The sequence below is a fragment of the Daucus carota genome, chromosome 4 (assembly GCF_001625215.2).
Source record: "Daucus carota subsp. sativus chromosome 4, DH1 v3.0, whole genome shotgun sequence".
NCBI classification, from domain to species: domain Eukaryota; kingdom Viridiplantae; phylum Streptophyta; class Magnoliopsida; order Apiales; family Apiaceae; genus Daucus; species Daucus carota.
In genome coordinates, this window is record NC_030384.2 from 9,152,994 (window position 1) to 9,225,082 (window position 72,089).

At 33.5% G+C, this 72,089-nt stretch overlaps 2 protein-coding genes and 1 long non-coding RNA gene across 4 annotated transcripts; all 3 read right to left on the reverse strand.

The window, feature by feature from the left end:
- Positions 1 to 11,656: 11,656 nt before the first annotated feature.
- On the reverse strand, positions 11,657 to 13,401 carry LOC108192316 (protein WUSCHEL). The gene is made up of 3 exons (XM_017373521.2): positions 12,516 to 13,401; positions 12,331 to 12,431; positions 11,657 to 12,147 (listed from the first exon to the last, which is right to left on the reverse strand). The coding sequence occupies exons 1-3, from the start codon at positions 12,982 to 12,984 to the stop codon at positions 11,848 to 11,850; spliced, it is 870 nt and encodes a 289-aa protein (XP_017229010.1). The 5' UTR covers positions 12,985 to 13,401; the 3' UTR covers positions 11,657 to 11,847.
- Positions 13,402 to 35,702: 22,301 nt separating this feature from the next.
- On the reverse strand, positions 35,703 to 36,706 carry LOC108204198 (uncharacterized). Of its 2 annotated transcripts, none has more exons than XR_001803711.2 (2): positions 36,086 to 36,706; positions 35,703 to 35,874 (listed from the first exon to the last, which is right to left on the reverse strand). It is a non-coding gene; the product is annotated as an uncharacterized LOC108204198 (long non-coding RNA). The 2 variants fall into 2 exon arrangements; XR_001803710.2 differs by having other exon boundaries at positions 36,044 to 36,706.
- A 14,537-nt stretch (positions 36,707 to 51,243) lies between these two features.
- LOC108192328 (RNA-binding protein involved in heterochromatin assembly dri1) lies at positions 51,244 to 57,047 on the reverse strand. The gene is made up of 7 exons (XM_017373522.2): positions 56,727 to 57,047; positions 55,496 to 55,914; positions 55,362 to 55,392; positions 53,522 to 53,595; positions 53,261 to 53,418; positions 51,835 to 51,915; positions 51,244 to 51,499 (listed from the first exon to the last, which is right to left on the reverse strand). Exons 1-7 carry the CDS (start codon positions 56,899 to 56,901, stop codon positions 51,439 to 51,441), a joined length of 999 nt encoding a protein of 332 aa, XP_017229011.1. The 5' UTR covers positions 56,902 to 57,047; the 3' UTR covers positions 51,244 to 51,438.
- Positions 57,048 to 72,089: the final 15,042 nt, after the last annotated feature.

Sequence of the window (72,089 nt, forward strand, 5' to 3'; positions counted from 1 at the left end):
TAAATATATATGTATAGTATATGTATTTATATTTTACATAAGCAATTATATAATTAAGTGTATATATATATTATATTATGTGCATAAATATATGTATATTTAGAGAGAGTTATATATATCTTTATATATATATTTATATTTATATTTACACATAGTTATATGTATATTATATATATTTAAATATATGAGAATATATTTAAATATATGTACATATATTATTATATGTTCATATAAATAAAATATATATGTGTGTGTATATATTTATATATATTTTTATTTATTAATATAATAACAACATAATATATTATATTATATATATTATGCATGCATGTGATGAGTTCTCCACTGTATCAAGCGCAACTTCACACTTAGTTTGTTTTAAACTAAGTCATGCACCCTCTATACACTGTATGGCGCAAGTTCACCATTACTTAGATTTTTTCTAAGTTATGGTGATACACTGGTAGCACAGTTGGCGCAAGTTTGATGAGAGAGAAGGGTGAAGCACATGGAACAACTCATCAGGCGCAACTTTCATGTTAATTAGGAGAGAGAGCAGGGGTTTGTGTATATATGAGGCGCAAGTTCAAGTGTCTTAGAATTATTCTAAGTAACAAGACTTACACAGGATAAACTACTGGCGCAAACTCCTTCCCTCATGTGCCGCAAGTTCATGAGAGATAACAAACACACACTCTTCACCACCTTTATGGTGGAATGGCTTTGTGCCTTGCACACTACTACACACAAATAAACTCTAGCTTAGTTTTGTATTATATATATTTAGAAGCTAGGGTTTGTGAGTGTACGTAGTAGTAGCCATTGTAGCCAACCTTCGGGTTTGGATTTATAGCACCCTTCGAGGTATTTATCAATATACAGATATACCTTGAAAATATTGTGTGTTGGTTTAATATTTTCATATCCTCAGAAACCGACCCGATATATATCCGGAACACGAAACCCATTACAGGACTGCAATTTATTTATCCGCAAGATTCGAAAGAATTTTAAATTGTAGTGAGTATCGTATTCAACCCCCCCTTCTACGATACTTTGGACCTAACAATAATTGATGGTGGTACAAGTTCATAATTAGATATATGATGTTCTTGATAGCTTAATTGAAATTACTAAGCAAAATGATCTATGTGCTTGAGTCATTATCCTATGTAAATTCATTATTCAGGATGCATGACCCATTGATAACTCTTTAAATGTTTTTTTTTGAATAAATAACTCTTTAAATGTTAGAAATGCATTATATCTATTTAGACTGCTTAGTGTATCAACATATAGGGTTAGGATGCTAATTGATTCTGCAGTTTGATTTTGCTGACAAATCTATATTCTTGTGGTGTATCATTCCTAATTAAAGCAAAGTCCAAAGACCAACTTTCTTAAGCGGTTGACTTATGCTTGTCCTCAATCACGCAGAATTACTAAAACTAGGTTTGATATGTGTTGAGAAATGAGTGTTCTTGAATTCTACTTTAAGTGCAACTTTATATGTTTCCTTTCAAATGTAGAGGTTCTTATGTCTTGAGTGCTTTTAGTATATGTTAGTAAAGACCAGTGCATAACTAAGGATCTAGCAAACTTCACTAACACACACACTTGGCCCTCACAGAGCGTCTCTGTAGCTAGAACACTGCTGTGATTAACGGCCCCGCTGGCTATAAATTGAGTTTCTAGTATTTTCATTGGCATGGATGATGATTTATCAATTCTAGGCATTTAAAATGTGATATTTATTTAAAATCAGTTCACTTGAGTTGAAAAGCTTTGTTGAAAAATTAGCGGATGTGTGTCCTTACAGTCACTTTCAAATCAATTATTGATAAAAAATCATTACTTTGACAACAAATTGTCCCCTTTTCTTCTCACAGTCTTTGCTGTGTCATTAAATGCTAGTACCCGTTGACTAGGTCTTGTGTTAATTTACTAATAAAGCATATAGCCTTTTTGAATAGAGTTATATAGCTCTAACTAGCTCTTTATAATTCCTCACTAAAAATTGGACTTTTTTAAGCATGATCTGTGTATGCTGATATAGTTTCAAACTAATATTGCTTCTATGACTATTTTTGCTGCCTAGTTACACAGTGCATTCATTCCAGCATTTCATGCATCATGGTTGTACTTTCCATAAAAGTCCACAAATAGTAACCAGTTTATTTCTTTTTCATTCATGCTTGATGTGTTTCTTTTGGAGTATTCTCATTTGTCTATATATAGAACACATAAGTATAACAGTGGTCTACACAACATATACTCTTCAGTTTGTCACGCCCAATATGGAAAAGCATCATTCCTCCAAATACTTTCCCTCCAGATATCCTCAAGAAATCCCTACCTACTTTCCAACATGGAAAGAACCAAAGTCACACACCAATCCCCACTGCCTTTCAAAAACCACACCTCAAGCTCAAGACTTAACAAGCCTCACTTCAAGAAATACAAACGTAACTACTCAAACTCCTCCATGCTGATGTTGTTGGGTTTCGAGGCATAAAATACAGCGGAAACAATATTTTAAAACGTGAAAAATTCAGAATTTTAGAAACCCACCTCAGGATTCATGCGAAAAACAATATTTAATTCGTAGTTCGGATGTTTACCTTGAAAAGCTTTACAAATTGAATGTCTAATAGAGGTCTTAGCTTTAATCAATCACCACATATCCCGCCAATGGACGATCTACGCTCCAAACGTATCCACACGAAAGCTTGAATGAAGGAGGAGGTGTACGAGCACCAAAACGGACTGTTTAGTGATTATAGTAAAGATTAGAATCAATAGATTGTTTAGTGATTATAGTATCGTCTTATTCTCGTAAAGGTCTTATTCTCGTAAAGGATTCGGACGAGACATGTAATGACCCGGATTTTTCAAAATTTGTTTATTATTTTTATAAGTGATTTTCTTAAAAATAAATGAACAAAAGTATTTTATTCCAGTTTAATGAGTTTTAAAAATTTTGTATTTAAACTCCGAGTTATTGTGTTATTGGTATATAATTGTTTCTTCAAAATTAAGTTTTATATATTATTTTGAAAAATCTAGGTGCTTGTTATGTGAGTATAATTATTACATGTGTATAAGGGTTCGTGTAATTAATGGAGCAAAACATCTTTCTAACACCTACTTTTAATCCAACACTGAGATATCTATATAAATGGCTCTACTGTCAAATTTAGAACTATGTTTTTTACTTTATTTCATGTTCCGGTAAAGATACATAGGCATCTAGTAAGGACATTCAAGTTCCAACATATGAGAGCAGTTAAAGCGCGAAGCTCACCTCCTCGCTTTTTGATCCACTAACACTATTATTAATTTTGAGTTATTGGGAGTTTACATGCCATTTGAAAGATGCTTCTGATGCCTTTAGTTATACTTGAAGTAAATGTGAGAATAGAGAAGATGCCAAGGGTTGAATATGTCACAAAATTGATCCCCCTGGATACAGTTTTGGGAAATTATATACATTGCTCATTGCTGTGAAAGAAATCAGTACTGATGATGGTGGCAAGAGCATGAGGGAGAAGTTCCCATAAAGAAGCATGTCTGTATTAATACTTGAATCACTTGCTGCCTCACTTTAGCGATCAGGGAGCTGGGGTAAGTGAACAGTCACAAAGCTTTTCATCATGTCACCTCCATATCTACCGCTAAATTTCTCCATTTATATCTTTGTATACATGACAGAGTCAGAGATGGATCTGAGATTTTTCTTTTCCCAAGCAAGTGGTGAGCTTGGACTACAATCAGGTTGATTAGAATTTTTGTGCATCATTAGAAGCTTTTGTGAAACTATTACTTCCTCTGTTCCTGATTAATTAGCTGTCCTTTTTTGACTTGTCAATAATCATACTAACTAGTTACTCCCTCCGTCCCAATGGGATTTATATGTTCACTGTTTGCACGAATTTGAGGTCATAAAAAAGTATAGTTCCATAATATTTTTTTAAAATTTTCTTCTTTAAAATAAAAAGTAAACATCAAATTTTCATTCAGAAAAAAATTTTAAAAAAATATTATGTAACTATACCTTATAAGTCTTAAAAAACGTGTCAAAAAATAACCTATAGACGGACGGAGTAAGATTTAACAGGGCCAAGGAACAAGCTTTGTAGTGTGAGTTGATTCAAGTTTCTTCTCTTATCTTTGTTGCATGAGAATAATGCATGAGGTACATATTGAAGGATGATTATAACATAACATAACACATTAACACTCATGGGGCTTAGGGCCAGAAATGAAACAAGGGTGATTATAGTTGTAAAGGCATGAGCAAATGTCAAACCAGAAAAAGGAAACGATCGATGATCCTCCCAAAATCTCACTGACAGAGACTTATACAAAGATGGATAGTATCACTTGGGGCCTGATTGAATGTCTCTATAGTATGGGCTGGCTTGGCTAAGACTGATGAATGATGAATCAAATTTGGCCCACATGTCAGTTACATGGCTTTGTCTTATTTATTTCCAAACAATAACTCTATAGCAGGAGTGACCTCTTTTCTCTACTCACTTGGTAAACTGACAAGTTTGAGTAAATTTTAAACTCTTCTTTCACTTTGCTGCTGCTTGTACTTTGTTCTGTACATAAACTACTGATCACTGTTGGCTTCATATTGATTATATTATTATATATGTGTTACGTGTGTACCATGTACAGTGACGAATTTTGGTTGATTTGGTTTCGAAATTCATAACAGGCAAAATTTTCTAAATATATATTTTCACCTTTGGGGTAATATATGCAACTCAGAACTCCCCCAGTCGCGCTCATTAGAAGTTCCTAATATAATTAACTAAATTAGATACATAAATTCATTTATTACACCCACATTTATAAACTTTCCTACATGATCAATCTAAAAAAGTTAAAATAACAAAAAGTAAACTAGATAACAGTACAAAATGTTTCTGAGATCTATTAAAAAGAATTGAGTTATAATTTTACTTGCTTAAAATAAAATTAAAAAGAAGAAATAAGTTATTTATATTAAATTTTGAAAATTTTACCTTTTAATATATGTCAAAAGTCAATATATAATTTACAAAGTCAAATATAATGAGTTATAATTAAATTGATTAACGATTTATTAATTAAACTAAAAAATATGTAACTAAAATTTGGAATTGGATAATTTAACGTGATCTAATATCCGATTAATAAAACCAGAATAGTTTTTCATTATCTAGAATATCAGCTATCTAGTTTGACGTTTAATAACTGAACCGTATATACTGTTTTGCCCACCTGCAACAAATATGAGTATCAAAATATTTAAGGATGTGAGTTCGTGCAAAACTAAAAAAGTAATTACACAACTTGTGGACCGCATATTTTGATGTATTTATGAACATCGTGGAGCCTATCTTTTTATTATTTGAAATTTCATAAAATCATTTCTTTGAGATTTGGTTTATATCAATTACATTAAAAACTTGAAATTTTATGATAAGTCGATATTACAATATATTGTATCAAAGTATAAATCCTCTAATATTTTAAATTAACAATTGAAAATCTAAAACATTGAAATACTATATACATGCTATGAAATTCAAAAATTAATCGTACGATGGTGTCAATTTTTAAATACAATTATAAAGTTAATAGCTCAATTGCGCGCTTTTATAATAAAATAAAGTATGGGCCTTTACCTACATCACATTTTCTCAATTGTGTTTATATAAAGTGTGTGCGACACGTGATAAATAGATTGTATTCATATCATGTGTCACTCAGTTATGAAATCAAATCTATACTTCTCGTGTCGTTTACGGGACATTAGGGGTGTACACGGATCGGTGGAACCGACCGAACCAACCCAAACCGATCATATTTCACCCGAACCAATCCGATCTTTTTTTACCCGATAGATAATTAGATTTAAAAATGAGTAACCTGATTCAATTGGGTTGGGTACGGATTTCAGTTTTTTTTAACCGATCCAACCCAACCCGATTAAAACATATTAAATTACATATAAAAATTATCCACCCACTCCAGTAGGCCATTATATATTAGCTTAATCCATTTAACATAATTACGCTTCTGCATCATACAGCAACGTCAAATGAGACATTAATTTGTGCCGCATTCCCTGATTGTAAACAAACCTAGTCCCAAAATTATACTGTATTTCTTAGGTATAAATATTGAGTGACTTGGTGATAATCTAATTTATTAAATAATAGTATTCTGCTTGCTTCTTGTACACGGGAGATTAGAGTTAGTTTTATCTTTTTGGCAGGCTCATCAAAGCACCGAGTGTTAGCAATGCAACAAATAAGAGAAAATTAAAGTTCTACCTTTTGATATGTCAAAATTTGATTTTGCTTTATTATGAAAAAGAAATTATTTTATATTTCATAACCCGATCAAACCGATCTGAACCAATCCGAACCGAAGTAATACAAATTGGTTTGGGTTATGAATTTAATTTTTATGGTTTGGGTTGAGAATTTAAAAACCCGATTTAATTGGGTTGGGTCGTTAAATTTCCTTAATCCGTCCAACCCGAACCGTGTACACCCCTACGCGACATCACTCTGGTCCGAACTGGTTTAGTTCCCAAATAATGTAGCGGAAATTACAGGGAAATTACAGATGATGTGACACATACATGATAGAAGCAAAAGTATATTAATTGATATGTTTGATGTGAATATGGATAGTCCGATCTCATTTATTATTTCGTTTACCAATTAGAATGTGACATGTGTCACTGTTGAATTTTTTTTAAATGATTTAAAATCGCATAATGGGTAATTAATTAAAAATAAGAATTAAAATGTTTATATGTTAAGTAACATGGATGGATATACTAATTAATAAACAATATATATATATATATGGTTGCACTCCACACAGAACACTTTAAAAAAACAACAACACAGAACACTATCAACACATTTTCTTCCATAAAAAATGAATTGTTATGATTATAATTACATAGTTAAGCACTAACTAAACTTAATATATGAAATCTAACATCCAAATCTATCCAAATTATTAATATGAAATAAATTATTAATATGAAATATTATAGAATCCAGAACAGAATCCAAAACAGAATTCAGAATAGAATCATGTATATATTCTTTACATGATTAATATCACATAGAATCATGTTATTTTTAATCCATAATTGTTGTTAAACATGCTAGATACTATTATAATTCATAATAAATGATTAATTAGCTTAAAGTTAGAATTTAATTCTAGTTTTAGATGAGATTCTATGTTCGATTCCAAAGTGTTCTTCTTTGTTCTTCTTTTAAGGGTGTTCTGTTTTGAGCAATACCCTATATATATATATATATATATATATATATATATATATATATATATATATATATATATATATATAGAGAGAGAGAGAGAGAGAGAGAGAGAGAGAGAGAGAGAGAGAGTAATTGACAGTTTGCAACCCTTAACTTAAGTGCTATTTTCGATTTGGTTACTTATTTATAATTTTGGCACTATGCAACCCAAAGCTTATAATTTTTAAACAACATGCAACCCGCTCTACAACTCCCGTTAAAGTATATATAACGGGAAACGTTAAAAAGCAAGGATAAAAAGGAAAATTCACTAACTAACTATTTATACAACCCAACAGTTATAATACCATCACATTTGCAGAACTGTAGTTGAAAGCATTAACATCAGAAAATAAAAACACATCCACAATTATAGATGAATCAATGTTAAAGGGTAAGGTTGGTGTGCCAACCTTCCAAAAATAACATCCTAGCAAGCTATTAAGACTGTCATCAAACCTCCCACCATAATGCACTTTAATAGTAAAATAACTTGAATCCTCTGTTTGTGAACATACATATAGGTAAAAATATGTTAAATCACTGAACACATGCATGCATATACAAACGAGGAAAAGGGGGAATTTGGGAGATGATGTACCTCCATATTTTGGGGTTTCGTCGCCAGAAGTAAGAGTAGGCTCTGGAATCACCGGCGCATCACTACCGGCGGGCAGTCGTTTACTCTAGTACTCAACAGGAACTTCAAGCCAGCTAGGGTTTTCTCCAAAAACGCGACCATCTATCCTCAATCTACCTTTCATTGTGTTGAGTCAACAGTCATTTTACTCTCACTAGAGTTTCTTGCTTCAATCAGTCGATCGAGAAAAAGGGAGAATTTGGGAGATGATGTTGGGCGGGGAGATATGATTTGATGCGTGTCTTCTCGAGTCTCAATAGTTTTATTCCAAGGGTATTAAACATAGCGGTCAAACGAGGTTGACCGTTAACTTTTAACGGGAGTTCGAGAGCGGGTTGCACGTTGTTTAAAAATTATAAATTTTGGGTTGCATAGTGTCAAAATTATAAATAAGTAATCAAATCGAAAAAGGCACTTAAGTTAAGGGTTGCAAGCTGTCAATTACTCATATATATATATATATATATATATATATATATATATATATATATATGTATGTATGTATGTATGTATGTATGTATGTATGTATGTACAAGTAGAATGAAATGCCAATGCTCGAGAAGAGGAGGAGGTATCTAGGAATTCCTCCAAGCACTGGAATTTGGCAAGACCGAGAAAGATGAGTGAGTGTGGAGGCAGAGATGCAAGGAGAATGTAAAATTATTGAGGAGTCCCTGTACATAAACAAACGACAAGATTATTAAGACGTTGATGAGGAGTCAGAAATATAATCTTGTGGTAGGGTGGTATTGCATCGGGAAGGGGAGGGGAAGAAAGACTAGGGCGATTGAAAGGACAAGACCAGAGGGGAGTAGTAATAATTTGATAGTAGAGGAGATTCACAAGGAGAAGCTAGCTGCAGCTTAGGGCTCGGATTTCAAGATATACTACGTACGTACTGTTTCACCAAACCCACCCTATTTATCTCCTTCTTTCTGCTACTAGGGGGCTGCTCCTAGCCTTTTAATATATTATTATATTGTTAATTCACTCATTCCTTTTATGTTTAATTGTTTTTTTTATGTATCTAGGGTTAGGTTTTTCGCTAGAAAATCTCTGTTGTGCGCTTTCTTAATTGGCGGCCGCACATACAAAATGCAATAATTCGTGCATGCTTTCATACGTACTAGTAGTTTATCAATTTCCACGCTAATTATGAGAAATTAATAAATTCGTGTAGGAGCTTCTCTCGCTATATATCTTGATTATTAGTTGTTTATCAACATACATATTTACACACACAAAAATATGAAAATAAAAATTTTTTATATTACACACATACAAACAATCACTAAAATATTTCAACGAATCACTGCACCCACAATCACGAATATATTTTAATAATTAATAAAAATTACTAATCACTAAATATCATTTTCATTATATTTGTAGTTTGTGGGAAAGTATAAGCATATATATATATATATATATATATATATATATATATATATATATATATATATATATATATATATATATAGGCCAACATTCCAGAGAGGGACTCCTTATATGGAGTTACATAGTGCGCCACTATAAATCATCAATTTTATTATAAATTCTGTTATAGAATACATATAAAACGTGATTCTAATATGGGAATACTATAAAATATATCTATTTTAAATAATTTAACACTTAAAATTTGATTAAAAAAAGTATATTTTTGAAACTGAGATTATTATTCTGTTATAGAATCATGTTGAGATATTGCATAATTTTAGATGATTTTTGGAATAAAAAAATTGTATAACTTCGTTTTCAGTTTAATAATCAAAATTTGCAATTATATTTCATAAAAAATATAATAGAATATATATTATGTATATATCTATAATGGTGTGCTACGTAACTCCATATAAGAGGGTATGCTATGGAGTGCTACCCATATATATATATATATATAGGCCAACATTCAAAAGAGGGACTCCTTATATGGAGTTACATAGTGCGCCACTATAAATCATCAATTTTATTATAAATTTTGTTATAAAATACATATAAAACGTGATTCTAATATAGAATACTATAAAATATATCTATTTTAAGTAATTTAAAACTTAAAATTTGATGAAAAAAAGTATATTTTCGAAACTGATTCTACAACAGAATAATTCTGGATGATTATTATTCTGTTATAGAATCATGTTGAGATATTGCATAATTTTAGATGATCTTTGGAATAAAAAAATTGTATATCTTCGTTTTCGGTTTAATAATCAAAATTTGCAATTATATTTCATAAAAAATATAATAGAATATATATTATGTGTATATTTATAATGGTGTGCTACGTAACTCCATATAAGAGGGTATGCTATGGAGTGCTACCCTATATATATATATATATATATATATATATATATATATATATATATATATATATATATGGCATTGCTCAAAAAAGAACACTATTAAAAAAAGAACAACACAGAACACTTTAGAATCAAATATAGAATCTCATCTAAAACTTAAATTTTTTTTCAAATTTTAAGTTGATTAACTTTTTATTATGAATAATAATAGAATCCGTCATTTTAACAATAAATTTGGGTTAAAAATACCATGATTCTATGTAAAATTATTCGTGCAAAAAATTATATATATGATTCCATTCTGGATTCTATTTTGGATTCTGTTCTGGATTCTATAATATTTCATAGTAATAATGTGGATGAATTTGGATGTTAGATTTCATATATTAAATTTAAATGGTGTTTAACTATATAATTATAACCTTAACAAATCATTCTTTGTGAAAAATAAAATGGTATGATAGTGTTCTGTGTTGTTCTTTTTTTTAAATTGTACTGTGTGGAGTGCAACCAATATATATATATATATATATATATATATATATATATATATATATATATATATATATATGTATATATATATTAAGGTCATGTCGGACCAAATTGTTACTCATTTGATCTCACTTATTTTGTTATCATTTCAATGTGCTTGTCTCAAAATTATTGTTTATATTTAATAAATATGATAAATTATATATTAATTAAATCAGAATATTTGAAAAACAATTAATTTAATAGTAAGGAATTAACAATTATTATTTAGAGTAAACAATTAATATTTAGAGTGAATGTAAGGAGACTCTTATGCACCAATATGATGTAAATATTAGTTTGAAGAGTAAACAAGCTTTCTCTCTCATAGAGGTGCATAACCTAAATTCAAAAACACCATCATGTCGTCCGAACATCACCACTTTGATGGAGTTTCCAAACCGGGATGGTCTAATTAACTCACTGATCATGACAGCAAACCATATATCTTCAAGTACAAATGAAGCTATCACCATAGACAGAGAATATGTTTTAAGCTTATTAAATTTCAGACTGATTACCTATAAAATTACCTAATTATATATGGCATTATAGCTAGATATATAGCTAATAGTAGTCGTACGGTAAATCATTTTCCATGAATAAAAGATTTGGAATTACCTTGTCTTTTGTTCTTTATATGTAACATGCATGATGACTTGACCATAAATTACAATCAATTCCTCACCCATTAATTAATTCCTGGAAAATTCAGTGACAAATAATAGTAACAGAAATGTATGTGCGTATATACATATATAAGATCAAAGTTATAACAATTAAGTCTATGTAATTAAAAACACTAGTTTAATTAAGTAGCTAGCATTCATGAACATGATACATGTGGGACTGATCGAAGCCCTTCCAGATTAATCACCGATTTTTATAACATCAGGATGTAGGAAAAGTAGGTAGTTAATTTCTAATACTTAATTAGTAGCTCCCATCCGTACACATACACTTAATTAGTAGGTAGCTTAATCATATCTTACATATTTGATTAATAGTGATGGGCAGATTAGCTAGTTCCTCCGGAGTTGAGGCTCAACTCGAGGGAAGCCCTGGCTGAACTACCAGCAAAGCTATCAGAAGGATACCAGCCACCATAGAAGTGACCCCTGCTGGATGATGTGAAATTGTACTCCTCCTCGCCATGCATGGGGAAAAGAGGAAGAGTGGCCATCTCCCTGGACTCATCTCCGCCGTCCTCGTCTTCTTCTTCGTCTAGGGTTGAGTTGATCATCTCAAGAAATGGGTAGGGACAGATGTTGTTGGAGATTCCACTGCTGTCTTCGTCTTTTGGTGATATTGAACATTCCTGCACGCAGTTAGTTTGATCACAACAACGCAGTCTATGTTTATATATATGTATAAACTGGTAAATACCGGCAACAAATTGTTGGTGCGGTGGTTGAGTTTTTCCGCCCCTCGCAGGAGGTCAGGAGTTCAACTCCCGGGTGTATGTGCGTAATCAATTAGCAAAAAGGAAACAGGTAAATACCCTAAAACTTTGCTCCATAGCCATGGATCCGTAGCCATAGCTTGCCATGTGATGACCAACTGCAGCAAACGGCGGTGCATGAGAAGAAGACGGAATCATCCCTGCACGCCACAAATCAAGTTACAAACCGAATCTTCGAAACCCTAATCGACAAAATGAAATAGCTAGCTAGGTATTTATTTTACCAGGGGAGTGATGAGTGATGTAAGAGGGAGGGTAGGGAGTGTTGTAGAGAATGGAATGATCTTCGGTGGATCTCCAGTGGCCAGGATTCAGCGTGTTGATGTTTCGGTGGAAGCTGCTGGGCGGTTGTGCTGCTGTGGGGGCTGATGAGATATTCATGAAATGATCATTGGCGGTGCTAGTAGTGAACCTCTTCTTCTGGCGTTCGCGGGCTTTGTGGTTCTGGAACCAGTAGAACACATTCTTCCCTTCTATCTTCCCATACTGCCGGAGACGAGCCGAGATCCGTTGGATCTGATCAGCAGAAGGTGACCTAATTCCATTGTTATAGTAGAGCTCTTTCAAGATTCTTATCTGATCACTGGTGGGTGTCCATCTTGTGCTGGTTTGCCTGCACAGAAAGCTGGGGGCTTTCATGTTGTTGTTGTTGTTGCCATCTTGATCATGGACATTGTTCTGCTGAGCTTCCATGACTGAATATTTTTGTGGCTGGTGAGTTTGAGAGAAACAAAGTGATGATTAGCAACTGAGAGAGAGAGAGAGAGAGAGAGAGATTGATTGGTTGAGGAATGTGGTGAAGATAGAAGGGTATATAAAGAGGGGATTAATGCACATGGAGTGGGAGAGGAATTGAAGCAAGTGAGATTGAGAGGTGCAGAGAAGGATATCATAAGGATATCTGGGAGAGAAGGACTATTGAGGTTGACACACACATTTTTTTTTTTTCTTTCTTTTTTTGCTCGTACGTGATGCTAATAATTATAAAGTGAGGGACAAAACGGGGACTTTAAACAATACCGATTGTATCACCTTGCTTGGATTAAAAGGCACCTCCATATATATTGTTTTATAGAGACCATTACATGGAGTCCTGTGAAGAAGTATTTAATTTCATATTTAGATTTCGCAGATAAGATTGAAATTGATCATATATATATATATATATATAAATTAATTCTGTGTAATCATATATAAAATGTACAAATAAATTAACACTTACAACTTAGATAAAAATTGTGATTTTTGGATTCGGTTGTGCTAGACAAAAGTATGGTTTAACAATAAAACCAATTAAAATATTATGATTAATTTTTGATGATTTTTTTGGAAGTAGATGATGATAAATTGTTTTTTGATATACTAGTTAAAATTTTAATGAAAAATGTGATCAATATATGTATTTTATGTGTATAGTGAGGTGTTCTACAATTATATATAATGTCGTCACTATAATTCTATATATATGTCGATTATGTGAATGTAGATAATTCGGGTACAGATATGGGATTGAGATTGTGAAACAAAGAATAAATGTCACAAAATCGTGATTCGACATGAATCGATAAATGAATGACAAATGTTCTTTATTCCTTTAGTTTTAAAAAATTGGCTATTCATTTCAAGTCTGGCGGACACACCAGCTACACTGCCAATTCATCATCATCAGTATACAATAATGGAAAGTATATATTTACAAGAAAAACTTATTACCAACACCGTTTACGGTATAGGATTGATTCTCTGTCTCGGAGATATGTATTGCTCATGTGACTCAGATCCTTGTGAAAATAACAATTCCTCATAGCATGGACAAAAGATATATTCACATCCATATATATACTTGGTTAGACTAATTATTCTTAACTATTACTCCCTCCGTCCCTCCCGTTTCTTATCGTTTGGGTTGGGCACGGAGGTTAAGAAATATGTATAAATTAGTGGAAAAGAGAAAGAATTGTGGGTGAAGTGGTAGGGCCCATTGATTTTTAATGTATTAAAAGAAGATAGTGGAGTAAAAGTAGTGTGAAAAAAGAAAGAAAAGTGAAGAAATGGTGGGACCCATTGACTATTTTGGGTAAGTTTTGAAATGTAAAGAATTGAATGAGACACCTCAGAATAGAAAGTGTAAAGAAATGGAAGGAACGTGATGAACAATTCAAGCAAATGCTTAAAGACTATCACATCAAAAGCTAATAATTGAGGATCACACGCGAACATTGAATTGGATTATTAATTTTTATTTTTAAATATAATTAATCTACATAGTTTCTTTTAAATAAAATGAATTATCAAAACACATCAAAATATTTCGTACTTAATAGGAACACCGTATGATTTCCATTTTTGCAATGTATGTTAACAATTAAAATTCAACTTGTTAAATCATAATTAAGAATCAATTCCTGACCAATGTTTGATAAAAGTCAATAATAAATAAAATAATTAATAGGATTAATCGTCAATTAGATCACTTTATTTCGTTCGCATACATCAAGTGGATATCACTGATAAATTTTCGGTTTCCCTTCTATTATTTATTTAAAGTAAGAAGTAATTTACATATTATAATTAACCCTACAGTATGTAAATAACTTTTGTGAACGAACACACGTGGAGACTTATAAATTTGAGAACCTTTCCCGATAATGCGGATCCGAGCATAAATATGTTTTCTCAAAATATATGTTATAAATACCATCGTGGGAAACTAATTAAATCAACCAAACTAAAAGGAAAAGAAACAAAAATCAGCAATTGCTTTTGAAAATTTAAAGTAGCTAATTAGGTCATATATGGTGTTACAGTGAAAAGAAAAGAGGGGAGTGTTGATTTATGTAAGAAAAAGAAGCTTTTGAGCCATCATGGCTTGTGGTCCTTTCTTTCGTAAGACATGTAGCACGCGCCCCAAAATTAAATGCAGCTTCATGCTACTATATAATCTATCTAGTAGGGGTTGCATGAACACTGCCAACACACATATATATATATATTTCTACAGGCCCCGGTAGCCCTAAGAGAATATGATGGACGGGATGAAATGAGACGCCGTGATCGAAGTAACTTCTTACATTTTTATTCTATTAAAAATCACAAATTAAGAGATAAAATACACAAAATAATAGAATTTTCAAGATACCAATATTATTTGTTATAACTTTACAACTCATTCATACTAGTTAATTAAACGATTAATCAAACACATCACAACCCACGACTCACATAAATAATATCCATGGACTACTATAACTAAAAATAACTACTGCAACTAAAAAAATATAATATATTTATTTATTTATATTTATTATATATATGTATATATATTTATATATATTCTACCGGATCGGGTCATTAATGGATCGGATCACCTTAAATCCATATCCGCTCCATTTATAATCGGATTTTTCTTATCGGATCAAATTTCGGATCGGATTTTTTCCGATGAATCCATATCCGTTAAAAAGGCCCCGGATCGGATCGGATCGGATCGGGTCGGATCTCCGCTCCATTGACATGCCTAATCCAGATAACAACGCTATTAAGCTTGGATCCAACAATTTCGTCCCATGCAATTTCCTTCATCAAAACGGAAGACATATAAAGAAACACCATCTTCAGTCATTTTTTTTTTATAAGCGGTATTGGAAGTTTGTGAAACATCCGGATGGTGTTGAGGATTTCTTCACCCCCACCTACTTCAGGATTTTTTTCTAAAAGTAAAGATACTTTCAAAATCAAGGGATAATTCTTCTAAAAACATAGAATCATGAAATATCAGAAATTGGAAACTAGCTGACAATGGTTAATCTTTTACTTCGGTTAGCAACCTAATTACAATAAATTCATGAACAGAGAATCTAAGCCCGAAATAAGTGCATCTTTATTATAGTACTCCCTCCGTCCCAAAAAGCTTTTCTCGTTTGATATGTCGGGACTGTTCATAACATGAGACAAATGACTAATTTACGTCTAATCTATAATACTAAATATAGTCATGAGTGATCTTGTTGGGTTCGTATTTACGAGTACTTTAATACAGTGAAATTTTTATATTTAATACTAATATAAAATTAAAGATATTAATGATCAAAAGTGTGTGTTGGCAAACGTGAAAAAGAGAAACAGGAAAAGTATTTAGGGACGGAGGGAGTAACAAATAAATCTCTCGGGTACCAGGTCTATCACTCGGAATATGAAAAACTATCTCATAAAGATAACCACTCTGTATATTAGGATTATGTCAAATTTAGAGATAAGTCAAAACATTTAGTGTATTTTTATTTGTATTTAAATGTAGTTGATCAAATGAAAGCATACTTGATATCCGTAGATCAGATAACCATCAACGGATGATGAGGTACTGTAACAAAATTAGTGCTTTCAAACCAGTTGATAGAATAGGCTGATCTACTGATAATATTTTTGACCTATCAACCGATGTGTACTGAAATGTCAAATTACAAATATTTTAAGTCATGTAAATTGCACAAGTGAAATAAATATCTACAGCTAAACCAAGTGATCACCGGCTGTCATGAAAAATGTGTCGGGATAAAACCGACGGGCAAAAAGCGGTCGGTTTTATGGAAATCGACGTTGTTTTGCCTTGCTGGCAAGACTTCGACTTATTTAAACCGACCGAATCAAAATTGGTCGATTTTAGAGCTGACGTGTCCGGATCATAACTGGCCAACCCATCGGTCGGTTAAGTGTTTGGGTATCTTTGATTAGTTTTTACATTATTTGTTAGACAGACCGATGTCGTTTTGTGTCTAAAGACAAAACCGACTGGCTCTCGGTATGTTGTAACTCTATTTTTTATTTTTAAATATATTTATTTATTTGGGAAACGGAAAATAGATACGCGTCAGGGAAGCGGTACGACGACATTTCATGTAAAAATGCATAATCGACCGCGTGGTGGTCGGTTTTAACCAGTTTGTTTTGCTAAATCTACTTCTCCCTCACTAGTCTCCTTTTTTTTTCTCCATCTCAGCTTTTTTTATCTCCTTTCCCAACATCTTTATCACTCTCTACGCCCCACCCCTCTCCTCCCCCTCTCTCTATACAAAAATGCACATAAAAAATGCCGATCTTAAACTTCATTGGGACTCGATTAGGGTTTGAATTTCAATCTCAATTAGGGTTCAATCTCAATTTGCAGGTATATATCGATCTCTCACTCAGTTTCTCTTTATATGTTTGTTTATGTTTATATATGTTTGTGTATGTATATGATTTGGTTTTAGTTTTTTGAGTTCTATTTTTGGTCGATTTTGTAAGCATGATTATTAAGTGAGTCAATTTTGCAAGCAAAATACATAATCATATCATTAAAATATTAAAATAAGATTCATAAATAAACATTCATAATAAACGTCTTTAAATCTTTAAAAAAAACTTCAAATCCCCGAAGGGCCAACCTTGTCCTTGACCGCCTTGTCCTCCTCCTTCTCCCTTTGCTGCTTCAACTTTCCAGCCATCATCCCCACAAACCGAATCATCCACTCATGTCGGCGTATCGCTGCCACCCTTTCCGCCTCGAGCCTCTCCTCTTCTTCGAGATAAAGATCAACTTGCATGAACATGATAGGAATTTTATATTCAAACGACATTTTCACCCAAAGCTCATCTGGGATGTCAAAAATCCAATATGTATTGCCGTCGATGGTGACTGTATTGTTGTGGTAGTGGATTGTAATTGCCATTCTTTTTGGATTGTGGTTTTGATGTTAATTTGTAGTGAGTTGGTGTGGTTTTTGTAACACAAGAGTTAAGCAGGTGAAAATTTGAATATTAATTGCATTCATCCAATCCCAAGAGTCATATCCTTCCATTAATTCTAAGAGTGTTTTCCCAACAGTCATACCCCTTGACTGCCTAGTATATAACATAATTTTGAATTTGAAATATTTTTAAGATTAATTTTATTTGAATATTGATATTAGTCAGCTACTTTAATTGGTATTTAAAGATCACTAATTACAATTATTTTTGTAATTGGTTAGAATGATTGCATTGTGTGTTGTGGAGCTGATGCAAAGACGAAGATTCTAATGTTTTAAAGGTATCATTGACGGGGCTGGTTTTTATCAGATGACCTGCGAATAAATGGTTCAATTTGTTTCAAGTTTTCTGATATAAAACCTGTTCCGTGATTGCAAATACAAAGCTAAATGCATTTAGGAAGATGGTAATAAAAAGATGGTAATGATAATGAAAAAAAATAGCGCGCACAGTATTTTTTTTGAAAATGTAACTCATGAAACCGACAAACAAACAGCATAACCGACCGAGGTGACCATTGCACTCCCTAGAAAATCGACCGGTTTGTACATAACCGACCAATTTTACCATAACTTAATGCAGAAAATTGACCGGTAACGGTCGGTTAAGTGTGGTCAGTTTTAACAATTAAGTGTGGTCAGTTTAAACAATTAAGAGAGCCATCTATATCTAGATGAGAAATAAAAGATTCATCAACTAATATACAACCCATGAACGGCTACTGAAGATTTTTCTTATCAATTGATAATTTAAGAAGTCATCAACGGCTAATCAACAAAGTCATCAATGACTACTTATTGACTCATCAACTGCTACAATTGAAAATTATCAGTTGGCCAGCTATAACATAATGAAAGGATAGTAGTCAAGTGGGTGGAAAAGAAAAAGTATAAGCAACTAGTATTTTTGCTCGCTCCGCTAAGGCTTTAATTAATATTTAAGCTTAATTGATTTATATTAATGAATATGAAAAAAGAACAATTTTTTTGTTTATTTAAGTTGCTTAAAAATCATATTGTCCGTCAATTTTACAATATTTATATTCATTTTAAAAGTCAAGTGTATAAAACTATGTTGGGCTTATTATTGCGATGTTTTGTGTTATATGGGCGGTTTATTCTTTAATAACAAATGGGCCTATTACATTAATTGGTGGTTGGGGGTTGCCATGCCTTAGTTTTAATTTGCAGTTTCATAAAGCAAATATAATAGCAGTGCTGTCAATTTGGGAATCGTGGCAAGCATTCATCTTAATTTTTTCTTCTTTAACGCTTTATAATCTATCTCTTTTTCTTAGCTTCTATCTTACAGTATAATGTTCTTTTCTCAATCAGTGATAACGTTATAATGAATATGGTGGAGAAGTCGTTAGATTTCGTCTGTTTGAACTTTGGCGACGGGTTTAAGAAAGGGAAATTAGTAAGAGTTGCTTACTTTGCATCCATTTGTCAATTTTTCAGATTTTTTTATAGTGGTTAGGTTTTATGTTTTGCATAAAGAAACTTCCACTTCCTTTTTATATATGGTACATACGGGGAGTCTTTACCCACTAAATTGGTTTTACATGGTCTATTTAATGAACTTTGGCCTTCCACTGCCTTTTTATTCTGCACCTCATGCTCAGTGTCATATATATTAAGTTGACAGAACTTAGGATCTTGTCCATCATCAGGGATGAGTGTACCAAAGACATGGTGATTTTGACCATTGAGATGATATACATAAGGAGCTCTTCCACGATTAATAGATCAGTGGTCAACTTTTCCACCAGTAGAAGTAAAGGCAAACATTGCATTGTATAAACGGATATTCTGCTTAAAATGCTTGGACTTGTTTTTATCTGTGTACCAATGCATGAGGTATTCAGGAGTGATGCTTGATGATACAAAGTATTTTATTCTTACTTAGAATAAAATTGCATATAGCTGATCAATTGATAGCATGCTAAGGTAGTATCAATTGATCAGATTCACCCATCAACGGATGATGAGGTATTGTAACAAAACTGGAACATCTTAGCGATTGATGTGATAATAATGTATACTTTTAGATTAGCAGTTGATCTATCAATGGATGTATAGATAGGATAACATAATTGTATATATGAGAAGTCATGTAATCTATCCAAGTGAAGTGAAGATCGATCGCTAGTCATGGAGTATCAATGAGTAATTAAGAGAGCTTATCAATCACTACATCAACACCATCAATCGATAATTCAAGGAAGGCTATCAATCGATAATTCAGAAAACATATCAATTGATAGTTTAATGATCAATCGATAATATTATCAATTGATAGTTAGCAATTGACAGCTACAGATCAAGAAGAAGACAAAGAGCACATGGGTTGATGTGACATATGCTGCATCATACCAGTTTTGGAAGCTAAACCAAAAGCAATTTAGTCAAATATTGAGAACCTCGAAGCCTACCATTTCTGGCAAAGCAACAAGAATTTCAAGCTGCCAAATGCTGTATCAAGTCCAAGAAATTCTATATTTGTATTAGCTAAAAACTGAGTAGGAAAATACTTTTACAGACTAGTTTTGTTTATAGTAGTATATATTCACTTTGTAATTTACATTTCAAAGTATCAAAAACACAAAGAACTGAAGAGCAAAGCAGTAGAGATAGTAAGCAAGAAATTGTAAGCTTCCGCTCTTCATTCTTTTGTAAGCAGCCAAGTATTTTTACATGGAAGGTTCTTAATATAAAAATCTCTCAGGTAGATCAAACAATCCACTTGAAAATTTTAAGATCCTTGTTCTTTAAATTTCTGTTTTAGTTCTAATATTCTCTTGTAGATTGAATATAATCTGTTAGGCAAAAGTTTGTTAAAATTTTTGTAGATTGTATTCAACCACCCCCCCCCCCTCCTACAATCTAACTTATTGTTTGCATTGTCTGAATAACATGGTCTGCAGCTATTTTCCAAGAATAGTAGTTTTATATTTCTAGAGCAGTATTTCCAATGTTCTGCAGCAGTATCGGTATAATTATTAAATAATATTATTGTATAATGTTTAACGTACTATAACAATATTTGTATTTTCCTAAAAAAATTACATTATAAAATCATTTTTTATTATATTAATATATGTTCCGTAGCAGTATGATTTAGTAATTTGTATTTAAGATTTTTATACAAATATTCTGCAGCAGTACGAGCGTACAAGTTATATGGTTAAATATATAATTTTAGAAAGTTTACATTAATCATGAAATTAAATGTTTTCATTTAACAAAGGTTCTAATGTTCTAAGACTAAGAGGTTCTATGTGGAACTCAACCATATATATATATATATATATAGGCACTTGCTCAAATGAGAACTTTCCTAAAATGAGAACCGTGAGAACTTTTTTAATTTATCAAAATCTCATTCATTTGAAGGGCCCCTCCAGGGGCACCTTCACAAAAATGTATATCATTAAGGTCTCCACCTAGCTAGCCAAAAAAAAAATAAAAAATTCACTGATGATGTGGTAGTGGACTTTTTTTTTGAAATTTTTTTTTGACTAGCTAGGGAGAGACTAGTTTTATATATATTTTTTATATTGGGTACCCACTAGTTTGATGTTTAGATTAGTCAAGATATGATAAATTAAGGAAGTTCTCGCGGTTCTCATTTTAAGAATTTCTCACTGGAGTAACCATATATATATATATAGGCAAGTGCTCAAATGAGAACCCACCTTATTGTGAGAACTGAGAACCAATCACAGCCACTCATTTTTTATATCTAAATTCAATCATAACCACACAATTTACAATATAGTTTATTTTAATCCCCCATTTCTCTCACCCCACTGCCTTCGATCTCTCCACCCATCCCAACCGTCGCTACCCCAACACCTCCACCGCCGCCGTCGGCTCAGTTTCCCCCTTTCTCTCTCTAATATACATCTGACATATACATACACACATAAAGTTATTCCCCTAATTATTTTTTGTAAATTTGGTATTTTCTCAATTTTTATTGATATACGTTCGTTTTCTGGTGATTTTGGGTTGTAGTTGGTGATTCGTTAGATATTGCGGATCTGTAGACGGTGGTGTTGGAGGTGATGTGGTGGTTTAGTTTAATTGTAGTGTTTTATAATTAAATCTGGTGATTTTTGGTACGATGTTGGTGATCGGAGCTGATGAATAGGGTTGGTGGCCGGATTCGTGGGCAGATACAATTCTGGATGTGGTGAATTTGATAGTTGATTTGTGGTGATTCATACTTAAATATAGTGATTTTTGTTATTATGTTTGTGGTCGGGGTTAATGGACGTTTGGTAGCTGGGAAAAAATAGTGGCAGGTCGTGGTGATTTTTGGTTGTCAACAGTGATTTTTCGGTTGCCGGCAGTGATTTCTCGTTTTCTGATGGTGATTTTTTGGTTGACAGTGGTGATTTTCAGGTGATTGCCGGAGATGGTGGTGGCTAGCGAAGGTGGTGGTGGTGGGTTTAGAAAGAAGATGAAGAAGGAGGTACAGTTTTCATAATTCTTTGAAGTTTGCCACAGTCTTCAAGGAATTTTTATTAAGTGCTTTGTGTAGACTTTTAAGTGCTTTGTGCATATTTTATACTTAATTGTATTTTTATACTATTAAGTAATTTTTTGTGTATACTTAAGTGCTTTTGTGTATACTAGTACGTGCTTTGTGCATTTAATAAAGGCTTTAATTCAACATAACAACAGAATAAATGCTTTGTGTATTTATTTAGGGCTTTGTGTCTTTTCGGTAGCCTTTGCCTTTCGGTGGTGGTGAATCAGAGAACAATATTAATATCTTAAGGCAGAATCCTGTTGAATCAAATGAGTTTGGTGAGCTCTGTGAGATTAAACCTAGTGACTTTAGGTCGCTCGAAGATTTTGATGTTATTGTTTCCTTTTCTAACATCACACAGGTATATTCATTTCATTCTCACTTGATATGCTGATGTTTATAAATGTATTTATTTGGGTGATCTTGATTAATGTGTTTGTTCAGGTAGGCATGTCAACTATCTTCTTCGATTCCAAGGCAATTACGATCTTTGTGGTGACGAATGGAACTGGGCAACTTGAGATGGCATGTCGGCCAAGGACAACAAGATCGTGGTGGCTTTCAGGAGAGCCAAGGACAACAAGGCCACGGAGGCTCACAGGAGCACGAGAAAGAAAAAAATCACCAACCGGAGAGGATTATCAAAGTGATGGAGTGATGAAGTTTAAGTTAAAATACTTTAATACTTTTCTCAATTTTTTGAATGAAGACTCTGTAATATCATTTAAGAAACTATAGCATGATTTTCTAAGACTCTGTAAAGACAATATTTGATGATAATGTCAAGATTTAGTCATTGTTTTTAGTTCAACGGATATTTTTTATTTTAGTGATTTTTGTACATCTTTTAGTGGTTTGTAGTATAGGGCTTTGATTTTGTTTTTGGTACTGGTGTTTCAAAGTCGTCATCATCACTGAATGTTGGAATATTCCTCATCGTTTGAGTAACGTTTTCATGACCATCATCTTCGATATTGCATGGAGTGGAAGATGATGTTGTTGGGAAGCTTTTTTTCTTTAATCTTTTGTTTTGCCTTCTACTGGATCCTGATACAAGAAAATATATCATTTAAAATCACGCACATGTAGCACATAACAACAGATTAGATGCCTTGTGTATTTAATATTTATTTATTAAGTGCTTTTTGTATACTTCTAAGTGCACATAGCAAGTAGTAAAGGTAGCACATAGCAAGTAGTAAAGGTCGTAGCAATCATTTATTTGTTAAATAAGACAGACATCAACTTTGGAGAAATTTATAGTGAGAAGTTACTGGAGACCAATATCAGGAATATCAGTAAAGGTCAAGGATATGAAATCACCTGTGAAATAGGTAGAAAACATTGAAAAAGACAAATATAACAAGTAACAATCAGTTCTGGCATTCAAAACTGACGCTACTGTACTTGAGGTATTTTGAGTGAAAACAAGACACGTGATGAATAAAAAACTTTCAATACTTAAGAGTGAGGACAAATAGACCAACAGGAAATAAGCATGAAAATTATGAGTCTATGAGTGAAACTATGACCATAGTGGCTTTACAGAAATTAAAATTTCATAGCCAGTTAGTGTCTTCTACGGCAGAGTCATTCTGACATTCCAAAGGAAATGTATCGAAAGCTAACATTTGTACCTATGATGCTCTTGAAAAAACCAATAGAGATGCCAAAATGGAGTTTATAACTAAGCATAATGCACATTTTCAAAGATATAGAAGCTAAAATCATTGCCATACTTGAAAGTATTTGTGTTAAAAAGAAGGCACATGATCAAAAACACTTCTTTCAACAAAAATTAACTAAAGAGATATATGCACGACATCTATCGGTGTAACTATGACAAAAAAATTTATTAAGTGCTTTGTGTATAATTTTAAGTGCTTTGTGCATATTTTATAAATTAGTGTATTTTTTTATACTTCTAAGTGTTTTTTTTGTGTATACTTAAGTGCTTTGTGTATGCTAATAAGTGCTTTGTGCATATCAGTGTAACTATGATAATATAAATTTATTAAGTGCTTTGTGTATAATTTTAAGTGCTTTGTGCATACTTGTGGAAATCACTTTCTTCTTTTTAAATGGGGATATATCAGAGAAATCTCCGTATAGTAGTGTCATTCTAGCTGTTTCAGCTATATCATTTACTTTTTTTCTAATTGACCTATTATGCCAAAGCAATATTTCATCCAGATTGGAATTTGCAGTACAATATTCTGGCAACATAAGGGGGTGCTTGCCTCAAAATCTAAAGACCAGAGTACCAATTTTTAAATGTACTAATTAAGAGCCATCTTCAGATCATGTATATTATGCGTGCTATTAAACACACTAGTTTAAATTACACCAAGACATCACAACTAAAACACCTAAAACACTAAGTAAGATCAAATAAAGCGCATAAAACAAAGATAGATCATTAAAAATAGTGACAAACACAGGAAGCAAAAAAACATATCGCTGCCTATTACAAAACTTTTGAGCACTAAACTACAAATTAGTGCTCTGCACATCTTAAACTGAATAAATCATAAACAAAACCCTAAGCAAAGTTTTTAATTAAACACGTATTCAAGTTGTTTCCAATACAGTTAAAACTAAAAATTAATACAAACTTATTAATTTTGAAAGTGATTTAGTGATAAGCACTACACAAAAACTAACTAAAAACACATGCATACTATATATACGACTCACATACCGTATTTTAGTGCTCGAGATATGTTTTGTTCATCTAAGCACGAAATCTGCAAAAAAACAAAATGTCTAACCATCAGTGATTCGTAATGATGCATCTATTTACATAACTACTCAAATTTAAAGTGAATCGTTTAGAGTAGTGAAAGGAACAATGTCTACGAACACTTACAAGAACAAACTGTGCAGCGCTGAGCAGCAAAACACGCCGATTGAGCGCCGTTGTTGAGAGTTTGTTGTAATTTGGGGGTGATTAGCGAGTAACAGTTTGAGTGGGTAATGGTTAGTTGGAACTGATTTTAACTTTTAAAAACCTCCGATGTTTAGAATGTTATGTTAATGGGCCTATTTTTGTTCTTAATTTTAAGCCCAATGTTTAGTTCTGTTTTAAGCCCAGTATCTAGTTCTCACCATTTAAAGTTCTCACTAGAGTAACCCTCTATATGTATATATATGGGCTTATTCCATTAGAAACTAAATTAGCCTAGAAACTAGAAACTAGTATCTAACAACTTTTTTATCACTATTTTTAACTGCAAATATCACTCGTTTGTACATCACAAATCACTATTTCCAATACAAAAAATCTAAGAAATATAGATATATAAATATACATATATACAACATATATCATCATCATCTTCACTCATACCACATTGATGAACCTCCGGGCATCAATATTATCAACCCATTCCACTGCTACCGCGGTCACCTATACCCATGATTGACCTACCACCGCTTGTCACCATAACTTGCCATTACTAGTGATTATTTACCACCACCACCACAAACCTCATCTCATCATTTTTTTACCGTCATAGACCTCCTAAAACTATAATTGATCATCAATAATCGATAACCAATAGCAAACATAAGTAAATTTTCTCAATTATCAACAATAAAAATTGCTAATTTAACTGCCATAAAATAGTGATAAATAGCATATAAACGAGTGATATTAGTAGCTATAAACAGTGATCATGGGAGTGGTTTCTAGTTTCTAGAATAACATTAGTTTCTATTTGATCACTTGCCTATATATATATATATATATATCGAGAGAGAGGGGGGGGGTTTTAATAATCAAATACAAATGCGAACCTTAAATACGAAATAAGAGAAATTAGGCTTATATGACATCACTCACCCCCTAGATGTCATCACCCACACCCTAGATGTCATCACCTACTCGGGGCTCACTCCTGACCCCACTCAATCCACCTCAGGCCCACGAAAGCCACACTAAGATTCCGGACAGGACCTAGAGGGGCTCCAGACAAGCTCAAGAGTCATTACTTTAACCCACCCCTTTCCCATTAGGGCCCACCCCCATCCACTTGCCCCACCTAGGCCTTGTCAAGGCCCACCTAGGGGGCCATTCTCGGGCCCCACAAAACTCTCCATACTCTTAAAATCATTAGTTCGCATTCAAAGATGTATCTAGTAGTTTGTAGTGGAGTAAGACTATATATATATGCCAACGTTCCAGACATGTACTTCTTATATGGAGTTACATTGTACACCACTGTAAATTATCAATTTTATTATCAATTCTATTATAGAATACATAGAAATTGTGATTCTAATATAGAATACTATAACATATATCTATTATAAATAATTTAACAGAATAATTCTGGATGACTATTATTCTGTTATAGAATCATGTTGAGATATTGCATAATTTAAGATGATTTTTGTAATAAAAAATGGTATAGCTTCATTTTTTATTTTATAATCAAAATTTGTAATTTTTTTCCATAAAAATTATAATAAATATATATATTATGTATATATTTATAATGGTGTGCTACGTAACTCCATATAAGAGGGTATGTTATATATGGAGTGCTACGTTGTGTGTGTGTGTGTGTGTGTGTAGGGATAGGATCAAATAAAAACTTTTTAAGTTACAAACTTACAAATTTTTTTTTTGAATTTTTTTATTCTTCCATCGTGTTAATCCTTAGTTATAGAAAGTATTCATGTTGAAATTTTTTTAAAAAACATCACAATTTTTATAAATAACGCATAAATAAATCGTGTATTCAACACATTTGTAACTGGGGTTCAACATCGGGTGTAGAACACTAATTATCATTGTGTTGAATATATCTATAAAGATGCTTAAACTATACCTCTAGGGTTTGGGTAGGGTCTAGAAATATAAATATTGGTTATATAATAGGTTTAATTTAGTTCTTACATTAATAAATTAGTTTATTTACTTCTCCAACACAATTTTAATCGATGTTCAACAAAATATCTTAAAAAATGTTGAACTCAAGTTATATATTTATTGAACAAAAAAAGTTTGTAAGTTTGTATCTGAACCCTCCCATATATATATATATATATATATATATATATATATATATATATATATATATATATAATATATATATATATATATATCACTTCACATAGTATAATTAAAATTAAAAAGATAAGACTTTGATGTTGATTTATAATCTGGTCTGATGGATTATAATGGATGACGGTCATTAGACAATTGCATATTAAATTGATTAGAATCGTTTGATTAAATTCTATATATTTATGCTACTAAGGATTTTAGGTTTGAATTTTGTAAATAACATATTAAAATAATTTATAAATTCAAGTACATATGAGATATGAGATAATTATTGACTACTAGAATATTTGTATATCGCACGGTTATAGGCTAGTGTGTATATGGTAATGACGTATTATTTATCAAATATTAAACATCTTGTTGTTCTAAATTATGTTCAAATATATTTTTCTAAACTATATTGTAGAAATTATAATACTGGTATTAATTAAAACGTTTATCGCTATAAATATTATTATGCGATAGAATATATGAAGAAAATATGTAATCCAAGTATTACGTTTATTAAGTTATTAATATAAAAACGACGCCGTACTCAGAATTGAAATTTTTAATTTAAAAAAATATTTAAATAACGAACTTACGACGGAAGATCACATCCGTCGCAAGTTACTAATATAAAAACCACACGTCATAACTGGAATTTTTGATATCTTCTCCAATTTAAAAAATATTAAAATTAAAATTTACCTATAATATAAGTAACTAAAATGTTGTTTTACTCCAATGATATTCCCTATAATCATCCCTATATTTGAAAAAAATAATAATTTTTTTAGTAGATGGGGAGATAAAAAAAAGGAGGGAAAATGAAAAATGAAAAAAAATGAGAGAGGAAGATGAGGGCTTACTTTTCTCTCCCCTAAAAAGGGGTTTTGTTTTCTCTCACCTAAAAAGTTTAGGCAAGGAGAAGAGGGTTGGAGTAAGCATTTTTTACTTAAACCCCTATTTTTGTCCACATAGACTCATTATAGGTAAGAGAGATGTTCTCTTGGAGTTGCTCTTAGGGATGGGCATCGGGTCACTTCGGGTCGGGGATCGCTATAACCGGCCCCGATCCCCGAATCCTAACCCAATCTCCATCCCCGGCCCGATCCCCATCGGGGATTATTTTTCGATCCCCATCCCCGGCCTGATCGGGATTCGGGGATACCCGCGGGGATTCGGGGATTTTTAATTTAAACCAAAATTTATAATTAAATACTTAAATTCATAATTATGATTAGTTTTTAATATGTCTTACCTCATTATTCTAATTTATCTTCAATGATTTAATTCTGACCTTTTTAATTTTAAGACTTATTTTAATAAAATTAAAAATTAACATTTATTTCAATAAATTTGATTATATTAAATATATAATTATAATATATATAATATATAAACAAGTGATGACTAAATTTGCACCTAAAGAGGTATATAAATATATTAATAAATAATTATAATATATATATATAGGCAAGTGCTCAAATACAAACTCCTTAGTGTACAAACGTACAAACAATCACTAAATGACTTGAAAAGAATCACTAAATGATTGAACCGAATCACTAAATCTACCAAGGGGGTCTGATGGAGAGATAAGGGGAGGGGAGCACTTACGGGGCGGCATAGCCGAGTGGTGGTGCAGCGCGGCCGGCGGCAGCCGCGACGCCGGTGCGAGGGCAGTGCTAGAAACACGATTGAGGGAGAGAGACACGATTGAGGGAGATGAGAAAAGAAGTGGTGAATGTGTGTGTTTGTGTGTGTATAGCACTAATCGGTGAGCGAACAACCACAGAGAGAGAGCCGCTGGTAGTGGTGGTGGTGGTTGGTGGTGGTGGGTAAGAGAGAGAGAGAGGTGTTGGGCAGTGGTGGTTGGTGGTGGATGGTGGGGAGAGAGAGAGAGGGGCGCTGGGCAGTCGTGGTGGGTGGTGGTGGTTGTGGTGGGTGGGGTGGTCGTGCGTGGTGGTGGTGATTGGAGGTGATTGTGGTGGCGGTGGTGATGGATGTATGTATGTATTTGTTAAATTAAAATCTGTTAATCACTAAATATTAGGGAATTGATAAATAAGCTCCAAACTTTACTATTTAAGCTCCAATTGTATTTTTTTCCTACATTAACACCTACAAAATAGTACGGGTAAATATGGTATAAATTTTAAAATTGGAGCTTAAATAGTAAGATATGGAGCTTATTTATCAATTCCCAAATATTATTGTCATAATCACTGGTTTGTACGTTTGTACAGTAAGGAGTTTGTACTGGAGCAAGACCCTATATATATATATGTATATAATATAATATAATAATCGGGTCGGGGATCGGGCCGACAATCGGGGGGAAATCGGGTCGGGGATCGGGGATCGGGCCGGGGGAATGTGAAAAACCGTACCCGACCCGATCCCCGATATTTTTTTAAAGTCGTCCCCGTTCCCCGACCCGTACCCGAAAAAATCCCCGAATCCCCGCACCATTCGGTGCGGGGATCGGGTCGGGATCGGGCGGGTCAGGATTAATGCCCTGTTTTGTTGTGTGCAACTTGCTCTAAATACCCTGTTTTGTTGTGTGAAACTCAAATCAAAATTTGAATTTCAATTTGAATGTAGGTAAGTTATAAATTTCGAATCAGGAAAAAATCACTCCATGGACCAGAAGATGAATAGTATCAAGTCTCAGACATACTCTATGTTAGGGTTATACTGAAATATTCGTTTGAAGTATATAACAATTATTTGAGAATCTTCAATGCATGTTTTCACATTGTCAGTATATTATATATTGTAGACAATCTAGTATCAAATGGGATAGCAGAAGATTAGATTGTCAGACTCTTTATATAATATAATAAAGGTTCACAGTCGCAGTGGTGTTAGACAAACCACTGGAACGGCTGAAGTATTATTTGGAAATAGTTTGTCTTGACTATTGAATAATATTTATATACTTTGTGTATATTGAACGGGATCAAAATAGTAGAATAATTGTTTCTTTAATTCTGACAATAAAGAACTAAGATTCTATGATGTTATTAATGCTTAAGTTCTTAATCCGGATATAGTGATTGACACTTGTATTTAATGCACATGCCTTGACTCATAAATTAGGTAATTTATTTTAAATTACGAATTTATGTATTGGGCAATGACATTATATACAGAGTGGGATATTAACTATAAAAGGAAACCGTGTCCGAAAAATATATTCGGGTGATGATGTCCTCTTGAAAGCTCATAAAGATAATTATGCTTTAGTCCTGCAGGCAGATTTGTTCTTGCATAATTATAAGGTTGAGTGGATGATCAAGGATAAAAGATATTAATTAAATTAATTGTCAGAAATTAATTTAATTAATGGACATGCGATATCTTAAACATGGGGAATTTATAAGCAATTAATATGGGAGCCGAATTAAATAATTAATTTACGGAATTAGGAAAGGTAGTGCAAATATTAGTTCTTTAGTGGATAGAATTAATATTTAATGACATTGGGCCTGGCCCGGAATGTCATTAGAAGGCCTGACCTAATGATCCCTGATCCCTGCTGTAGCCTATATATATTCTCGTTCTCCTAAAGCTGAAAAACACACAAAAACGAATTAATCCTAGAGTCAGAGAGAGGCAGACGTTTTTCTCAAGGAGACAGCTAGGGTTTTGGGTTTTCGGAGCTTTAAGGAGAGGCACACCTTGGGAGATCGAAGGCCACACTTCGTCCAAGGAGAATCAAGGAATACAGTAGAAGACGTGGATTTGAATCGCTTGCGCCGTAGCGATTAAGGTTAATATTCTGTTCGAACTTTTAATTAATATCATAAAACGCAGGACCAAGGTCCGATTGTTCCTACACTCTACCTGTATGAGTCTCGTAAATTACTCCCTTTTGGGAATGTTGGAGGAATTTCAGACATAAAAATCTTTAATTAAAAAAATTACTAAAGATATTAAAACTGAAAAATATAGAAAAAAATTATTTTTGAAAATATCACACTCCGATCATACTCTTCTCTTAAGTCAAATTATTATAAATGGTTATATTTATCGAAAAACTAAAGATTTGTAGCAAATGCCACGTCATTTATTACCAAATTAAAACAATACATTTTACTTATAACAATTGAAAAAAAATATCATATTATATTTAAAATCTGGTCAATCAATATAAACAGTATCATCGAAACAAAATATGTTATAGGTTGAACAAATTTACATGATGTCTTAAATATCCAATTTAGTCGACCATTATAGCTATCCTATAACAAAATCCTCTTAGTCTCGCTTATTTTTAATATTTGTTTTAGAATTTTGACCGCATATTTTTTTTTTTTGACAATTTAGGCTTAAAGTATCTGTTCTAATACTTTTTGAGGTGAGTCAGAGTCGAATCCGAATGTCCCACAACAATAGAGAATAAACCCAGCATTGAGATATCTCATCGTGCTCTGACCGCATATTTAAAAGTATGATAATAATATTTTTATTAAAAAATTATAATATGTCAAGTCTAAGTTTTTAGAGATATATATAACAAATCAAACTGACGGATGGAATATCAAAATATGATTAAAATCTTACATGTTAGACCTGGTGAATTTGAACAATAATTAAGAAATATGTTTGTATTTGCTATTAAAATTGAACTTGTAATCATTCAGTCGACACTCACATGCATTCACAATTCTGCCACTGTTTATACAAGTACTAAGATGTATATACAGAATCTCAGATTTTTATTGTTAAGTTTCATGTAAATTTGATACAAAAACAGACGAATGAACACTACTACTAAGTAGCTACAAGTAATAAATAAAGGTGAAAAGAGATGATAAAAAGCGAGGGTAGTAAATTCTTCCTTGAATTCATACTGCAACAGTCCCATTCCGCTTTTGTCTTTCAAAATCCTGCCTGTGGCAGTCTCAGCAACTTTTAAGATCGTATTATATCATATTTTATTCATATGCATAGGGTAGTAAATTTCTTTGATTTTGACACTCGCCATCATGAGATTTTCAGCTTCCCATACGGACATGAGAGTGATTGTAGCAGTAGAAAAACATTTTCTACACTCGCCTCATTTTCACTCTCCCTCTGTGTTAACAAAAATACATGTTAATCAGTCAAGAATGTATATAGGGCTGTAATTCGAGTCGGGCGGCTCGCGAGCTCGCCCGCCCGGCTCGAACTCGTTTAAGTGGGCTCGGCTCGGCTCGTTAAACGAGCCGAGTTCGGGCTAAAGTTTTGGCTCGTTTAATTAAACGAGTCGGCTCGACTCGACTCGTGAAATTAAACGAGCCGAGTTCGGGTAGAGGTTTGGGCTCGATTAAGTGTAAAATTATACGAGCTGGCTCGCTCGACTCGTTAAAACCGGCTCGTTTAGCTAAACGAGCCGGCTCGACTCGACTCGTGAAATTAACCGAGTCGAGTTCGGGCAAAGATTTAGGCTCGATTAGTTAACCGAGCCGGCTCGGCTCGACTTGATTAAACTTGGCTCGAATTAGCCTCGGCTCGAAACTCGCCCGACTCGACTCGAATTACAGCCTTAAATGTATATGAGCTGATTTTAAAATAAAATTATGCTCGCGAGTAGTGTAAATACATGATGTTATTGGGCAGTGTGTTGCCATGTACCGGTGCTAGTTTTCGTTCTGAAAACCGGTGATTAATAAATACATGATGTTACTTCTTTCGTCCTATTTTAGTTGTCACATTTTCATTTTTGTTGGTTAAATTGACTAATCTTTGACTATAGATTATAAATCATTCTTTCATTATTTTAAAAAATTGAAAATTTCATCTTAAAGTAGATTAAAAATTATTTCCAGTGACATATTTTTTATTTTTTGAATTGATAAAATATTAATAAATCTCAGTCAAATTTTGGTCAATTTGACCGGCACAAAACCAAAGGTGACAACTAAAATGAGACGGAGGGAGTATTTGGCAGTGTGTTGGTACGTACTGTGATTAATCATCGATTAATTCTCGTTTTGTCGTAGCTAGTCGAATTGATTTAATCCTCGATTAATCCGATTAGTATCCCATCAATTCAATTAATATCGGATTAATCCTTATTCCGAGATTTTACCGATTAAGTTCGATTATCACTTTTTTACGACTGCTAGTAGTACAATTAAGTATAATTTGTATATATGGTATAGACAGTGTTGTAAATTAACTGAAATCACGGAATAAAGATTTATCGGATTGATCGGTGATTAACCGGAAATTAATCAGTTCGACAAGTTACGGAACAAGAATTAATTAGTGACTAATCGTGATTAATCACTAACTTTTAAAACAATATCCCAAAATCCAGCTTGCTAATTTGCTTACCTCACCTCCAAAGGCCTAGACTTAAAGCAAAAGCTCACCACTTTTCTCTCGGGTAATCATCTTGTTCATCTTCATTTTCAATCCCCAAATCTCGAAACACATTGTCATCAAGATACTATATTATCTCTCATCTTTAGCACCTACATGCATACGTACGTAGCTACGCTCCATGCGTTTGAGTATGTTTTAAGAAGATTAATCAGCAGCTTAATTAAGTAGGTAGCTTAATTACAGAGACTGGATTATGATGATTAAGGAGTATTTTTAAACCTGGGCACAACAGAACAGACATTCTCACGTAGCATGAATAAGTATATCAACGTCCAACCACATTTATTCAATGAATTCTGTCCTGGCCCTGGGGGTTATGTTTGGACCACAAATACATAGTGTAGTAATTTTAATTCTTTTCTCACAACATAATCAAACTCTTCATTTTGACTGAATCTGGAACTTAAGGACCACACTTCTGCCAGTTGGCCTACCTATGCCATGCATGCTACTCCTGCTGCCTAGATCTCTCTGTATTTGTATTGTCATCTTCGGACTTGAGTTGTGTATATATATTATTTATTAATGTATCTTCGGAATTGGTTGCTTCATTGCTTGACGCCGGGGATGAGAAAAAACCCGAATTCAAACCGAAATCGAACCAAAATCGTAAAATCTGTAAAAATCGATACAAACCGAACCGCATACAATCGAGTCAAACTAAAATTGAAAATTTGAAAACTGAACCGATTCTAAGTGATGCTGCTCCTATTTTATTGAAAAACCCGAACCAAACTAATTACTAAAAAAAAATTAAATATTATTTTTTTATATAATTTTATAACAAAAATATATAAACTAAAATAATATCTCACAATGTACTTGAGTTATCAAACAATATCTTAGCGAGTAGAGTAGTGCAGTGAGATATAAGTGTGACTATCATATTCAGAGTGAATGTCACAAACAAATTTTTTAGTTATTTTAAGGACTCTGATCTAGGAGGCATAATCAGAAATTCTCCTCCCTTCGGGAGTCGAACTTGTGATAAAGAGGATACAAGTCCTCTCTTTAACCAGTTAGACCAACCCTTGCATGATTTTATATTTCGTTTTGTTTGATATGATTAAACATACCATAAACCGTTCCTTGTTCAAGCGATTGTGTAAATTTCAAAAGTTCTCTTTAAGTATTAATCTAGTTAATTTATTTATTTATTAAATTAGAATTATGTTTCTTGATTTTATTTTTTGCGGTTTTAAAATCGAAACTGAACCGGTTGAAACCGAAACCGAAACCAGAGTTTTAAAACCGAAACCGATGGTCCGTTTCCGGTTGCGGATTTCAATTTTTACAAACCGAGTTTCGATTTCGGTTTTGATTTAACCTAAAAACCCAACCGAACCAAAATTTGCTTTCCCCTACTTGACGTAATCTATTAATAATACTCTTATTCAATTATGTATAAGTTGCAGGCTGCCGAAATCAAGTATACAATATATATTCTTTTAGAGGATACAAAATATATTATGCGATATTTATAGCACTCTCAATATCGTGTTGACATGAAAAATCACAATAATATAATAAATAATAATATAATAAATATCTTGTTCATTGATCAAACAAAAGGACAACAGAGAATAGTATATCTCCTATAATAGTATACCTCAATCTCAATAATCTTTCAGTCCTCTTTTAAAAAATATTACAGTGTTGAACTTGTAATTCATAAAACAGAAAATCACCCACCATGTCATACAAAGATTACAAAAGCTATACTTGTTTTATTATGAAATCACAGAAAAATCATATCAAAACATTCAACAATTATATATCAAACACTTGGTGAGTAAACGAGCCTAAGCAAAATATTGAATCTGCAAAAAGAAAAAAAAACGAAAACTTGTATTAGAACTTTCACCAAACACTTAAAAAACATCTTAATCATAAAATCTAAAATCATTCAAAAACACACCAATATATTGGAAAATCATATATAATCATTCCACAATTATATAAAACTAAAATAAATCTAAAAAATAATACCATATCAAGCTCTTATATCAAACACTTGATGAGTAAATTAACCTCGCAAAACATAAAATCTGCCAAAATAGAAAGCTCTTATATCAAACACTTGATGAGTAAACTAACCTCGGAAAACATTAAATCTACAAAAAGAAAGAAACTTGGGTCAGGAATTCTATCAAACACTTAGAAAGCATGCTAATAAACCTGAGTGGCACAAAACAATCACAACCATAAATTTAAAATCATAACATGCAGGAACAACATGATTTCATCTACAGCAAATTTCTATCGACAAACTAACATGATTACAAGAAGATAACAAAACCAGAAGATTAAGAAAAAAAACCGATATTTGAAATTCAAATCGAGATGAAGATTGAATTCTATATGAGCGAGAGAAGAAGCAAGCCACAAATATGTTTAATTTGAATGAAATCAAAAGGGGAAGAGCGTGTGTTTGGGGAAGAGCAAGACGTCCGAGAGCGTATGGTTGTAGTTTCAAAATTCAAATTAAAGCGTCTGTAATGTCTGTAATGTAAAGTAGGTAATGGAGAGAGAGTTATGTGGTTGGGGAAGGAACACGTGTGTGGCAATGACCGTATAACGAAATAAATGAAAATGTAGAGGGACAAACTTGAGGGAAATATGCAACATGATTTATAATATAGAGAGATTAGTTATCAGCTACTCTTCATATCGAAGTTTATCCGGTAATGAAGACTATATTATAATAAGAATTGATAGTTTAGTTTCTGATTTCAATATTGTAAGGGTCTTAAATTGATTTAATTTAAATCCTTTTAAAATGTCCATATGTTGAAATATTTTATTTACTTTTTTTTGAAAATACAAGTTTTAAATGATTTTTTTGTCAGTGACGCCAACTCCAGTCCCCTGGATTTGAGGGATGTCACATCCTATATCTGTGCGGACGGGCAGGTGGAAACTGGTCCCCAACCATCGGTGGATAGTGATCGGTTTTCATCAACCAAATCACATCCATTCCTTCTTGACATCCTACGGTAGGCATTGAATGTCCCCACATTGGCACATTGTGATCTCGCAATGAAACATTTCAGGTACTAAAGTACCCCCGATGAAACATTGCGGGTAGTATGATTTTATTTACTGGATCATTTTACCTCTTCTTTTGTGTAATGTCATATAAGATGTAATGTTTATAAATATTGTTAAGATTAGAAATATTATTAAGATTACATATAGAGATACTTACAAAGAAAATATTATTATTGACTATTTCTTAAACAAATTGGACTATGTTGGTAACATTTTCTTTTAAGGTGAATTTATGTGTTACATTTATTCTAATTATTTTAAAATTAATTATTTATAATTATAATTCTTTGTTTTAAATAACTTATCAACAATTTTTCATATATACAAGTTTTGTTTCGAGTATGCTCGAGTTTCTGGAATTCAATGAAAAAAGGATAAAATTATGAATAAACGTTATTTTCAATTGATTGTATATTAAAATTAATGTTTTTTTATTAGAGTGGAATAATTTTTCAAAATTATTATTATATTTCTATTCTTATGAATAAAAATTATGATTATTTAATAGGATTATATCACATAATTTGTTTTTTGAACAAAGGTGTTAATCTAATAATAAAAAATCTTACGGCATCTACACCAATGATCAAGTCGAACAAACTGTATATTACAATCGCATGTTCTCATAAAAAGATAGTTAAACGATATTTTGAATATAATGTATATACATATACAAGTACATGCTTCATGCATTCTCGTTGAATTATTGGTACCTTCCTCATCAAGCCCTAACAGAAATATCGTTTGAGCTATCGATCAGAACTGCGATTCTATACAAAATTTTATCACCAAATCAAGACCCAGCTAACAAAAGCGAAAAACAAAGCCATCACCAAGGAGAGAAAACAATCAAGCTCTCACCAAGTAGAGAAAACAACCTGAAAATACAAGTCGAAAATCGAAATAAAAGCAAAATGAAACAAATGAAGATGAAAAAATTAAGATTTGACAGTCGAAACCACAAGATAGACGATTAACTTTTGTATCCGATAAGTTCCGCTTTAATCGGATAAAAAAAGTAAACCGGAAGCTCCGATGATGTAGATCTTAGGAAAACAAAGCAAATGAGAGAAATCCTTCCTCGAAGAGGAAGGTTATTGAAAGAAACAAAACAGATAAAACAAATAAAAGAGTTTGGGGCTTTCCACCGGTGCAAGCCAATAGAAGCTCTTAAGATAATGAAGACGGCTACTTAAATAATAGAGAGAATTTTTGGGTTTCTTAAAGAGGTTATTGCAAATAATCCAATATTACGTAAAATTATTTACAGAGTGAACTTAATACATTGACGTAATGTTATTTCCGAATTACATTCCCCACTTATTTGATTTTCAAGTTTTTTCAATTAACCGCGAGAAATATTTTGCATTGGTAACAATAACGAGAAGCTAACATTTATTCTGTAATTTTTAGTTTTAAAATACCATTTCAGCTTTTAAAATTTTATCTGAAAAATAAATTTTATTTATAAAGTTTTAATGATAATTAATTTTTTAATATATATTACCTTAAAACAATTCTTGTACGTACTAGTAGTGTTTTCAAATATACTTTAGCTTATGTAATTCAAAGACAAAGATCAAAATTATCAATAAACGTTACTTAGATTGATTGAATATTAGTAACAACACACATGATTAATATTTTTTTAGCTAAATTTGAATCAATTTTTACGAATTATTAACTTTTCTAATATTTTAAATTAAAATAATATTAGTCTACACTGAATTGTAATAATATTATTATTGACCCCACCATGCACCAGCCCCGTGCTAATTCTAATACTCATAAATAACCAATTCTTATATATATATATATATATATATATATATATATATATATATATATAGTTAAATAGCTAATTCATAACTAAGCTGGTTGAAAACTTGCAGTTTGGTCATGTTGTTGAAAAAGCTTACAATCACAAAACTTTGCTTCATATAATTTTCAATCGAACGATTGTGTTAACAAAAACTTACACGAACGTTAAAAGTCATTGACTTTTAACGTTTTCCGTTAGTGTACCCGATTACCCGACCCGACCCAATCCTATTTACATCTAAATTCAACATAAATCCACGCACGTTTATTATCTCTTGCATCAGTTTCTACTTGGGCTTTGAGCGGGAAGCGATGAACTCCGCGGCGATTTCTCAATTCCGTGCATAATGAAGTAAGTTTCCTCCTCTTGTTGATACAAGAAACCCTTTTTATTTTGTATGCATGTATTTATAAACCCTAAATGTATATGTATCTTAGGTGTCTCAAGACTGTTAGAATTGTGTTGTTTTATAATGTTGGATTTGTTACTCCCAAGTTAACTGGTGTTAAAGAGTACGTGGGTAATGATACAATGGAAAGGATAAGGGTTGAAGTTGAGAAATTGAGCGTCAGGTACATTAGAAATATGTTTGAGTGTGTTGTTGGTGATCAATTTGATAAGTTGTGTGTGAATGCAGGAGAAGGCGTAGGTGAGGAAGAAGTTGGAGGATTTGATCAGGTTGGAGAAGGTGTAGGTGATGAAGGAACTGGATGATTTGAGGGTGGAGGTGTAGGTAATGCTTATTATGTTTGGAATTATGTTTTTGCAATATTATTTTTGTTCCGGTGATCTTTTTGAAAGATAGCTTAATTCCGTTAATGTTTTTAACAGAACTTACGGGAGTTACTGATATGCAAGTTTTTAAATACTTCATTAGTTGACTGTGAGCTTTTTCAACAACATGACCAAACTGCAAGTTTTTACCCAGCTTATTTATGAATTAGCTATTTAACCCTATATATATATAGAGTAAAGTTGTATGGAGTACACAAAAACATTGGAGTATTGGAGTACAAAATTGGATAAAATATAATCTAGTCATCTAAATTCAATTTTTTTTGTTCTACAATATTTGTAAACATTCTACAACCTGCAGATTATGTTCTACAACATAAATATTGTAATCAAAATGTAGAACAATTACTTTTATAAATCAGTGGCACCATGTTCTGCAATATAACTAATAAGCAGAACAAAAATCTTAATACTTGTTAAAGTTGAAAGATATTATTGATTAATTGATAATTATGATTAAGACAACTTATAAATGATAAATTATATACAAATTTGAATAATCAAAAATATTATTTTTGATTAAACTAAAAAATTATGACTTGTACTCCAATACTCCAATGTTTTTGTGTACTCCATAGAACTTTACTCTATATATATATATATATATATATATATATATATATATGGGCTTGTTCCACAACCAAAGGTGGATAACTATTAAAATATATCCAACTTATTTATAATCGTCCATTTAGCAACAGACGGCTAGGATTAACACAAGCTATGTAATTTAAAATAGCGTATACGCTATATCATATAGCGTATATAATACCAGTGAGCAAAACCATCCCCCGTTTTTTGTTCTATTCTTACGCTATACAATACAGCGGATCCGGTTTTTTCTAGTGAAACCGGGTTCATTTTATTGTATAGCGTATTGTGGATATTAAACAAAAACTACCCAAAATCAGTTCCACAAACCCTAACCACATCCGAAAAACACGAATCTGAGGCGATTCAAAGCTAATTCAAGCCACTTTCTACCAATTCAAAGCTAATTCAATCCGATTTAAGTACAATCTAGTGAGTATTATCTCCGATTTGTGTGTATATGTGTGTATTTGTGTATGTATAGGTTTGTATTTTCTTGTATGTAAGATTTGATTTTGTTTTATGAATGTTTATATACATCGATGTATGTAAAGTTTGAGTTTCTTAGCTTAATTTTCTGTTCGAATAAGTTAAGTTTTTTGGTCGAGGTATGCAGAAATTGGTGAAGTTGAATTTTTTAGTTTAATTTTGAATTTGATTTTTGGTTTGATAGTGTAGATTTTGGAAAAGTTGGATTTTTAGTTTGAGTTGGAGTTTAATATTATAGAATTTTGGTAAAATTGAAATTTTTTAGTTCAATTTTTTGTTTGATTTTGAGTATGATAGTGTAGATTTTGGAAAGTAGGATTTTTATTTTGATTTGGAGTTTAATATTGTAGAATTTGGTAAAGTTGAATTTTTTGTTGGATTTTAAGTATGATAGTGTAGATTTTGGAAAAGTTGGATTTTTATTTTGATTTGGAGTTTAATATTGGAGAATTTGGTGAAGTTGAATTTTTTGTTGGATTTTGAGTATGATAGTGTAGATTTTGGAAAAGTTGGAATTTCATTTTGATTTGGAGTTTAATATTGTAGAATTTGGTGAAGTTGGATTTTTTGTTGGATTTTGAGTGTGATAATGTAGATTTTGGAAATGTTGAATTTTCATTTTGATTTGGAGTTTAATATTGTAGAATTTGGTGAAGTTGAATTTTTTAGTTGAATTTTTTGTTGGATTTTGAGTATGATTGTGTAGATTTTGGAAAAGTTGGATTTTCATTTTGATTTGGAGTTTAATATTGTAGAATTTGATGAAGTTGAATTTTTTAGTTCATTGTTATTTGGATTTTGAGTTTGATAGTATAGATATTGATAAAGTTGGATATTTTGATTTGGAGTTTGGTTTGTTGACGTTGAGAATAATGACATAATCTAATTTTATTTGTAGATATGGAGAATGATGATTGTGGACCAGTCGATAATTCTGTGCTCAATGGCCAAGCTAATCACATAAGCACAACAATCATGAACGGAGGGTTAAGGGAAAAGCTGACAATCCGTCAGAGTAAATCTAATCTCGGCCAATGGACATTACATGAGTATCAAGTCCACCTATTACAGCAATAGGGATTCGGGATGTTTGTAAACCAAAAGACGGTTACGCAGAACAATGTTTGCTTGGTCACAGCTTTAGTGGAACGCTGGAGGCCCGAGACCAACACCTTTCACTTCACTTTCGGGGAGATGACTGTGACTCTGGAAGATGTATTGTTAGGCCGAATAAACTCACTATATAGGATAATATAGTGAACACAGTCAAAGACAAAACACAAGTATAAGAGAATAAATCAACTAATCTCTTATTCACAATTCACAGTAGCTTACAAATAATCTCTTAGTGATTTATATTTTCTCACTAAGAGCTGCTAGGTTACACGAATGATATTCAAATTGTTAACTCATCTAGAGTAAACCCTAAGCTGTGTTTATATACACAGTTACATGATATCTACTGATTGATTTACATTTATCTGCTTCCTAAAATAATCTAATCAGTAGCTATCTTTTCCATGTTCTGATTTGCATATCTTCCTTGATATTCTCTTTCCTTACTTATCCAGATCTTCTTCTAGAAATCAGCCGCCTGCAAACTCTGATCATCATACAAACTCTAATCCAGCTGGCAGTCGTTAAACTCTGATCCTAGATTAAACTCTGATCTTCATTTCTGCACACTAAACAAGTTAAATACCTGTGACATCATCAAATATGTAACATGTATACATGTTGATGGGTCTACCGGTGGTTGGAGAGCCAATTAAAGTCGATGATGAAGCTCCAGCTAAGAAGACATGGTTTCTAAAATGGCACGATCCAACACTTACAGATGAAGAAAGGAAAGCGGCCTGGGACCGTGGTGGTGTGAGGTTGAATTTTATGAGAGAGAGATATGGTAGTGGCCCTTCGAGTACGGATTGAGATATGATGGAGATATACACGCGGGCACATGTTCTCTACTTGTGTGGGGCAATATTGTTTCCTACCAAGTCCAACAATGTCGTCCACCCTCGATTGAACCTATTTCTAGAGGATTCGAACAAAATTTATGGATATGCTTGGGGGGCTGTAGTTCTTGCATATCTATATAGGAATTTGGGAGAGGCAAGTAGAAAGGATGTTGGGGCCATATCCGGTTGTACAACAGTTTCGATGCTATGGTCTCGTGAGAGGTTGCGCCCGAGACAACCTTTGATAGCAGCACATACGAGGATAATATGGCCCAGGGCATTAGCATGGGCGGTTTTACGCTATATAATATAGCGTAAGACCGGAGTAAAACAAAGCACCTTTGTTTTGCTCTGGTGTTACGCTATGTAATATAGCGTAAGACCAGAGCAAAACAGAGCAACTTTGAGGCGCTCTGGTTTTACGCTATATAATATAGTGTAAGACCAGAGCAAAACAGAGCACCTTTGAAGCGCTCTAGTTTTACGCTATATAATATAGCATAGGAGCACACAATTTCACTTCACAGTTCATCCCCAGATCAACCTCTGAAATCTAACTACAAAATCCGTCCAAATCAAACTCATCCAAAATCTAACTATAATCCAAAAGACAACAAACAGACAAAATTTAACAAGACAAAATCTAACTAAAATCCAAAATCAAGTGAATCTAACTAATAAAAAAGACAAAATCAAGTCAATCTAAAACATGGAAATTTTATTAATAAATTTCATTAAAATATTTTACATAAAATAGTTTAGTCCTCATCTTCATCATCATCATCTTCCTCCTCCTCCTCCAATTCCTTCAATTCCTTCATGAAGTTTTGAAAAATCGAATGAAGTTCTTCTCGAGTATGCCCTTCTTCTTCGAACATTCGATCATACTCTTCCTCGGCCTCTTTCGCTTCCTCCTCCTCCGACTCCTTCAAGCACTGATCCATCTCCGCGAATAGTCTCCTCACCTCCTTTTCATGCTCGTCAGCACCCTCGTCCTTACGATCCACGCCGAACCAAAACTTCTGAGGATTTGCCATTTTTGAGAAAATGAAAAATGGAGAAATGGAGATGAAGAAATGGAGATGGAGAAATGAAATGGAGATGGAGCTGTTACATAGCTCCGATGGTCAGCTATTCAGTTCTGGGAAGCTGAAACAGATGTTCCCGATGGTTGACCACGCTACATAATATAGCGTAAGTAATTTTTTGAAACTGACATACGCTATATTATGTAGCGTAAGTAAATAATTAAAAACAGAGCATTTACGTAGTATTATATAGCGTAATATTAGAACAAAACAGAGCATTTTATTCTGTTAGAATGAAAACAGAGCAATTTGCACTGTTTTTACGCTATATTATATAGCGTAAAATTAGAACACTCTTAAAAACAGAGCATTTTATTCTGTTATAATGAAAAACAGAGCAAAAAAACCAAATGCAAACAAAATAAACAAGCATTAATATCAACTAAAATCATGCAAAATTCTACAAGATTTTTCATAAGCAACTAATATCCATCGTCACACAAATAGTCACTAATTTTGTGGTACAATTCCTTGAATCATGTTGGGCATCAATTGCACCACAAAAATTATATTTTCGACCTTTTATCGCTTTGCCGCGCTCTATGCCACTTTTCACCCTTTCTTTTTTACGACCTTTGGTTTCAGATAATATAGGATTTCTTAAATCATTGATATTTTCATCATCATCGTCATCCCCGACCTCATGTGCATCATCTTCTTCCTCACGCACACGTTTTTTACCACTCTCATTCGGAAAATTTTCAATAAAATTCGATTCTTTTTCAATCACACTCATGAGATAATTGTATCTCTCTATTGAACAACTTCCGCGAGCTGCTAAATCTTGGAATGCTTTGCATAAATTATTGTATCGGGCGGGTTGTGAATGAAGAAAATTACCAATTTTGGGATGCTTGTGTTGTAAGGCTCCCAGTCTTTCATTGCCTTCAAATGTCCATCTCAAAGTGATGTACTGCTTAGGAATCTCTGACCATTACATCTTATACAAGTATCGAATAATATGACGGCAAAGCATTCCCGAACTTTCAAATTTTCGACAAACACAAGTTATGGTGCCATTCTCGGTGACGATCAAAACATAGTATTTTCTATACTCCTCTTGGACCGTTGTTTTGTATGCCTCATAATGCTTGTAATTTGCATTGCTCTCTTTCTCAATCACGACATAAGCTCAACTTTCTTTGAGTTCATGTTGAAAACGTCTAAACATTTCTTTCGTGTAAGTAGATGCCGCATGATTCTCCAATGATGATGATGTTATTTTGGACCTTTCCTTGTTCTTTGTTTCATAATCAACCTCTCTTTCACGTAAATATTGTTTCTCCAACGCTTTCTGTGAATTCTCTATAAAATCTTTCAAACCGGTACTAGCATTGACAAATTCATCGAAGAAAGAATTCATTGACTCACTTCTGGAGGTAGTGGTCATCCCGGTTGTGAAGTGAAGTTTAGTGTAAACACGGACCCACTTGTGTCGAACGGAGTACATATCTTGTAACCAAGAATGGTTCATTAAATCGTATTTTTCAACTAATGTCTCCCACCTATCTTCGAATTGTGCAACCGTTAGTGACTTGTAGTTGCAAGAGTTGAAATCTTCTTTGAAGTGATCATGATTTGCATATAAATGCGACAATTTTTCGCCAAATTTTGTATTTATATGCCACGTACAAAATAAATGAATTGTGTTAGGCAAAACTTCAGCAATTGCGTTTCTAATAGCAATGTCTTGATCGGTGATGATTGTTTGTGGAGCCACGTTCCCCGTAGCCTCCAACCAACTATTAAACACCCATAAGTAAGATTCTTCGGTCTCATCCCTTATCAGGGCAAATCCAAACAAAATCGACTGATAATGGTGATTTACCCCGGTAAATAGCACGAACGGCATGCAATACCTATTTGTACGATACGTGGAGTCAAAAACAACATCTCCGAAATTTTTGTAGGCATTAACTGATCTCGGGTCAACCCACAGCATGGCCCGCACATGATTTTCATCGTCCACGTCAACTTTATAGAAAAATTCACCTTGACTATTACGTTTCAATTCTCGAAGTAATGTCAAACCCTCTAAAGCATCACTCGAACCAAACACATAATGTCGAATATCACGCAATACATTCTGAACATCTTGATTACCAAATCCAATATTCTCCAAGCTACCCGTTAACTCCCCTAACACGTTTAAAGTTTTTGAAGGCCCAATACCCGAATCATTCAATGTTATAATTAATTGCCGAATAACAGGAGTTATATTCCTTGGCCTTTGCATGAAAAGAACTTCATCCTTTAAAATCATCATGTGATTGTGTTTTAAATTAACCAATGTCACTTCCTATTTTTTCAATTTTTGCCTATGAACAACATACATCCACGCCAAGCAATGCGTTCTACCAATAGAATCCCTATTTCTCCTTCTTTTTTGAACATCCGTATCTTCATCCAACGACTTGGTTACTATTCGACCACCCTTTCAACATATATAAACGCGAACAAATTCTCTTACTTTTCACACGCCTATGTGTGGTTCTAATTATCACCTCAAAACCAACAAGTCTACCATAATCTCTATAAAACATCTCTGCTTCATATAAGCTATCGAACAATTGACCAACAAAAGGACAACTTTCATTCAAATCATCATCTTTTGAATTTTGTTTGTCACAAAAATCATCAAAACATTCATCACCAACCTCCTCAACATCATCATCACCAACCTCCTCAACATCATCACCAACCTCTTCCACAACATCATCATCATCACTATCATCTGTTAGTGTAGGTGCCCTAGAGGCAATACATTATTCTTTTAAACCTTTATGTCAGTTGTTCATTCAATAAATGCATTTATTATGACCTTAAGTACTGCGATATTTTGTTAGCATAATAAATGTCCTTAGTTACATGATACAGATTATATAGTTTAAGTACATGACTTGAACTTGAGATTATATAATATATCATATTCTTAAAGGTCGCTAGTCGAGTATTATTATATAGGACAATAATAATAATTCATAGATAGACTAGTATGTTGTTTGACAAGATAACCACATCTCATTGGTTATAAGTATGGGGATACTAAAGTCAATGCATAGGTACATGTGAGAGTACAGCGTACTGGACAGACCCACAGTAAGATTCTTCATGTTTAATAAAGTCATAAGAAAGACTCACAGTGATAATGGTGTAAAGATCTATTGACTTGAAATCATTATATTTCTATATGAGGATTAATATACTTTGACTACATTAAAAGTTACCTTTGATCGGGTGATGATAAAAGTGGACATCGGGTATATCATGAGTCGTATGAGATATATGAATGATTGATAAAGGATTTAACCCTCTGATAAATAGGAGAGATATTATTGGCCTCTTGATTGAGTGAGACTATAAAAGCATGGCCATACTCAAATAATGATTTGTCTTGATAGTCTACTCATGGATCAAGTAAACCCGAATTAAATATTGAAGAGGATGACTAAATACATGCCTTGAGTTTAATCTATAATATGTATGGTTAAAGGGATTATATTACACGAAAAACATTAGTCACGAAAGGTTTTATCTAATCACGATTTAATTATTTTTTAATTGGGTAACAATGATGTATTACTAGATACCGGTCATTGTTTATAATTTTATTAGAGAATAAAGTTATTGCCAATTAAATGATAGCCTATAGGGTCACACAAATAGAGCACTTAATGGAATAATTAATTTAAATTATTGATTTAAATTAATTGATGATTATTTAAATTTTATTATAATTAAGTAAGACTTAATTGAGATAATATAAATTCAAATTAAAGGGAATGCTTTTGTCCATAATAATTAAGTATGACTTAGTTATTAATTAAATAATAGAAATTCGTTTTTATTATTTAATCCTATACCTACTAGGGTTGGGCTTTGCTATTACAGGCCTTTTAATCAGTCATTATAAATAGATAATGATAGGTGAAGGAGGTAGTGTAGTGTAGTTGGAGGTCTTCTGAATGAGCTGGACGTCAACGTCGAGTTTGTTGTGTAAATCCCTAATCGAGCACGCTGTAATTGATTGAAGGAAACAGATCTAGTCGAAAAGAAAAAAACGGGTCTAAAACCATGTTTCAACTTCTCACAATATCTCATTGCGGGGTGTTTTAACTATTATTGTGATTACAGTTACCAAAATGAATATTTTAAAAAAATTATCTTATATAAGGACAAATTATCTTACATTTCTATGTAACCAACAGGCTACTAACATAGAGATATGTGGGCAGCAAACAACAAGCAGAAATGAAATAAACTCAAAAAGAATATACAGATTTCATTAATGGGGAATAAGAGTACGTAGCTTAACAAGGAAAAAAAGCCAAAACAGAAATAACAATAACAAGCATCATTCCAGTCTATCCAGTAAGTCTTTTCTCTGCTCTATTTGGCTAAACAAATGTGCCAGATGCCACCGTTCTATTACTGGACTGCTAACCTAATGTGCACAGGATCCCATGTTCATACTCCTAATGAAACGGCACCGTTTCTCTCCTCTTACTTAATTCGAAAATCATCAAAACGACAGAGTTCAAGCATAACAAGCTTAAGTATAACAGAATTCTACTAATATCCCGCCCTGCTTTGATTACATTCTAGTTTAAGTGGTTTCTGTTGGGGTAAGCCAATATGAACGTTTTTATGTTAATACTAGGAGTAATCAAAAATATCATCCTGAAGTGCAAGTTACACCTCTATTCAATTATTGTAATTTTTTTTGACGCAAAGCAAAGAACTTATATTAATAAATCACCCAACAAAACATTCTTCAACTCAATAGGGACATCACCCCCATTGAAGCATCGATCTGGAAAAGAATATGACATTTTGGCTACATAATGTGCCGACATATTAGCAGACCGTCTCACAAATAACATAGTAATTTTGTTTAAACGATTAAGGAGGACTCTGCACTCCTCAACCACATCCCCGAACAGAGAACTCATTTGGACCCTGTTCCTGATAGCTTGAGCTGCTACCAAACAGTCCGTTTTCAGAATCCCCTCGAGCCAGCCACTCTTCTCCATCCAACTCAGCGCCTCTTTGATGGCCATCACTTCTGCGAGTTCTGGTTGCACTACACCAGCTGAGAGCACTGTTCTTGCTTGAAGCAACTCGCCTTTATAATCTCGACCCACCATACCAGCTCCAAAAGCTAAATGTTCTTGAAATAAGGCTGCATCAACGTTAACCTTAACTATATTCTGCTGTAGTTTAACCCAAGAAAAAGCTCCATCTTCTGGCAGACCTGCGTGAGGTAGAGCCACAAACAACCTGCTTTGGGTTTCTCTCTATTGTGTAAGATAGCTTTTCGCTGGATACAACACTTTATTTGTTGAACAATTTTTATTATTCCAGATCTTCTTGTTTCTTGCCTTCCAAATAGCCCAGCATATAGTTACCACTAAAGCTTTTCTATCTTTATCTATTTACCCCAACACTCCCTCCAGCCATCCAAAAAAATCTCCCTGCAACTGTTGATGAATATCATATATAATCAAGCTCCAAAACTTGAGTAGCTTTAGGACACATAACTAAAGCATGAACATTCGATTCATCTACACCATTATAAATAGGGTAAGTGCTGACCACAGGCACATGTCTCTGTTTTAAAGAGCACAGCGTAGGAAGAACATCAGAAGCTACTCTCCAAACAAGGTTTAGAATTTTTGCTGGAGCCTTAATGCGCCACATACAAGCCCAGAACTTCGAATTTTCTCTGTAATTCCCTCTGGGTTTTCTCTCCCGCAGCATACGATAAGCACTTTTTACCGAAAAACTTCCTGAAGCTCCTCTGCTCCAATACAACCTATCATCATCCAGTCTGTTGTGGATTCTTGTGGACAGAATACAACTTTGGTCTCTTTCATTAAATAAGTCCTTGACAATCTTCTCATCCCAGCTCCTGTCTCCAATACGCATCAACGACGAAACTTTATTTTGCTGAATAACTTGATTGTTAGACGTGATATATGGGTCTATCACATCCTGCAGCCAAGGTTGATTACATATATCGATCTTTTCTCCAGAACCGACCATCCAACTGATCCCTTCCTTAATAACATCCTTCGCCTCCCATATACTCCTCCAAACAAAGTTCGGGTTGTATTTATTTATTATAATTAAATACATAGACGTAGATATATAGTTGCATGCTATTCGTCTATATCTCCCGCCAAACCGTGTCTTGTTCTCACTCGGCTAACAAGCCCTTGCATGTCTATTAATGCCTTGGATATGTAATACGATCTGATCTGGAAATAATCCGATCCGACTTTTATATTTGTTTATTTATTTATCCATATTTATATATTTATATATATATTACTTAACTAATATATTATATATTATATATAAAAGTAAATAAAAGTAAAACTAATACAGACAGACTTACACTTGCGTCTTGGGCTTTAGGTTGGAGTCTTAGCGGTTTAGGGACCCAGAGTCTTAGCTAGTGATTTATAACTTTGTTAGTTTGTACAGTGCAACTCTATTTTTTGTTTTTTTTCAGAAATTGTTTGCCACTAGTTTTGGTTGGTTCCTGCTCAAGCTCAACTACTGAAAGCTGATTGTATTCCATTGCTTATGTTTTAAATTTCCTTTCAACTACTGTAATTTGACCATGGATTAATGTGTGGACTGAATACTGATGCTTTTTAACTTTTATTTTGTAATATTTCAATTTTTCTGCGATCCAAAAATTCTAAATATAAAGAATAAATTTTTTTTATATTTTTCTAAAAATATACATGAAGCGGAGCTCTGATCCGAAAATCCGAATATCCTACGGATCCGGATATGGATCATGTTATAAAAAATCTGGCTATAATCCGATCCTAATCCTGTAAAACTAAACGGATCAGGATATGGATAAGGCCGTTCCGATCCAGATCCGATCCATCGACACCCCTAGCCTAGACACCTGTATAACAAAGATTCCAACATCAAAAACCTGGCTATATAAGGATTATTACCATAACCGAGAGCAATCAATAAGCAGGGTTTGAATGATGGCAAAGCTTCCTTAGAGAAAACTAAACAATTTAACGGCATTACCTTATGTACCGTTTGTCTATATTCTGGAAATATTTGTCCTTTAAGTTTTATTAGAATTTCCTATTTAAAATGATACGCTTACCCAATAACTTCGTGAATACTATATCTAACAAGTATTGGCAGAGTGATATTTAATGCAGATATGCCACACAAAAATCCACTCCGTTTTGTACCAACAAATTGTAATAGTTCCGCTGGCTCGGTCAGTATAGACTCTCCCGGGTACATATAACAGTGGTGCTTAACAAACCACAGTAGGGCAACTCAGTCCCAATGGCTCCATCCTTTTAGAGAAGTAATATATGCACTCTCAAGTTGCCAAAACAGACATCATGAAACTATAAATTTGACAATCCCTTAATCAAAGAACTGTCATCATCCAATTTTACTTCAAACTCAAAACCATTATGCTGCAGATGCATTACATTCATCCAACGAAAGAAACTAATATAGATGCTAGTTCTCTGAGGGCAATTTTGTTAAGTACTATGAAAGACTTGGGGGCATTTTAAATGTGTCGCAGTAACACTATGCAACACTAACATCAACATTAACTGGCTGTGGAGGCAATTCCCTCTGTGTCTTGCACCTGAAAACATAAATGTTCAACCATTAAAAACATCCTTAACTTCAGAGGAAACAGATATTTATATCCTATTTAAATTCTTAGTATGCTTTTCATGGTCCGTCTGCATAGAATATCGTGATAGTTATAACTTTATAAAAAATTCCAACTCCACAATAAATGGCAACTTATTTACTACTTGTAAACACTCTTAGTCTACCACCATGAGAAAATTTAGAGAAAAGAAAAATCAAATTACACAAATAATGCGAGAGACAGAATAACAGACTGTAAAGTTATGTTCCCTGCAAAGAAAAAGTCTGAAGAAAACTCTCTAAAGAAGTTACTGTTATACAAACCTATTACACTCTGCACGAGATGCATAGTTATGATTGTTGCAATTTGTGCACATCCAATCCCCTTCACGCCATTGTCTAGCTCTGAAAAACAATATAAAATAATAATTATGATAGAAAGCAGATGCAATTGTCCACAGAACATTCTGAAAAAAATTCGTAGCATCTAGAATCTACATATAGTAAAATTGTACTGTGTCGCATGGCATGAAACCTCAAGCTATATACAACATGTATCAGTCCTGCCACAAAAGCCAAAATTACATGTATGATTGAGGAGCCCGCCATCGAACTTTATTGTTCTCATCTACGAATTGGTATGGTATTACACTTTATCTTACGTGTAAGGTTTAAGAGGACACGGACCTAATGCTAGCAATGTGGGACACTTAAACATATATGTAAGGTTTAAATACTATTTATTTATCAAGGGATTAGTTGAACTTCTACGCCCCAAATGAAAAAGTCACACAGTCCATCAGGAGATAGAACACCACACTATATGAACTAAATCTGAATTTGAGCTTTTGACATGCTATAAGAAAACTCTACAAATTAGTTGAAGTAAAGCCATCATGGACTGAATCATAAATTTGTGATTATCAAAAGAAGAGGATCAACAGTGTCGAGCCACATACTGATATAAATGAACATAAATCTCACTAATGACTGAACAATTTATTCAGATCTAGTTAGCATAATTAAATTATTATACTCTAGGGTATGAAGAAACCCAACCAGTTTAGCCTATAATGTTGATTACTTGATCTTAAGGGGGTCCAGCTCACACTGATCTAAGTTGGTCAAAACATCTTCAGCTTAGATCCTTAAATATTTATTAGCTTTTCATTGAAGAGCCATCTGGCTTTTATTGTTTAACTTTCAAATTAATGGAACTAAGTGAAGACCAAACCACCAACAGCAAGTTATCCAAACAGCAAAGTCAATATATTTCTGGAAACTATGTGCCGAGAAAGAAATGTGCAGAATATGTATAACATGTCAAATTATATGGTAGTATACAACCCAATATTTTCCCTTTCTTTGGGTGGGTACTGGGTTAATTTTCTTAATTTCCTGTGCATATCTCGTTTCCTTCTAATTTCCAGGAGTTGATTTAGAGTTGCATGAATTTAAATTAATTCCAAGAGATAATTATCCATTAAATTCTAGATGGTTAATTATCTAGATGGTTACTTATCAGGTCTAAGAGAATTACTTGATTTGATTCGTATGAGAACCAAAATTGTTCTGGTTCAGTGACATGGACATTTTCACAATTTCAGTATTAGGCAACAAAAACATAATTCAGCTCGGTTGCCCAATACTGATTGAAAACTGCTACCTTTTGGCTAGTTCTCATTTTATTTGTTAATCAAATATCACGCTTAGATAGAGGACATTAATAAATTTAAGTAAAGATTATCACCCTTTCCCAAGGAGTGCAGGTGGCGTCACTAACTGTGGCAATTGTACATTCACTGATGAGCTTCCGCCTGGATAAGGTGGATATGCACCAGTTATTTGATGGATATTAGAACTGCCATTTTGTTCAAATGATGGGTATGCTTGTGGAAGTCCAAAGGTCTATGCATTCCAACACAAAAAAAAGTGGGGTCAGGGTCAAAAACATTCACAATGACATACATAGTATAAAATCTTAAACGTGAAGCCAAAGATATCATCTTACATGTCCTGCATTCAGTCTTTTGTTCTCTGAATCCTGAACAATTTCTTCTGATGCTAAACGTTTTGTTCCAATAGCTTAAGCAAAGTAAATGGTAGAAAAAGAGTATTAGTCATTTAACGGACAAATTCAATTGTTTCTCTTCAAACAATCTTAACCAAATCCTAGATCTAGTATATACATTTAGGAGCATAAAAAAGGGGAATTTTTTAACAAATCAGGTATTTTAGAACACTGGTACTAAGAACTCCCTCTGTCCCACCAAGTTGTTTACATTTGAGACAGAGGGTTCGACACGCATTTTAAGACTCTTATAAAGTTAGTAAAAATAAATTATTTTAATGTTTTTTCTTCCAAATCAAATTTTAATTAAAAAAAAGAATACTATAAAAAAAAGTTATGAAACTATATTTTATATGCACATTATAATGCGTGCCAAGCAGTGACGAAAAATCATAAACAAATGAGTGGGACGGAGGGAGTATATATTAGAGTCCAACAGAGCATCCATCGTATAATTGAGACCAGACCCATCTACTACATCTAACCCGACCCAATCAACCCGAATATCTAACAGAAAACCAAAAACCATCTTCACCAAAAAAATCTTAAACCACAATCAAAGTTTCAACAAATTTTAGTATCACCCATATATCATGTATATCAACGTAAATGGTGCTTGGACTGAAGCTATGTAATTTTTACCACATCCTTGAATGGCTGCTTGAAGAAAAGCTTGCAAATATTTGTTGATTTTTGTAAAAATCACGTATTGAAGTTTAATCTTGAGCTTCCATCAAAGCTTGTCGGTCTGATGGGTGAGAAAATGGGTTGATAACTGGTATTGGTGATTGGTTTCGCAGTGGTGAGAATTTTGGCAGAGTATTAGAGTTGCCACTTATAAGTAATATATGAGAGGAGTGTCTCCTCTCGAAATGGAGTGCAAAAGAATGAAAACGATAAAGATAGATGAATATATTTGAGGTATATGCAACCTGTTGCTAAAGAGGGAGGAATAACAAATCTGGTCAAGAAATTGATCATATATTGGAAATGGCAACACCCTGCTCCCAAGTTCTAATTAAGAAAGAGAGTAGATAAAGAGAAAGTATGATAACATAATGATCACTCCTATTCGTGCTCCCAAATTTATTTTGGAAGGAAAGCAAGGTAAGACGGAAGCGAACTACACACACTTTCATCCCATCATTAACACTCCAAAAGCAAGTGAGAAAAATTTTAATAACACACCAATATTACAAATATATCGTTGTTATTCAGAAGTCACTTTTTATATGTAAAGAATAAAAATGCATTGTATTGCACTTATTTGACTTTCTTTCACATTGCTCTGCTTTCCTCGACAAAAAGCTCGAGAGCAGGTTGTGCATGATCAATATCTAGTGACTGAACCCTTTCCGAGAGCTCATACAAGAGATAGAGACGAAACAAAGGCTCGAGCAACAGAACCAAAAAGATCAGAAAACATTGTGCAAGTTTAAGTGTTCATACTTATTTGGATCACTCTGGAATTGTATACAATTCATGAGCTGGATGATATGCTTTAAAATCAACAGATATATAATAAACACACACACAGAATCCATATTTTTTTGTCAAGACACAAAAACATATTAAACCCCCATATTTGAGCAACAATAGGCATCTAATCAGACCTAGAAAAACTAAACAAGAAACTATGAGAAAAACCTTTCTAAAACATTCTGCAGAATTAGCTCACTGCATGATAGCAATGAAGATGTAACAATGGAAATGTTAGACATACAGACATCACGATATTGTATGTGTCAGTCCTTGGATGGAAAAGGAGAATTGAGTATACCTGGTGGCACAGAAGCATCGCATTTCTTACACTGCAAGTTGCAACAATGCATGATTATTACAAGGAAAGGTTCTTTATAGATGCAAACAATAATATCAGTTAAGAGCTCGGAATTACTAACTTCATCATCATACCTGGAGACGGGAAGAATAATTGTGGAATCCACATTTGCAGATCCAGTCACCATTCCGCCAACCTTTCTGAACCATTAATTGATTTGCTTGGTTTGGATATGCAATACCATTATTAGGGATCCCACCTAAAGGCCATGGAGAAATGGATTGAACAGCCGCCTGAACTCCATAATTATTACCGCCATTTAGGGGCCACCCAGAGGTTAATGGTAGTGAGTGCTGAGGCGCTCCATTTCCAAAGTATCCCATATTTATCTTTTGTTGGTGCAGTTGGTGCAGTCCTGGTACCCTGGCAAAATAATGCGGATGAGTTGGAAGAGAAGCTGCAGAAATTGCAACCGCTGGCACAGCTGCTACTTCCTTCGGTTGTCCACACTTCTTGCACTTTTCTCTTGAGGCATAATTGTTGTTAGTGCAACCTATTGATCCATTGCCACACACACCCAACCCACATGCAGCCAGCGAGAGGAAAAGACCAAGAATACGCACACCATCACACACCATAATATGCAACACAAAAAGACCAACCCAATTGACAGCAGTCTTTAAATTCAAAGTTCATAACAAAATAGATTGAAGATGGGATATGGGATACAACTCTGACCAATCTCTAACCAATCTCTAACATTAAAAGATCAGTACTTGAACACTTATACCAAAATACAAGCATAACTTCCAGACATAGCGATCAGTCATTTATCATTGTTATACAGTACAGATAGTAATCAGTCAACGTATATTTATATATGATGTTCATTTTCAGAGTAGATATGTCATATCGGAACTTGCCTAGTGCTGAGGAGCCAGACTAGCAACACACCGCTTGCACAGATATGTATACGGATACATGTATTTCAAGACCCCGCATTCTTTAAATTTCCAGCTAAAGTCCTACCACTACCATCAACTACCCTCTCACTTTAATCCAAGTTGTTTATTTCAGAAGCTACATTTGCTACACTCCTAGGTAAAGAGTTATCAAAGTTTCCCATTACTCAAATTAAATTAAAACCCCGGTAATATTTAACCATTCTAAGTCTCTATTTCTCGATTTCAACTACAAGTATCATCACGGAATTAAAATTGTGCTAACAATCAATGATAACAATTGCAACACCCAATGATAATTAAATATATGAGATTACAATCCATCATAACACAACTTTAAACCCTAGCAAAACCCTTAAAATTACCAAATAAATAGAAAAAATACGCAAGAAGGGAGGCATACCAGAACAGATCCAATCACCAATACGAGGAAGCCACTTAGAATCAGGAGGGGTTTTATGGTCGACAAGAATACGAGGTTGTTTACATCTATTACAATAAGATCTGAAAGCATAGTTCCTGTTTGCACATCCACTGCACTCCCAATCTCCTTCTCTTCCTTCGCCTCCTTTCGTCATTTAACAAGTTTGCTTTCGATTTTTATGAATTGCTGTTATATGTTCCGTCTCATCGATCACTTCGTTTGTGTGTATCGTCTACACATGCTTCCTGCTTCTAAACAGGGTTGGTTTCTACCCGACCCGGTTTCACAATTTTAATAAACAAGTGCGCATGTAGCGGCTGCGGATTCTTATGTTTACAAAAACAATATCTAAAATGTCACTTCAAAAATCAACTTAAAATTATATTTATCGCGTCTTTGCTAAAAAATTATTTCTAATTTTATAAAGTTAAGAAACACTATTTAATCATTTACTCGCTTATTCGAAAGTTCAGTAGCGGCATTTGTAATTTTGTTAGAATATGGATACCTGGATAAAATGTTAAGTGGTGTTAGGTCCTCAAACGATCGTAGAGGGGTTGAAACAATCGGCACTAAAAATAAACGCGGTGGAATAATCTGATTGGATATAAACTTGTTAATCAGATTTTAATTGATTAATATAACAATGTGTAAGTCGTTATATAATTAATATGGTTCGTTTTAATGTCCACTAGTTCGTAGAATAAATTCGACAGGAAGTATTCTAACTTAGCGGTTTAAAACAACCGAATGATCAAAGCACAGTAAACTGTGGATTTAACATATAGCAAGTTTAGCACAACTTGAAAACTTTACAATACTTTGAACACTTTGAAATGAAGGAGGGGAAGCCATATTTATAGGCAAAACCCTTGAACTACAAAGACAATTATGGCAAAGACAATCTAGAAGTTGCTAAGACAATTTGGCTAATTGTCCTGCTGATTTAAGCCTTGCAAGACAATATTAGAGATTGGTCTACAACTATTAAGACAATCAAATCCATAGGCAAGACAATCCAAAGTGCGTTAAGACAATTACAAAACTCGGCAAGACAATCTTCCAGATTGTCTTGCTAAGTTACATTCGGTCTAGATTGTCTTGCAAGGAATTCATGGCAAGACAATTGTAGAAACGGTAAGACAATCTTTCTTCCCGTGTAATGGAAGAGGGAAAGAGCACGTTAAGACAATCCTTTGGATTGTCTTACCTTGTTAATTCAACAAGACAATCCTTTGGATTGTCTTACCTTGTTAACTTAACAAGACAATCCAATTTTTCTTTAATTAATTAACCAATTAATATTCACTTAATCATATTAAATGCATAAATTCATAAATTATATTAATTCGAGATAGAATTAATTTAATAAATAAATTACACATCCAATATAATTATTTTGAGAAGTGAAATAATTAATTAGATAATCATTTATCCTTTTTCTTCTGCAGCAGAGTCTTAACTCTTCTTTAAACAATTACGATATTCGACTTGATTGAACGACCACACTCTCTTAACGTAGAATATTTAATCTGATAAGCTGATACACAAATGTATTGTCTGGTTCATCTGTAACTAGCTGAATCAAATATTTCTTGTCAATTAAACAATTAAGTTGTGGCTTGTTCGTCGATTCTTCGTCTTCTGAGTTTTTCTTCATTTGTAGACACAATATGGAATCTTCTAAATAAATAAAGTATTTAAACTTTATACCTTCTGATCTTCTGGACGTGCTACAAACGATTATTTGTACACTGAGGCTTGAACATATTAATGAACTTCTTCTAGTGGTTTGCAGCAGCATCCTGAAATTCTTCTGACATAAAATCTTCAATAAATCATTTGACGTTCTTCGTACGGATTCCGATTAACAGTACTTACTATTTACTTGCTTTCTTATCAGAGTTGAATTGATACCTCTTAATTACAAATAGGCTTAACATAAGCCTTTCAAGTGGTTATATGATACTTTATCTTGAAGCTCACGTAGTAATCGTTAATAAAGATTAAAAAATAAAAATTTTTATCACCAAGACATTTGCGGAACCATTATAAAAAGAAAATAACAACACATAAATTGATCCAGGAATTTTAATATTTCTCTATGCAAATATATCATTAGTCTATACTACTTCCGATATAAATATGTTCACAATCTATATATAAAACTTACAATAAGCCCATCTTGAATTTGCGTTTTCTTAATGAACTGGAAAGAAGACCCGGACCAGTTTTCATCATTTGTAGTCTGATAGGTCCATTATTTTGCACATTTTAACTACCTATTTATTGCTTGTTTTCGTATTGTTATTAGTTAATTGCTTTGTTTTCAGGAAATTTTAGAGAAATCGAGAATTCAAGAGAAAAAGGAACAAAAAGGTGCACGAAGGGAAAAAGAGGAAGAAAAAGAAAAGAAAAACAAGAAAAAGAAAATCAAGACACAAAGACCCTTCTACCCCTAAAACCCTAATCTTGGCCTATATAAACATCCTTTTCTCTCATGAGCAACCAACTTAGTCTAACTTAGTCTTTATCCTAGTTTTTACCTAGTTGTTAGTAGCCTCCTTTATCCTCTTCCACATCTAGAATAGCTTGCTCTTTCAAATTGTAATCTCTCAAATATTGTAAACACTTTCATTTATATAAGTTCAAGTTTGGCTTCTTCATCTCCTACATCTTTACCTTGTTGAAATTTATGGCTATGATCTATTTTCTTTCCAACAAGTGGATAAAGTGGCATTTTTGCCAACCACTTGTGGGTTGAAAGAGACTTTATTTTATGTTTTAGTTTACATTTTGGTATTTAGATTAAGCCCCTTTTAATTCTCAATATTATTAGGGATAAATATCAAGTAGGTCACTCGTTTTGTCTAAATGTATCAATTGAGTTACTGATTTTCAAATTGACTCAAATGAGACACTCATTAGAAAAAATTGTATCAAAAATATAACTCTATCGTTAGTCGAAATTTTGAAAAGTATTATATATTGAGTTTCGCATATTTTTATGAATGGTATCACATCCAAATGAAAGATCCCGAGTTCTACTATTTTCGCTAATATTTTTAGATTTTTAAAAATTTATCTCCTATTTAATTTTATTTAAATCAAACAAAACAATCAAAAATTAAAAATAAATAGTTGATAAATTTTAAAAATCTGAAAATATTAGCAAAAATAGTAGAACTCGAAATCTTTCATTTGGATGTAATACCGTTCATAAAAAATATGTGAAACTCAATATATAATACTTTCAAAATTTCAACTAACGATAGAGTGATATTTTTGATACAAATTTTTCTAATGAGTGTCTCATTTGAGTCAATTTGGAAATCAGTAACCCAATTGATACATTTGGACGAAACGAGTGACCTACTTGATATTTATCCCATATTATTAGTGGGTTCAATGATTTAGTTGATATTTTGGTTTGTAGTTTGATGGGGTTTTGTTAGAAACATGGTTGATAAACTAGTTTTGAAGTTTTGTGTAATTTGGAGTTAGTTTGGTTTGATTTGGTATTGTTCTTGTTCTTGGTTTTAGTACTTTTGTGGGCTTTTTGGTGTAAATTTTAGTTTATGATTTTGAATTGAGGTTAGTGGGTTTATGTTGGAAATATTATGTTGAGGCTAGATTTGGAATTTGGTGTAGTTTGGAGTTCATATGATTTGATTTGAGTCTTGTTTTGGTCAAAAATGGGTAGTTTAGAGGCTATTTACGGGGGTGTATTCGATTGGGATTTTAATGCATTGTTTTTAGTCTATGGATTTTAATGTATTGTATGGGATTTTGATTTTGTACGGATTCTTGATGAAATGTCGCAGAGTTGATAGGATTTAGGTACAATGCTTCAAAATCCCATTGAATTTGGTGGGATTTCAAAAAACTTAAAATACACTGAAGAATGCCACAAAATCCATCATTTTATGAAATGAAAAAAATCCATCAGCATTTGAATACCATCAGATTTTAATAGATTTTAAGCAATCCCAATTGAATACCATCGGATTTTAAAGCATAATTTAAAATCTCAATTGAATACCACTAGATTTTGTAGCATAATTTAAAATCCCAATTGAATACCTCAAGATTTTAATGGATTTCAAACAATCCCAATCGAATACTCTCGGATTTCATGAATGCAAAAAAAATGCTTTAAAATCTCAATCCAATACACCCCTCTTAGTGTAGAATTTGTTGTTGAATTTGGTTTAGAGGTTAGTAGGATTTGATTAGATATATTTGGAATGGCTTGATTTTCCGGTTAAATCGATTTTCCAGCGAGATTTAAGCTATTCCGGGCACCTCCATTGATTCCGGTGGACTTTCTTTTTTATTCCCGACCGATTGCGCGTTATAGTTTTGTTTACGCCAACACAGTGTACACTCTCTGTCCTCGAGTTTCAGCACCGCGCTACCAGTTTATTTTATTTTGCGTTCACACTATACTATACCTCACTTTTTGTATTTCCATTTTCTTTTCCGTCGCGTTTTCTTTAATTAATTTCTTAAAACTTGATTTTGAACAACTTTTTTTTTTTGGTAGTTGATTGGTTCACATGAGTTTCAGTTTAAATAAGATATTTAATATTGATTAGTAAAAACAAAATTCTCAAAATTAATTGGTCTAATTCGATTAAGTTAAAAATTAAGTTTTCGCGAAAAAAAATTTAGTCCTTGTGGCTCGAATCTTATATTACTAAAACGTGATCGTGCGCTTGCGATTAATTTTAAAATCTTAATTTTGGCACATCAAGTTTTTGGCGCCGCTGCCGGGGACTAAAATTAATTTTCGCGCCTTAATTTTTAATTTTTCGGATTAGTTTTTTTTTTATATTCTCTCACTTCTTTTTGGTTGAATTTTAGGAAATTGGAGGAATATGAGTTAGCTTGGAATAAGTGGAGAATATTCTTGGAGTATTGGAAGCTTGCTTGGGTAACTTGTATCTCTCTCCTATTTCAATTTTTTTTATTTAGAAAATCACAAAAAAATCTGAAAATTAAAAAAAAACACAAACAAATCAAATATTTAAAATCCAAAAATATTAGTTAGAATTACATATGTGTTGCATCATGCATTTAATCACTTAGGAGCACATCATTTAGATTTTAATTTTTGTTTTAAATTTTCGTACCTTTAATTGTGGTGATCGCTGGAGGACCCCAAGATACGTTAATTTCTTTCTTTCTTTAGATAAAACACATAGTGTAGAGCATCCATATTTGTTTATCGTTATTAATTATCTCGTTGTGTGGTGCATCATCTAAATAAATCTTAAGGGCAAAACCCATTCATAAGATAAGGGGAGGGATTTCATCACTCTTTCCTTGGCCCACAACAACTAATTTCCTCATTTTGCATTTCCTTAGCCTTTAATAAAATTAAATTAGACATTAGCCCCTAGGATTTCGCGCTCAATTAGGAAGGTACCTAAAAGACGAGGTAATCTTTAATTATTCCGACTCTTCGGTGTCTAAGGCTAGCGAAAGCTTACCTGGCCGATTAAGGTTTGGTGTCTAAGCGCGGAGATTGGCCTCTTGGCAATGCCTGCTCCAAACTGGCCAACCGGTCCGAATAATAATTGATTTATCAAGTTTTTAGTGGTCCTTACGGTTAGGAGCAAGGTCTAGTCGTTTTATTAGGCAACCATAGAACTAGGATTTTCTTTCGGTTTTACACCCTTTTTTGTGTGTTTTACTTTATCACACTTACTTGCTACGTGTTTACTATCTTGTTTATGCGAACTACTTGGGTTAGGAACGAATCATCTAGATTAGTAAGACCGATAATCGAGATTCCCTCGTCCTCTTCGGATTCCGAAACCCTAGAAGTTCAAGAACCGATAGTTAACATGGCATTGTCTCTTAAAGACCGTTGTTACCCGTCCCGTTCCGCTCAACCATCGTGCATCACCCTTCCTCCCGTTAATGGGAATAATTTCGAGATTAAGGCACATCACATTAGTATGTTGCCTAAGTTTTTAGGGAGTGATGGTGAGGATCCCTACCTTTTTATCCAAGAATTTGAGGAGGTTTGTGGTTTGCAAAAACTCCAACAATTAAGTGAAGACTCCGTTCGGCTTAGACTAATCAACTTCGCTTTAAAAGAAAACGCTAAAAAATGGTTGTATAGTCTACCCGTCAATTCTATTTCCACGCGGGAGGGGTTCGTTGTGGTTTTTCTTAAAAAGTATTTTCCAAACCATAAGACGACTCGAATTACAAATGAAATAAATCAATTTCATCAAAGGGAACATGAGTCTTTTTGAATTTTCTTTGATCGTTTTAAAAATCTTCTATCACAATGCCCCCACCACGGAATAGAAAAATGGAGACTTTGCAAGATAGTTTACGAGGCCTTAGATAGTCAAACCACCGCATTATTAGAGTCTATGTGCCAAGGCAAATTCATGGAGAAAGATGAGGACCAAGGGTGGGAATGTTTCGAGGATTTAGCGGAAAAGACGATGCTGTGGGAGTCAACTAGGGAACCCAAAAAGTCGATCGAGTCGTCTAGCTCTAGGGGTTCGCACTCGATAGGAAACAATGTGGCAACCGATGTCAAATTAGCTACCCAATTAGGAGACTCGAAGCTTTAGAAACTAGTAAATCTCCCCCACAAATGTCCATGTTCCCTAATTACAATTTTCAAAATCACGGAACCCAACCTTCGCACGAACTTGAACAAGTAAATGCGATGTTCCAAAATCCTAGGAATGATGCATTTGCACCCACTTACAATCCCGGATGGAGGAATCACCCGAATTTCTCGTGGACCCAAGGTCAAAATTTTCAACCTCCACAATCAAATTTTCAAAGGCCCAACCCAAACTCTTGCTCAAACCAAAGTCCGAATTCATTTCCTAACCCAATTCCAGCACCTTTGAATCCTACCGGTTTTAATGATTCGAATAAACGCCTTAATTCTTTAGAAAAGAGTTTGGAAGCCTTAGTTAAATCGCAAACTAATTTGACTCAATCTCAACAAACTTTCATGACAACCCTAACCCAAGATAGGCAACTTTTGCATTCTAATGTGCAAGCTGTTTCTAAGTTAGAGGCCTAATTGAGTCAATTAGCTAGCACGTTGTGTGAGCGCGAGAAAAATAAGTTCCCAAGTCAACCTGAGGTGAACCCGAAATTTCCTCTCAATCAAAGACCTCATGAGAATGTTAATGCGATTATTTCTCTAAGGTCTGGAAATCAAGTAAATAACAAAGTAGGTGAGCATGTGAATGAAAATGCGGAGTCGATTCCCAAACAAAATCCTTCTTTGTCTAGCACTAATCATGATAAGCCTGAATGTTCTAGAATCCGTGAGTCTATGAGTGAACCTAATCCCGGGCCCATTTCTAAAAAGCCCAACGAAGAAGTTTATAAGCCAAGGGTTCCTTACCCACAAAGGCTCATTCGCCCTAAATAATCGGCCCAAATGGAACAAATTCTAGAGGTTTTCAAACAAGTCAAGATAAACATTCCTCTTTTAGATGCCATTCAGCAAGTTCCTTCTTATGCTAAGTGTCTAAAAGATTTGTGTACCCATAAGAGAACCACCCATGTTCCTAAGAAAGCCTTTTTGACCTCGCAAGTAAGCTCGATTCTCTCGAATCAAATTCCCGTGAAATATAAGGACCCCGGTTGTCCTACAATTTCTTGTGTCATAGGAAATACTTTTGTGGATAAAGCTTTACTTGATTTAGGAGCAAGTGTGAATCTTCTTCCATTCTCGGTCTACCAAGCCCTAGGATTAGGGGATCTTAAGACCACCAATATGACCCTTCAACTTGCCGATCGTTCTATTAAAATGCCAAAGGGGATTATTGAGGATGTGTTGATCAAAATCGATGATTTTATCTTTCCCGTTGACTTTGTTGTTCTCGAGACTCAACCTGTCTCGAATCCTAAGAACCAAATTTCTATCATTTTAGGACGACTTTTTCTTGCTACATCCAATGCCCAAATTAATTGTAGGAATGGGTCAATGAAACTCACTTTTGGAAACATGACCATAGACTTAAACATTTTCAACGTCAGAAAAGAACCTAACGAGCTTTATGAACAACCGATAGGGGATAATGTGGTCAACAAGTTTGTCACATGGTCTAGTTTTGAGGATAATGAAATCGAGTCTCTTTTAAGTGAGGATTTCAAAGTCAACCACGAGAATAATAGAGACTATCACGATTCTTTGAAGGAGTTGAGGAGTTGTTAGGAGAATTGAACGACATTTGTTCAAAATGGGAAACTCCACCCGAGATTGTTAGTGTGAGCCCTAGGCCTGAATTTGAGAGTCATGTAGGTGAACCACCGACATTTGACTCATTGTTCCATCATTCGCATAGTGCCTTAGGAAAAGATGACAACGTTTCCTACATCATTCCTAGTGATTTATCCCTTGACCAAAATTGCATTTTCTCTAATTTGCTTGATAATAAAGAAGCATTAAGTTGCTTTAGGGAGAACATTAGTGATACTTGTCCTATATGGGTAAACGATGGTCACATGCTTGAGAAAGTCTTTGTACCCAGAAATTTTCGCACACATTTTGACTCTTTCTCGAAGTTTCATCCCATCTTTCCCTCTGGAATTGGTTGATTTGCTTCCGTCTTCGTACCTTCACTCATGAAGTTCAGGTATGGGAAAGGAAATGTGTGCGTCTGTGGGTTATGTAGTTCGTAATTTTCAATAATTGTGCATCTCCCTCATCTCATATTCAGGTATTTCCTCTTTACTCACTCATTTGAATTCTCTCTTTTGCATACATTGAGGACAATGCATGATTTAGGTATGGGGATAGCTTTAGTGTAAGTCTTAAAAAATGAAAATCCCTAAAAAATGAAAAATTAGAAAAATCCAAAAACAGAGATGTTTTAGCTAAGTTGTCTTTCCCTCACTTGAACTTTAGGAGTAGTTGGTGTTAGCACGTTTTCACAAAAGTGTATATATATATATATATATATATATATATATGTGTGTGTAGTATCTTTTAGATAATTTGAACGTAGTTAAGTAAGGCTGTCTTTTTGAAACTTGTATCGACCGATTTGTACTCGTAATTCCAAGATGGCACACACATTTGCACAAGACCTTTGATGGAGAGATTGTCTAGTGATATTATTCGATACCTGAGAGAGAACCCGCATGTTGAAACAATGTCGAATCGAACCTTTGCGAATAAAAAATAGCAAAAAAAAAAAGAAATAGAAAAAGAAAAAAAAAGAATAAACTACTTCAATACCCATTGTTCTTTATAGATAAAATCTTTAGATAAATGAGCAAATGTAGATTGACTAGTCTCGTTTTGTGGCCTTTGTTACCCGAGCAATTAAGTCTGTAGGGGGATTTCAAAACCTAGTGCCCTAAGACCGTTTGGTTTGGGAGTCACTGACCCAAAGCTCGCTACATGGGTAACATTGTTTGCCTAAGAACACGGACAAAATAAAGTCAATGCCAAAAAAATAAAGAAAAAAGAAAAAAATAGGAAGAAGAATAAGAGTTTGTGAAGTTTGGGTAGATATTTGTTTCGATAGAGATTGGGTCAGTTCAATATTGGTTGAAAAAGAGAAAATGTTCTTAGATAATTAGGATCCATCAAAGGCCTTAAATTCATTACACACCTTGGACTCTAGTAAATTTTTGTGTCGATTCAAGTAGATTAGAGGCAATTGTATCTTGATTATTAGTACAAGAGTCTTTGAGTCGTATTTTCCTTAAAAACGCTTTTTGTTAACACCAACGAAATTAGAGTAGAGTCGAGTAGACACTTGCTAGAATGTCTCACAGATTTTATGGGTATATCTTCTGTAAACCCTTAGGAGACAAAAATCCTCTTGAAGAGATCTTCTACGAGTTTAACGGGTTGGTGAACCTAAAATCACCCGTCACGCCTACGAAAAGGAGCCTAGGACTTGCATTTAGTTTTCTTAGTTTATTTTCTTTTCTTTTGATTTTTACTCGAGGACGAGCAAAAGATAGGTATGGGGACGTTTGATAGGTCCATTATTTTGCACATTTTAACTACCTATTTATTGCTTGTTTTCGTATTTTTATTAGTTAATTGCTTTGTTTTCAGGAATTTTTAGAGAAATCGAGAATTCAAGAGAAAAACAAACAAAAAGGTGCAAGAAGGGAAAAAGAGGAAGAAAAAGAAAAGAAAAAGAAGAAAAAGAAAGAAGGAAAAGAAAATCAAGACACAAAGATCCTTCTACCCCTAAAACCCTAATCTTGGCCTATATAAACATCCTTTTCTCTCATGAGCAACCAACTTAGTCTAACTTAGTCTTTACCCTAGTTTTTACCTAGTTGTTAGTAGCCTCCTTTATCATCTTCCACATCTAGAATAGCTTGCTCTTCCAAATTGTAATCTCTCAAATATTGTAAACACTTTCATTTATATAAGTTCAAGTTTGGTTATTTCATCTCCTACATCTTTACCTTGTTGAATTTATGGCTATGATCTATTTTCTTTCCAACAAGTGGATAAAATGGCATGTATGCCAACCACTTGTGGGTTGAAGAGACTTTATTTTATGTTTTAGTTTACATTTTGATATTTAGATTAAGCCCCTTTTAATTCTCAATATTGTTAGTGGGTTCAATGATTTAGTTGATATTTTGATTTGTAGTTTGATGGGGTTTTGTTAGAAACATGATTGATAAACTAGTTTTGAAGTTTTGTGTGATTTGGAGTTAGTTTGGTTTGATTTGGTATTGTTCTTGTTCTTGGTTTTAGTACTTTTGTGGGCTTTTTGGTGTAAATTTTAGTTTATGATTTTGAATTGAGGTTAGTGGGTTTATGTTGTAAATATTATGTTTAGGCTAGATTTGGAATTTGGTGTAGTTTGGAGTTCATATGATTTGATTTGAGTCTTGTTTTGGTCAAAAAATGGGTAGTTTAGAGGCTATTTAGTGTAGAATTTGTTGTTAAATTTGGTTTGGAGGTTAGTAGGATTTGATTAGATATATTTGGTATGGTTTGATTTTCCAGTTAAATCGATTTTCCGGCGAGATTAAGCTATTCCGGGCACCTCCATTGATTCCGGTGGACTTCCTTTTTATTCCCGACCGATTGCGCGTTATAGTTTTGTTTACGCCATCACAGTGTACACTCTCTGTCCTCGAGTTTCAGCACCGCGCCACCAGTTTATTTTATTTTTGCGTTCACACTATACTGTACCTCACTTTTTGTATTTTCATTTTCTTTTCCGTCGTGTTTTCTTTAATTAATTTCCTATAACTTGATTGTTAGGCCGAATTAACTCACTATATTAATTAATATAGTGAACACAATCAATAACAAAATACTCAAACAAGAGATTCAACAAAGTAAACTCTTATTCACAAAACTTAGTAGGTCACAAAAACTCTCTTAGTGATTTATAACTTATCACTAAGAGCTGTTGGGTTACAAGAATAATATTCTCGATGTTCTAACTCTTATAGAGTAAACCCTAATCTGTGTTTATATACACAGTTACATGATATCTACTGATTGATTTATAATTATCTGCTTCCTAAAATAATCTAATCAGTAGCTATCCTTCTGCTGTCCTGATTTGCATAATCTCCCTTGATCTTTATCTTCCTTATTTAGTCAGATCTGCTCCTGAAAATCAGCCGCCTGCAAACTCTGATCATCGATAAACTCTGATCCAGCTGTCAGTCGCTAAACTCTGATTTCAGCTAAACTCTGATATTTGCTTCTGCACACTAAACAAGTTAGATACCTGTGACATCATCAAATATGTAACAATCTCCCCCAACTTGTGCATTAGACAGAATGAACAAGTTATATATATGTACTGATGATGTCAAAAACTATTAAGGACAAATGCATAAAATAATTAATTTACAAAATTAATTACAACTTACAGAACCAGCAAAACTATCTATCAAATCAACCTATATCCATAGCTTTCTCTGACAAACTGGTTGATCAGATTTTCTTCTTTCAGCTTTAAGGTCTGGATCATTTGGGCTTTGACATTTCTGAGTTCTTCAGTTTCATCCCCAGTCTGATAGATAGCTGCTCTCAAGGCATTTACCTTGCTTCTCTGCATTGCTTCTCCAAGCTGAATCACCCTTGGTCTGTCTGCATCATTGTTGTAACCCAAGATTCTGGTGTTTGCAATAGTCTCCATTACAGAGCTATTCTTTTCCATACAAATTTCAGAACCATCATCTTGAGCTATCTTTGGAATGTATTCCTCATCAGATTTCACTCCATAAAATTTTCTCTTTTCATTTATAGTCCTTTTCATCAGATCAGACCATCTCTGAGTAGCTTCATTCTTGATCTCCAGCATATAGTGAAAATGTTCCAGCTCTCTCAGAGATTTTAGCAACAAATCAGCTTCTGAGATTCGGTAGACTCTGCCAGATTCCAGAAATAGAGCAATCTTCTCTTTATCTCCTGTACCATCATGAGTATCCATAAGGATCTGCACTGACTCAACTTTATCTAGGTCCTTCTGAGTAACAGCATCTCCCACTTTCTCAGTTAGAGGGTAAGGATCTCTGAAAATGGTTGCTGAATCTGTTTGAATTTTCTCCTTCCTGTGACCTAGACCAGTTGTGTCATAAGCTTCCTTTCCTATGGTTCCATGAGTCCTGATTCTGGTGAGCATTGGACTTTCCTTGTACAGACTTGTACCAAGGCTTCCAAAGAGACTCTTTTTCTTCTGATCTTGAGTCTTTTCAGAGTTTATCTTCAGCCAGGAGGCTTTAGCATTTTCAATCTTATCTTCTGTTACTGAAGCTTTAACTTGAGCATTGTCAGAGGTTAAAGTCATGTCAGAGATTGACCTGTCATCACCCTTTCTTCTTCTGGTTAAACCAGCTTCCTTTTCTTCTACTTGATCAGATACATCAGCAATTATGTTCACATTCTTACTTAGCTTGATCATCCTCTGAGAAGCATTTTATGATGCTACCTTGATCACTAATTTCTTTATCACAGGAGGAACTGAAGGAACTCCATCAACGGGTTTCTTCCCTTTGTCTATTGAATCAGATTCAGATTGAGTTTGAGACCTGGTTCTTGGTCTTTTGATGTCAGTGTAGTTCACCTCACTAATTATTATTCCCTTTTGCTTTGGAATCTTCTGTTTTTGTGAGGGATCCGTAATCTGTTTTTGCTCATCAGACTTTGTCTTGCTGATCTTCTTTTTCTCAGCAGCCAGTCTTTCTTCTTCAAGTGTGATGGCTTCTATATCTACTCCTGAATTTTCCTTTTCAAATATTTTCCTTGCCATAGCTTCATCAATTGCTTGCAAGGAAGGAGATTTGTAGAAAAGAGTGGTTTCTCTGCCTCTGAACTTCAGAGTTTGGCAGATGTTCTGAGACTCAGGGTCTCTAGCCTCAATCAACTTATCAGCTCCAAGAATCAGATCCTCTTTCTTCTTTTCAACCTCAGAGTGTAAGTCTAAATGTAAAGACAACCCTATCTGTTACATAGGGATGATAACTCAACAATAGAACATGACAAGTAAATAACACTACGCCTGCACCGGAATCGGAAGATACGAAGACAAAGGTTGAAGAAGCCATCTACAGTCTTGAAGGAATAAGTTCACTGGAAGAAGTTCATTAATATGTTCATGCCTCAGTGAAGAATAAAGATTGAAGTATTCAAGATTGTGGAAGCAATGAAGATGTTGTCCAAGTACTCTAAAGATTTCAGTGCAACCCCTGAAGCAAGATATTTTTATATATCTTGGTTGGTTATTTATAATCAACAAACTGAAGCATAAACTAACCCAGAACCGACTGATCAATGTTTGCTGACAAAGACGGTACAATGTTTAACTTCAGTGTTAGTCGCTTGTGAACCAGACCAGTGCACTAAGCGTCAGCACGTACGAAGCTTTGCAAAGTATCTATCGATCGAAGAATTGATCCAGTCATATCAAGTCATTTGTTCCAAAGTCAAGCCAAGCCAAATGCCAGCTATGCCAAAGCTTACTGCTCAAATGCCATATGTCAAAGCTTCCACAGAAAGCCATATCAGGAAGTGACATTTTATATATGTGCACTTATATATTTGTATATGTACAAATATAATTATATATGTATATATGTATATTTAATTAAATATAATATATATAATATATATGTATATATGTTTTTAAACATATGTATATGTATATATATTTAAATAAATATATATGTATATAGTATATGTATTTATATTTTACATAAACATTTATATATTTAAGTGTATATATATATTATATTATGTGCATAAATATATGTATATTTATATCTATAGGTAATTATATATATCTCAATATATATATTTATATTTACATTTACATATAATTATATGTATATTATATATATTTAAATATGTGAGAATATATTTAAATATATGTATATATATATTACTATATGTTTATATAAATATTATTTATATATATTTATATGTATATCTTTATTTATACATACATTTATATAATATTATGAATATAATATAATATATATAATATATGATTTGTGCCAACTCAAGATTTGAGCTAATTTGGCTAAGTAGGGAGAGGAGCAAACTCAAGTCAATCTCAGTCAAAGGAGTGATAACAAGGGAAGCATTACAATGGTGAAGCAAGTTCATATTTGCCTTAGAATTTCTCTAAGTCACCAAGTACCTCTTGTACACTCTGTGGCGCAACATTTGACCAAGGCGCAAGGTTTGACCCAGGCGCAACATTTGACTCGGGCGCAACATTTGACCAATGCGCAAGGTTTGACCCGGGCGCAACATTTGACCCGGGCGCAACATTTGACCAAGGCGCAAGGTTTGACCTTGGCGCAACATTTGACCGGTCAAATGTTGTTCCTCTACCAACAACTCTTGGCACAAACTCCTTGTAACTTAGAATAATTTCTAAGTCACAAACTCTACAAGGGAAGCACTATTTTGGAACAACATTTGACCGGTCAAATGTTGCTCCTCTACCAACAACTCTTGGCACAAACTCCTTGTAACTTAGAATAATTTCTAAGTCACAAACTCTACAAGGGAAGCACTATATTGGAACAACATTTGACCTGGTCAAATGTTGCTCCTCTAATCAACAGCTGTGGCGCAACTTTGTTTTGGAGTTAGAGTTATTTTGGATATCTGAATCCGTCCAGGACGAACTCAATCCGTCCAGGACGAACTCGTTAACCATGGTTAGTTTATGAAAGCCTATAAATATGTGATTGTGGTTCTCACAATTTACACATCCTTCGGGATGGATGGCCAAGTGCTATGCACAAACTCTCTCAAATATACACACACCCTAGCCTAATTTTGTACCATAAATATTTGTAGTGGATAGGGCTTGTAATATTTAGAGGAGT

Coding starts and splice junctions, on each gene's coding strand:
- LOC108192316 (XM_017373521.2), bottom strand. CDS start 12,984: ATGGAAGCTCAGCAGAACAATGTCCATGATCAAGATGGCAACAACAAC. Junction 12,432..12,515: donor CATCACTCATCACTCCCCTG/GTAAAATAAATA, acceptor TGTGGCGTGCAG/GGATGATTCCGTCTTCTTCT. Junction 12,148..12,330: donor CTATGGAGCAAAGTTTTAGG/GTATTTACCTGT, acceptor AACTGCGTGCAG/GAATGTTCAATATCACCAAA.
- LOC108192328 (XM_017373522.2), bottom strand. CDS start 56,901: ATGACGAAAGGAGGCGAAGGAAGAGAAGGAGATTGGGAGTGCAGTGGA. Junction 55,915..56,726: donor TGGTGATTGGATCTGTTCTG/GTATGCCTCCCT, acceptor ATGGATCAATAG/GTTGCACTAACAACAATTAT. Junction 51,916..53,260: donor CCTGCACTCCTTGGGAAAGG/GTGATAATCTTT, acceptor ATTGTTTTTCAG/AGCTAGACAATGGCGTGAAG.